Source organism: Eleutherodactylus coqui, chromosome 1 (assembly GCF_035609145.1).
Source record: "Eleutherodactylus coqui strain aEleCoq1 chromosome 1, aEleCoq1.hap1, whole genome shotgun sequence".
In the NCBI taxonomy this organism is placed as follows: Eukaryota; Metazoa; Chordata; class Amphibia; order Anura; family Eleutherodactylidae; genus Eleutherodactylus; species Eleutherodactylus coqui.
In genome coordinates this window covers 379,291,446-379,363,534 of record NC_089837.1, presented here as the reverse complement: position 1 = coordinate 379,363,534, position 72,089 = coordinate 379,291,446, and the positions used below count along the sequence as shown (strand labels likewise).

Genomic DNA, 72,089 nt, shown 5'->3' with positions numbered 1-72,089 from the left:
GTTGGGCTATCTTGGTATGCAATTACAACAGTTTAAGCACAAAAGACTACAATATACTCCAGTTTTCTGGCTGATAACAGAGAAGCAATAGCAGTTAAAGTACATTAATGTTTCTATGTACCACATTTTTCTCCCCTTGATAGCTATCACTCGCTTATAGCCTATCATTCTAATTTAGGGGTTTTCCCCCCATAGACTTCAGAATAGCCTTTGCATCCCATGCTCCATCAGTGTTTATCCATGTTTTAGAGGGAGAATATACTGGATTATAGCATATGATCCGTGAACCATATTCATACATATAGTAGAGAGTCTTTATTGTATATGCAGCCCCCTACTTGTCTCCTCTTACCCATGTAGTAAGTATGGTACACTAATGTTCCTGTGATGCATGTACCCATTCTAGCTTCTTTCATACATTTATCACAATTATTGGCACAAGTCCAAATTTCCTGTATAGCGTAATCCCACCACCCCCAACACAGTCTTCAGTAGTGCTACGTTCACGTGAGCAAATAAGCACAAGGCCCACACAAATGTGCCCAAAGGCATTTGTGTGGGCCTCATGCTTACTTGCTCGATAAGAGACAGGTTACGGATTGGGCAAAAGAGACAGGCAGGGCCCTAAAGTCCGCCTACCAACAAACAAAGGGGACAGGATACGGATAGGTCATCTGACCACCAATGGATGGGTAGACATACAGAGACAGGAACTGGGCATCCAACAAACAATGGACGGGTGGATCAGACATAGGCCATGACGCATACCAACATAATGCACCCCTTTTTGTAACTGGCGGAGCATTATGTTATGTTCATGTGGGCAAATAAGCACAAGGCCCACATGAACGTGCCCAAAGGACGGGGATACAACAAACACAGGGACCTGAAACGGATTTCAGACAGAACGTACTGACCATAAAACCAACTGGACAGAGAACTGCGTACTGCAGAACTGGACTCGCAGACAGACATAATACAGGACAAACAACCAACACACTCACCAAACATCCCTGCACACTAAAGCAGATGGAATTGCTGAAATATAAATACAAGGCATTAGTTCGTGCATTGGCCAATAAACTTAAGCTGCAAGGCTGCGATCAAGGCTCCTCGTGTCTTGTGGTCCCTTCTCTAACAAGACACATGATTCAGCAGCATCGGGCACAGTTAGCACAGCAAACAGCAACAGCACAGAGAACAGGACACATGTCATTCAGCAAGCTGCAACACAGAAGGAAGCATGACCGCTCACCCAGGACACCAAATAGACACTGACAGGAGCTGGGTATATATGTGGTCAAAGACCTGGGGGATTGGCTAGTAGTAGATAACCACACCCAGCTAGCACAATCATGCCACACCTGTGGAAATGTGCTCCTAGAACCATAGTACTACAGGTCCAGCAGCACAACCTAACAAGTACCGTAGGTTCTTCATTCTTCATGCTGTCTTGCAGCTGTAGCTCTCCCCCCTACTAAGTGTTTGAGGGAAAAACACTGTCTCTGAGCAATAATCACTGTCTCTGTGTATTGAACACTATCGCTATGTAGTAAACACTATCTGTGTAGACAACACTGTCAGCTGGTGCTTCCTGAGCTCCCAGGAGGGGGCAAGTTCCCAGTCTGGTCCAAGGCACTTCTGGAGGTTTTTAAGGTGAACTTCAGGAGATCCATCAGGTGTGGTAAGCAGGCACGGTCAGTGTAGGCTACTTTGACTCTGCTCTGGTGGACTTAAGGTCTTATCTCAGCAACCGTAACAACAGTTGGGATAGACGGGATAATGTTGTATGGACCCTTCCACCTAGATTTGCGAGGCCTCTGGTGCCAATCTTTCACCCAGACTTTTTCTCCTGGAAGAAAAAAAGAAGTACATAGAAGTATCCAGACATATAGGTAACTTTTACACAACAATATTCAAACAAGCAGGTAACCTTCCTCCTGCTCTTTTGATAATGGTTGCTATGGTTTTACCCAAGGCAAGCATCTGCTGGTGATTTATCATCTCTCCCACTACTTTGCTCTAATTCCCAACACTGCTTGGCTAGGCCTACCCTACATCATCTTAAGAGGGGAATAACCAGTTATTTTGGTGGGGGCAGATCTGATTCTGAGCAAAGCAATAGGTAGGACTTGTAGCCATTTTAGATGAGTCTCCTGACAGAGCTTCCCTAAGGCAAGTTTTAAAGTCCTGTTCATGCACTCAGCCTTTCCTGAGCTCTGAGGTTGGCAGGTAGTGTGCAAAGTACAATTTCCATCTGATTGTGAGACAGCTGGCTAACTCTTGTATGATCTGTGAAGCAAAGTCTGGTCTATTGTCTGACCCAAGCCACACCGGTAGACCGTGTCTTGGAATTCTGTCTCTCAGTAGCACCCTGGCCGCTTTGGTCAATTTTTCAGTCCCAGTTGGTTAGGTCTCCACCCACTCTGTGTTCGTGCAGACAAAGACCAGGAGATACTTCCATTTGTCAGCTGCAGGCATTGACTAAAGTCCACTAGTACATTTTGGAAGAGAGCAGCTCCATAAGATTGTATCACTGGAGTCTTCAGAGGTCCTTGTCTGGGACTATTTTCAACGCAAATTACACGTTTTGTGATGTTGTTGGGACTACACTTCTTCCATCCGAGAGGATGAACTAGCCCCCGGGTGTGTATTTTCCATCTTCTGTCTTTAGCCATTCCTGTTCACTTTGATTGTAGCAGGGGTTCCAGTTGCTGAGGGGAACCAGGAAAAAGGTTTGTAGTTTGACAGGACTTTCGACGTTTAGGAGAGTGGCATCTCGCTTGGCATCAGCATCTACCTCTCTGTTTCCCTGTGCAACGAGTGAGGTTCCCTTAGGTTTTCCTTTACAGTAAATAACCCACGCCTCTTCTGACAGTTCTGGATTGAGGGGAGCGTGCTTCACTTCTAGACCAGCTGAAGGGATCAGATTCTTTTCTTTTCTCAGGGCCCCATGAACATGGAGTGTGAAGAAGGAATACTTTTATTCAATGAAGATATTGACTTTCACTCCAGCTGCCAGCTGTAGGGCTTCTGATAAGTGCAATACGTTCTGCCTTTTGAGCTGAAGTTCCTTTGGGCAGTAGTTCTGCTTTTGTAGTAGTCTGTAGGGTGACCCCTGCATATCCAACATAGAGCTTGCCTTCATCCATGAAGCTGCTACCATCTGTGTACTATTCAACATCAGGAGCTTCAAGTGGTCTGTCTCGTAGATCAGGATAGCTGCTAAAAACTTCATCCATCACCTCACAGCAGTTATAGTCAGGGGTTTCAGTTCTGGTGGGCAATAGAGTTGCTGGATTCAGAGTAGTACATACTTCCAACTTCAGTCTTGGGTTTTCACAAAGGAGGCCTTGGTACTTGGTCATGCGAGCATTTGTCAGCCAGTTGTGACCTTTGACATCCATCGGAGTTAGAACAGAAGGTGGCACTTTGATTTTGACCCAGGATTAGCTGGTCAGCCTCCGTAACCAAGGCCACTGCTGCTGCCAGTGGTTTCAGGCAGGGATGTCATCCTATGGCTGCATTATCAAGTTGCTTGGAGAGATAGGCAGCAGGTTGTTGCCGGGATCCCATCATCTGAGTAAGAATGCTGATCACCAGTGCCTTCTTCTCATGAACATACAGAATAAGTTGTTTCTCCAGATTAGGCAGGGCCAGTGTGGGTACTTTTAGAAGCGCTTGCTTGATGTTCTTATAGGCCCTTGTATGTTCCTGCTCCCAGGGGAAGGGGGCATCTTCACCTCCCTTTGTGACTTCATAAAGGGGTTTGGCCATTTCAGCAAAGCCAGGTATCCATATTCTGCAGAAATCGGCAACTCCAAGGAATTCTCTGACTTTTTCTTCTGGTGGTTGGTACAGGGGTATTGTAGACGGCCTTCTTTCTTTCAAATCCCAGTTGTACCATCCCTTGTGAGATATGAAATCCCAGGTATTTGACAGTTGTTTGGCAGATCTGTGACTTATTTCTTGAGACTTTGTATCTAGCTTCATAGAGATGACGAAGCACTGTCTTAGTGTTCTGCAGACTTTATTCAGAGGTAGATTCAGTTATGAGGAGGTCATCCACATTACTGTAGCAATATATTGCCTGTCTGGGAAGGAAGAGAGAGAGCCATTCTTCTTAGGTCAATAGCAAGAGCTTCTCTGAAAAGTGTGCTTTTCTCCAGTTCTTTGATCTTCCCATTGGAAGGCAATGATAAGCTGACAGTCTTCTGTCAGCCTGATGGTGAAAAAAGCGTTTTTCAAATTCAGCACAGTAAAGTGAGTAGCTTCTCCTGGTATCAGTCCAAGCAGTGCGTACAAGTTGGGCAATATTTGATGCAAAGTAACCACAGCTTGATTCACTGCTCTGAGATCCTGGATCGGGCAATACTTTGTTCTTCTAGGTTTCTTTATAGTCTGGAGAGGAGTGTTCCAGGGTGATTGGCATCTCTTCAGAATACCGTACTTCAATAATTTTTCCAGATGCAATGCTTGTTGGACACCGGTTGTGCCCCTGGCTTCAGCTGCACTGCAACTGGAGGTATATTCTTTTTATGTAGTCAGGTGTGGAGTGGAACCACTGTGTCATCCCTCTGGGCAGGAAAACGACCCGGTTAAACTGACAGCTGACCCAGAGACCAGGTACTCACTCCTCATCACATAGCTTGGTATAAGGTGGAAACTAGGACTAAGCTAGTCCTGCACTGGTGAGGAATATGAAATCCCTGCCTAACAGAGAGAAGGGTCATCGTCCTGACAAGGACAGCCCTTGAGCTGGAACCTGGGCGCTGACTAACCCTTTTTCGACCCTAACACCAAAGCGGGTCATATGAAGCAGGAACAAAAGTCTGAGTTAGAGCAGGTAACAGAGAACCTGGAAAGTACACAAGTTGCAACTAGCTACAGCAGACTGGAGATCAGTAGCAACAGAGATCACTGTAGAAGCAGCATCCACAAGCTGTCATACAATTCTGAGCTAGTCCTGGTGGATTATCTTCCGCCCATACTCCTAGCAGTTTCATTACTAGGTCTGGGGTGGGACTTGAGTGACCTGACCCATGAATGACAGCAAACAATCTCCATTTTTCCTCCTGGGGCACTGTGAGTGAAAGGATGTGGGCAGGAGTTGGTACATCTTTTTCAAGTTGTAAAGGCATCTACCATCCAGTTCAAAGGACTCTTGGGCCTGTAGTTTTCTCATCATATCCTGTCCCAATTTTGGTATGGGACAGTCCGGTGGATGTAGGAATTGATGAGTGACTTCTTTGGGTTATAAATGAATATTCAGCTCCGGTATCAACCATAAAATTCACAGAATGACCACATACATTTACTCTGATCATAGGTTCCTGGGGGCCCAGCATATAGGAACCTGGTCATCTTCATTCAGCATTATCTTCATACAGTGGAACAATAGGAGCAAAACAAGATGGAGGTTGTGGGGGTAAGCCTGAGTGGCTCTGCCATGTGCTCGTCTCTAGTAGTGGCCATTTTGGGCCTGGCCCTTCCTCCTTCTCTTCCTGTATGAGCAGAGGAAGTGAGGGGGCAGTCTCTACTCCAGTGACCATGCTTCCTGCACTTTCTGCATTGGTCTCCATCAAGGAAGCGGTGTTGGGGCCCACCCTTCTGTACGCATGAAGGAGGTGAGTTATTTCGGGCATTGTAAAGGGTTGGGCTGTCTTGACTGGATTGCTGCAGGCCATCTTTTAATTTTTTTTTTTAACCGTCCCTTGTCCCCTAGTCATTGTGCGTTCCAACAAAATCTCCCTGTTCTCATGTAACTTTCCTATTCTCTAACAGTGTAATTAACTTCATTCATGTTTTCTTTCATTACGAGTTTCTATTCCATTCACGCAAAGAAGTACCGCTGCCAGAATTTTAACATTAGAAGGTCAACACACAATTATTCTTTCTCGCTGAACTGTCTGGCTGAAAGGGATGGGTGGGGGCGAAGGTGGAATTCAACTTTGTTATCAGAACTACTCAAGAATGAAGCATTCTTTCAACCACTTGTAAATTGCATCCCAAGACTAACTGGTTTCTTTTCTTTTCCCATTGCCCTATACATATGTCTATTATCATATATCTCTTTTTCTGATATTCGTGCTAAGGACAGACAACATAACATAGAGTTTTTCCACAGATTCTGAAAGAACTTGCTTCATGACATTGAGGGACACAAACTGCATGAATGAGAGGATAAAAGGATTCCCCTTTTTCTCCCCATTTCTTCCCCACTTTGGAGCGAAAAACATCCTGGAGATCTTTCCAGCAACAACTATATGTCCATGCAATTTAAACACAATATCGGGCAGAACAGCATAAGGTCGGTGCTAACACAGGCTGCTCATTGGTGGTGTGCACTACTACCAGTGCAAGTATTAGGATGCCAGGTAAAAGGTACATTGATGAAAGGTGAGAAGCCAGCGTGTGCCTGCTGTGGAGCGAAGATAGCGCTTGGGCAGTGGCCCAAGCTATTGTTACAGCAGACTCTAAAATGGCTGCTGGGCCATGACTAGAACTAAAATGGCCACTGGGAGCATGGCCTGACTGGGCGATGGTAAGGGGTAGGTCTGCATACTAAACATTTATCAAGGTATGCAGACTGCTTTTGGCCACATTAACAACATGGCCATCTAGGGGCGTGGCAATAGGGAGGAAACACCCTCTATGACACGTCCAGGGTGGAGCCCTCAGATGGTGAAGAAGGGCTGGCCTTCTTTGTCTTTCACACAAAGCCAATGTAACAATCGCCATCTTGTAACTTCAGCTATCTTTTACTCTTCGTGACCTGCATAAACATTCTTCACCGGGCCTCTGCAAATTTGAGCAATCGTCTATCAGCCAAAATTCTTCCATTATCATTTAACACATTTTGCCAAACCTTCTCATCTAAACAACAGTCTGCAGTTTCCATCAACCTCTTCATTCTGTACACATGCCTGCTACCTGCAACAGCTTAAACTGTTTTTTCTGCTGTGAACATCCTATCTACATCTATTTTAAAGTTAGTGTAATCCCTATGGATAAAAAGCTACCTTTTGTTGTCTAGTTTTACATCACTAACTTTACGGTACCATTTACTGAAATTCTGCAACATACATTCCAAAGGTGACACTTGAGATAGTATTCAAATCCTTGGTAGATGCCATCTACCAACCTTATTTACTTAAGACTAGCAAGGTACTTTAGCAAATATCTACGAACCATATTATGATGACCTCCAATCATCATGATTACTCAAGGCATCCTCACTTGCAATACCCATCAAGCTATTGAGGTCTATCTGGGGAGTGACCAGGACCCTCATCTGCCCATATGGGACATATCGTTTAATTGCGATGGCCTCTATACCATCGTTACCATATTATCTCAGAATGCTGTGTCTTACCTTTTGTAGTTTCCCTAAAATGAACGTCACTGTACATCGTCCAGTTCCAGAATCCTTCAGGGTTTCCTTTTTTTTCCTCTGGGAGTGAGACAGGTACATTTGAGAAGAGTTTTCCCTCTTTCTAGAGAAATCTGCTGGTTGGTGCCACGACGATCAAACCTGCTCCAAACGTCCCTGCCCCTCATCCCAGAAAAGTCAAGAGGCAAAAAGCTGTATCCATCGAATCTTGGACGAGGTTCCTGGATGATATAGGAGATTTGACAGAACAACCCAGGATCTTCTCAGGAAATGGTGTTTATTTTATGTTCAATCTTTTTTATTGAAAAAAGACGGCTAAGGGATGATCAAATAACTATGTATAAATACATGAGGGGACGATACAAGGATCTCTCCCATGATCTGTTATTACCCAGGATTACGACTGTAACAAGAGGGCATCTGCTACGTCTAGAAGAAAGCAGGTTTCATTGCCAACACAGAAAAGGGTTCTGTACTGTAAGAGCAGTGAGACTGTGGAACTCTCTGCCTGAGGATGTGGTGATGGCAAAATTCATAGAGGAGTTTAAAAGGGGACTTGATGTCTTTCTGGAGGGTAAGGATATTACAGGATATAAATCTTAGGTTAATTGTTAATCCAGGTATACAGGGAGGTAGGAACTATTAGGGGTTGATCCAGGGACTGGTCTGATTGCCATTAAGGAGTCAGGAAGGAATTTTCCCCCAAATGGGCTAATTGGATCTTGCCTCTTGGGGTTTTTGCCTTCCTCTGGATCAACAACATAGGAAGATAAACAGGCTGAACTAGATGGACATTGTCTTCATTTGGCCTTACATACTATGTTACTATGTTACATCAATCCCATGATGCATCAGCAGAGCATTAGCTGAAGCTATGCGATTCTGCCTGTGGGGGGGACAGTTTAATTAACAATACCTTCTATATCCACATAAACAAGCTACAGGCCATAAGTATGCAGTCAGGAGGCTGAGCTGTGATCTCCTCTATTATTACTGTGTGTCAGGAACTGTGTAATCATCATTAGTAACTGTTAAAGGAGAGTCTGTATCCCTCTCAACACAGTTTCTGTGGTAGGGATCTTGTAACATCATCACACAGACTGCGAAAATGATTAACTAACTCACTCATATATACTGGGAAATAGCTGAATATTAATTAATTTTGAAAAGTCACCAGAGTCACCCTTTGAAAGAAAACAGGAAATCTCGATTGTTTGCAGTAAACAACTAGAATACTTTTTTCTTGAGTTGCTATCTATGTTTAATCTGTTTATTGAATTTTAAGCATAAATAGTAATAAATTAGGACTTATAATGACAAACATATCAGGCATTACAATAGTGTTCACTCCAAAGAGTATATTAATTAAAGCTGTTGAACCATTTGCAGTCTCTCAAAATCCAGGGTAGTCCCATCAGGAAGGTAACTTCATGCGCGTAGCATCAGGTATATAGACTGATTTGAGTTTGCAACAGAGTCTTTCCATAGCAGGCCGTATGTAAGTGGTCCCTTATAATAATGGACACCCAAGGAAGCAAATCTTCCTAATATATGCATTTATTAACCAGTGCCTAATGTAACACCTGAAATAAACAATCTTAACATTGTTATAATAAAGAGAGTTTAGATGGATGTTCGAAGGAGAGACTGAGTAAGAGGAATATAAAGGAGGAATGAAAAAGTAGAAACGGTTCGTGCTGCTGTCAGAAAGTGGCGAAGCATGCCTCATTTTGTCTGGGCAAAGAGGCCCGGAATGATAGATAGAACGGCTAATTGGGGAGACACATCAACTGTGCTATGTGTAACTTGTTCGTATATCCGAAAAACTGTGTCCTAGAAGTTTTGAAGAGCAGGGTACTCCCACCAGATATGCCACATGGTTCCCAACCCAGAGCCACAGCGCCAGCAGGAGTCTGATATTGCAGGATAAATGTGATGAATGAGATCTGTACATCTGTATCATGTAGTGGGCAGTTTGTAATTCTTCTCCTGCACTGCACAAGCTATCGGCAGTTTGTCTGTAAACACGAAAGCTCTGTCCTTATCGGAGTCCGGAATCATGGCAGACAACTCCCTTTTCCATACTCTGGTATAATGAGGATAACGCAGTGTGATCTGTACTAGTAGAATGTTGTAAATTTTGGGGGGAATGTGAGTAGGTTTTTTTTTCTCTAGGAATATTTCTTCAATTGGGGTCAGGGGAAGTTGTAACTGGTAGGTTCCAGTGGTGGCCTCTATGGACAACTGTAAAATTTTCCAACCAGGGAATTTTAGTGTCAGGGCAGGTAGCTTGAAGTGTAGAGAACGGAGGTAGAGAAGCACTAGTGGTTATGTTGCATAAACCGATGTCTTCTGGCTCCTGCCAACCAGGGAATCTGTCGGTGGTGGAACGGTTAGAATAAGCCACTCTGGAATGGTGACTGATGGAAGACCTAGAATGGACAAGAAGCAGGAAGCTCTCTAGGATGACGAAGTTCCTTCATTTGGCTTTCGTGGCAAACCAGCAAACGAAAGGGAAATCCCCAAGTGTAGGCCAAGTTGCGGCGGTGGAGTTCTTCCAGAAGAGGTCGCAAAGCCTTTCATTTCAAAAGTGTGAGGTGGGACTGATTTGGCAGCAGCTGTAGTTGTAAACTTTGAAATAATATGGAGTGTCGCTCTCTTGCCTTATTCATATTGGCTTCTGTTTAGCTGATATCTACAGATGCGGCAAATATCATCACTCTCTAGGTCCCAGATCTGTGGATCTGCAGCATCCTCGAGATGTTATCTGTCCATCTCTAAGGAAGTATCCAGAGCTACCTTCAGGAAGTTATTGAATATATCCTCTGGCAGCATCTAGAGCCTCATAAGAGTTATCGCTCGCAGCGACGATAAAGATGGAGCACATATCAGAAAGTGAAAGGCAGACATTTTTCAATTTCATTAAAAAAAATGGACTCCTTTAAAAATTGATGGCAGCAACACATTTCACAAAAGTTGGGACAGGGCCATGTGTACCATCGTGTAGCATCCCCTCTTCCTTTTACAACAGTCTAAATGTCTGGGAAGGGAGGAGACCAATTGCTGGAATTTTGGGAGAGGAATGTCGTCCCATTGTTGTTTGATGTAAGATTCCAGCTGCTCAACAGTCCTGGGTTGTCTTTGCCAGATTTTTGTTTCATAATACGTAAATATTTTCTATTTGGTAAAAGATCTGGACAGGAGGCAGGTCAGTTCAGATATGTAAGCTGGCTATGCCATTGGCACTAATGCCATACCATCAAACATGCAGGCTTTTGAACTGTGCGCTGATAACAAACTGGATGAGTCCCTCTCCTCTTGAGTCCACAGGACACAGCATCCATGGTTTCAAATTTTGCTTCATTTCACAAAGCAGTTTTCCATTTTGCCTCAGTCTATTTTAAATGAGCTTTGGACCAGAGAAGATGCCAGCGTTTCTGGATTGTGTTAATATATGGCTTCTTCTTTGCATGATGCAGCTTTAACTTGCACAGCAAACTGTATTTACAGACAGTGATTTCTGAAAGTACTCCTGAGTAGAGATGAGCGAGCATACTCGCTAAGGACAATTGCTTGATCGAGCATTGTCCTTAGCGAGTATCTCCCCGCTCGGAAGAAAAGGTTCGGCTGCCGGCGCGGGTGAGAGGTGAGTTGCGGCAGTGAGCATGGGACAGCGGGAAGGGGGGGGAAGAGAGGGAGAGAGAGATCTCCCCTCCGTTCCTCCCCGCTCTACCCAGCCGCTCCCCGCCCGCCGGCAGCCAAATCTTTTCTTCCGAGCGGGCAGCTACTCGCTAAGGGCAATGCTCGATCGATTAATTGCCCTTAGCGAGTATGCTCGCTCATCTCTACTCCTGAGTCCATGCAGTGATCTGCATTAGAGAACCATGCCTGTTTTGAATGCAGTGACGCCTGAAGGCCCACAGATTTTGAGCATCCAATATTAACCATCAGCCTTATCCGTTGTACACATGATTTTTTCCAGATTTTTTACATTTTTCGATATTATGTACTGTAGATAGTTGGATATCCAAAGCCTTCACAATTTTATGTTAAGGAACATTTTTCTGAAATTGTGTCACAATTTTGTAGGCGCAGTATTTCACTGATTGGTGAACTTCTGACCCTCTTTACTTCTGAAAAACTCTGTCTTTTGGAATTGGGATTGTATATAACCATGGTAAAAAATTAAGCAATTTTGCCATGACACCATAAATCATGGAAAACCTCAACACTTTAGCTGTGATTTACAAGAATTGTAGCCAAGGTGGTCCCTTTGGAGGTGAGCCAGTTTTACATCACCTATTGCGGATTCTAGACATTACATATTTACTGTTTGATAACAAGTGTGATGGTTTTACAGTCATTGTTAAAAATAAACACAATAGTAAACCTGTTCTGCCTTTAAAAGTGATACATTTTATTTGTAGAATATTTTGTTGCATTCAAATTATAAGTGTAATTATTTTGTAGTCAAGTTGATTTATCTTAATCCTTATGCTTTACTTTTAATCATTATAAGCTATGCATTGTATAGAGTATTAAAGATTAAAACCAAATACAAGAAGCCAGTAAATAAGAAAGGCATTATTCAATATCCTTGACTTTTGAAGTACTGAGCACGGGCAACAACATCATTGGCATAGTCATGTCCTTCTGTGTGTTCGTCAACATTGTTCAAGTCATTAACCCTACTTACCACCTCTGTTGTATGCAGCAAAAGCCCCTGTAAAAAAAAAAAAGAAGACGGCAAAAAATATAAACAACTTTTCATACTGATGTACCTTTCATAGTCTTTCTGGAGATATAGCTTTACATTGTTATTAACTGTCATCCCTATTTCCCATCAGCACAGTTATATTTTGCAGATCATTTAGAGCCCCATTCATTTATGTGAATGAGCACTAGGGCCCATTTGCATCTTTCCAGATGTAGCACTACTCTGATCCATGTGCTGTGTTTCTAGTATTGCAGCTTGGTCCCGTTCAATACACCGTCAGTGTTAGACATTTGAAAACATTGAAGACTACATAGTGAACATAATTACAGGACTCTCAACATTTACACCAAGGTGACATGGTGCAATTTGTCGTTCAAAAATATTTTATTATGACATAGGTGACAAAACATAATTAACAACAAAAATATATAGCTGTATAACTTTGACGGGTTAAGTTGTCAGATAAATCAAAGAATATAATAGAACGCAAAGTAAAATAGATGAACACAGGGTAGGAAAGGGAAATCTAGGGGAGGGAAAGGTGGAAAGGGACATCTGGGCCTCAAAGGAGGTTGGAAAAGAGAAATCAACCCTGCCGAGTAGAAATGTTGGCAACCCAGGCTATCTTTGACATTCTCTCATGTGAGGCCAATGAAACCAGGGTCAAGCCCAAAGATAGCTTTTACTGTGCCATGCCCGCACCTAAAGACAACCATTCTTCCATTCTGGGAGATGACCTAAATTCCAGCCATGGCTGCCATACCGCATAAAATGCATTAAGATCTTGGTCCTCCTCAGCTCTCATCTCTTTATAACGTACCAGTGTGTTGGTTGCCTCTAACCGCTGAACTCTGGTTGGGGAAATGTTGGTTCTCCACAATCTTGGGATGATTTGCCTAACGGCCTGGACAGAGAATCGTAACAAACCCTTCTTTACCTTTGTTATGGACCCTGGAAACATAGACAACAAAGCCATCTTGCAGGTGAGAACAATGGGAGCACCACAGATCCAGGGCCAAGACATCCGACCACAAAGCTGCCACTGGGGGATAATCCCACCATATGTGACTCATACTACCCCTACTCCCAGAGCACCTCCAGCATATGGGGGAGGTTTGGGAAAACATTCTATGTTGGCCGGTCCGGTGTCCTGTACCATTGTGACAATATCTTAAAGTTAAGTTCTTGGAGTCTAGAATACAACGTCCCCTTGTGTGTTAGAGTGATAGCTTTTTGCCACTGGTCCTGGGAAAGGTGCTGACCCAGCTCCCTTTCCCAAGCCCCAACATACTCCAGGGGTTCGTCCCGCACCTCTCGAGACAGCAGCATCCTATCTAAGTATGATATTGGGTGTTTAGGATTTTCCATGGAGGTTCAAATTACTTCAAAGGGCGAAACCTGTATCGGGTGTCAGGGAATCCAAGGCCCCCCGCAGCTGAAAATATCTCAGCCATTCTCCTGGAGGAATCTGAGTTCCCTCAAAGAACTCCACCAGAGGCCTCAGCCCACCAGGTCTGAGAACATCCCTCAAATGTGGAATTGGGTCATGGTGCAATTTTTTACTTTTTCTTTTTTTGACCAAACTCCGGATTGGACCCAAAGACAGTACTCTCACACGAGATATAAATACTGCAGATATTCCTGCTCCAATATAGTGGGAAGTTCTATGGTTAAAAGTACTTCCCACTTGAACATCCCCTTAAAGGGATATTCCAAAATCAGACTTGTATGGCATATCTACAGTATAGATTAGTGAAGTAACAGGTGGAGTGATGATACTCCCATCAGAGCCCCAGGTGAAACAAGTTTAACAAAGACAATGGGGAGGTGGAATTTAAGGCACATTAGTGGGGGTTTAGGTACTCACAAATCAGCAAGTATCCAAGCTTGCATTCTGGGGCCATCAGAAGTATTTTGGGAGCCATCTAAAGATGTTGTTTGGGACTATGTGCAGCAATGCCAATCCATAGATGTTCAGTTAAGCAAGAGGTCTCCTCAATCCTATTTCAGCCAAGAGTGGGAGAAGACATATTTGGCATTGTCCAATCTGGTATACAAACTAGCGCCATTCCTAGGAAGGCAAAAGCCTTTTGAATGCCCTCTAGGTCTAGAGTAAGTACTTTGAGACAGAACTACGCAGGATAGGATGAAAGGGATGGTCCTAACAGTAGGTCACACCCATCTTAGGGGCATTATCCAGCAGTGGCTTCACTTGTTTCCTTATGTTGAGGGAGATGGGAGAATAATAGATGCATCATTAAAACCGATAGCTCCCATCTCTCAGGCTTCCTTTAGCTGGCAGAGAACAGCACATTGTATGGGCGACTGTGGTCTTCTAGCCATGGGCCCTTGACTTAATGAACAATATCCAGCTACAAGTGGACATTTTCAGGTTGATCCAGTAGGCACTTGAAGGTAAGAGATGGCACGAGAAAGTTTTCAGAGCTGACTGCTTTGGGTAAGCCTCTGATTTTAATGTTTGTTGACCCCTGCAATTTTAATTCCCATCAAGGTGAAGTGATACATTTCTCAAAACAGTGGTACAAGAGTGCACCTCAGAGGAGAGGTGAGTGGTGTCTTGGGGCAATGTGAGATTTTGTTGTTGTACCTGTTCAATTGTAGTAAAAATACTGGACATTATCTAATATCTTCCATATGGTTATACGCATGGCGTATAACAAGCAAGCTACCTCTTGCTTGATAGGTAGGGAGAGGACTATTCTGGGAGTATATCAAATAAGGGGGATGGAAACAATGCATCTACAGCGTGACCTTTTGGAATGCAGCAATCCTGCAAGTCAATGTTAGGCTGGGAATTAAAGGGAAAAAAAGAATGTGAGATCTTGCAGCTTGATGGAACATGCTGCAATTTGTTTCCCGGATAGCATTGGGGTGCCATGCAGGAAAACATTGCTAATGTGTATGAACCCATTCAAAAGAATGGAGGTTCATATTAGTGCATCTCGCAACGCACAAATTTCGTATGATATTTAAGCCAGTGTGAAGGCAGCCTAACAGTCAGGCCGTGCCGTGACTTTCTTTTCTTAGCAAGAAGTGTAGTTCTAGGAAGTCTCACTTACCAATTCTCCCAATACATAAATCCACATGGAGACATAGAAAAGTAATTGCACAAATAGCTGCAGAGAAACATATACAAAAGGTTTGTGTATATTTCTTTGCAACCAGTAAAGCAATTACCTTTCTATGTCTCCATGTGGATTTATGTATTGGAAGAATTTGCACTTCATATGGGTATTACTAAATTGCTATTTATCTACAAACCTTGATGGTATCTCAATCTATAATGAGTATGTCTCTGTCTTTTTAAAATTGTATTTTATAATCTTATAATGGCAGTGTATGCATGTGTTCCCTGTGATGAAGTGTGCCCATGATCAAGTGTGACTTCTATGCAGTTTAACATGGCATGAATTAATATCTGCTTATGCTTTTCCTCCTTTCAACAGGTACATGTTTTCCCCTGCAACTGAAGTCCACCCACCCCCCGCTGCTTCATCTCTGCTTAAATTGCACCATTGCTATTTTCTTGCATCTTCTCACTGTTATGTCTATGGTACGTGTCTCTTGCCTAGCTTGATTACTGGTCATATTTGTGCATCCTCCACGTCTATGTCCAGTTTAAGTGTGGAGGGGTTATTTATGTGAGCGAGCCATAAAATCTCTGGGTAGGTCACTAGCCAGTTGCTTAACGAATCTAATTGAACTAGTCCCTCCCAGGTGTTGGCTGTTGCTTGGTTTTAAAAGTAGTATCTAGTGATGAGCGAACGTACTCATTTAGGACAATTACTCGATCGAGCATCGCTTTTTTCAAGTAACTGCCTAATTGGGCGAAAGGATTCAGGGGGCGGCGGGGGTGAGCGGGGGGTTGCGCGGGGGAGTGGAGGGGAAAAGAGAGAGCTCCCCCCTGTTCCCCACTGCTACCCCCCAGACCACCCTGCCCCCCTCAGTGCCCCCCAAATCTTTTCACCCGAGTAGGCAGTTACTCGAAAAAGCGATGCTCGATCGAGTAATTCTCCTAAACAAGTACGTTCGCTCATCTCTAGTAGTATCCCTTCACTGACACGCATGTGGCAGTGTATGCATGTGTTCCCTGTGATGAAGCGTGCCCGTGATCAAGTGTGCCTTCTATACAGTTTAACATGGCATTTCAACAGGGCAAGAGACAGGTATGCCGCATAAATTGTCCTAAAACCCTGCACTCCCTGACCATCACTACCACTATAGTCTCTTTTCTTATCTTTACGGTTTACTATCAAACCTACATCCAGCGCCCACCTCTAGGGCATTCTATCCATAACAGCTCCTCTCTCCTTTCTTCGCCTATGCACAGCTCACATGCACTCTTTACTTTCCTTAAACGTCTCAATCCCCCTGAAGCCACAGTGAAACAGAACTATCACCTTTATAAATCCTCTAATCACCTGCTCACCCTCGCAATACTGCTGCTACTAGCAGCAGGGGACATCTCTCCCAATCCTGTCCCACCCTCTAGTGCCCCTAACTATTACTCCCCACCAGCCCCACTGAGACATCCTACTAGCCCAACCACTAGCCCATGCATACCCTCCCCACTTTCCTTTCAATGTGCGCTCTGGAATTGCCAGTCAGTATGCAACAAACTTCCCACCATCTATGACTTTTTCACTGCTAAATCCCTAAACCTGCTAGCTCTAACAGAAACATGGATACAGCAGTCTGACACGGCCTCCCTTGCTGCACTGCCTTACAATGGCCTGCAGTTCTGCCAAGCCCCAAGACCGGAAGATACGAGTAGGTGCGCTCCTCTCCTCACAATGCACTTTCCAGGTCATACCCCCAGTACCCTCACTTACTTTCTCATCATTCGAGGTACATGCCGTACGGCTGTCCATGCAAGTAGCAGTTATTGACCATCCCCCAGGTGCTTCTCGCTTGTTTCTGGACCACTTTGCCACCTGGCTCCCACACTTTCTCTCCAGCGACATCCCAACCCTCATGCTAGGAGACTTCAACAACCTCACTAATGACCCCATCTCTTCATCTGCCTCTCAGCCATCCGTTTTAGATCGCGGCAACCCTGGCTCACACCTCAAACGCGATTCATCCAGCGGTGCTCTAGGTGTGCTGAACGGCTGTGGAGAAAGTCTCAAAAGCCCGCAGACTTTCTCCACTTTAAATTCATGCTTAGAACATACAACCTTGCCCTCCACCACGCCAAACATGTCTACATCACCTCTTTTGTCTCCTCACTAGCCCATAACCCTAAAAGACTCTTTGACACTTTCCACTGCCTTCTCAGCCCAAAACTGCAGCCCCCCCCCCCCCCCCCCCCCGTGACAGATCTCAATGCTGAAGAGCTGGCTGCGTACTTCAAAAAGAAAATTGATGACATCCGGCAGGAAATAACCTCCCAATCCTAGACTAGCCCCTACCCTAGTCTCGTCAGCACTGCATCCACCTTCCTTGTTCATATACTGTAACAGAGAGTATATTTATTCAACGATAAATCTCAATTGTACAGTATGTCACTACTATTGATAAACATTGATCAGTCATGCTGAACACGATAGGGAGGTGCTGGCTGAATTGAGTCACTTTTGTCACTTTTTGATTTTTACAAGCAAAAAGGAAAAAATCGTGTTAAATGGTCCTGGTCCAACAAGTTTCCCTCAAAATGAGCTCCTCAGGGACCCAGATAAACCTTTAATATGTATGTTTACATCAATAAAGTGACTGTTTAATTCTGACAGAGGTATATAAGTTCATATAGTTTCCTATTTTCCTTACTGAAAGAGAGGATCAGAGATAAGAAGGAGAGGGGACAACGTTTTTTGTAATACAATAGATGGTTGAGTAGAAGAAAAGTGTTTTCCCCCATCCAGTAGGTTGCGATTAAGTGCGCAATAACCTGAAAAAGAAGGAGGTGTAGGCTATTTAGACTGCAATAAATAATGGAACAGAGGATTTTCCCTCTATCCAATAGACAGCCGTTACACAACAATCCCTCTCTTCTCTCTTAAAGAAGCCTTTTAATACTGTATATCTCTATTATTTATTTCGGCTCCAGTCTGTAATTGATTTCAATTGCTCTTATTGTGATTTTCCACTTCCATAAGTCCCATCTATTCTTCACTGCTATTATTGCACTTCTTTAACTATATACTTCTTTCTTCTGCTTTTACTATACTCACACGTAGTCATCTCTGATATTCTATTTCTGTTTAAGAGCTACTTTCTCTAGTCTGATTGGCTTGTTTCCAGCTATCTCTGTCTTTTTTGTAATTATTATTGCTGCACTTTCAAATGATTCTTTCTGATATTCTTATATTATTTCTATCTAAAAGCAGCTTTTTAGTCTAAGTAGTTTAGTTCTTGTTATTCTTTCTATTTCAGCAGAGGTTGAGGATATTAAGATAGCAAAAAACATAAATAAAGAAATGATAAGCAAAATAAACCAATAGCCCTGCTGGTGGGCTGCTGGTGTAAAAATCAAAAAGTGACAACAGTGACTCAATCAGCCAGCACCTCCCTATTGTGTTCAGGAAGGTGTTCGGCATGACTGATCAATGTTTATCAATAGTAGTGACTTACAATTGAGATCTATCATTAAATAAATATACTCCCTATTTTATGAACAAGGAAGGTGGATTTAGGATGAAATAATATTCCACGAAGTCTTGATTTCAGTTTCCGCAAACTATAAGTGGGAATTGCCTCATGCATTGTTTCATATGCGTAAAGTGTTTGTTTGTCCAGTTGTTTGTGGATATTTTAATTGCAGTAATAAAAGTTATTTTTTATAGTCCAGTCAGTGAATAGGTTTAGTAAATTCAGACTATCCTTGCCTCAGTGAAATTGGTTTTGGATAATGGTTTTCCCCATTGTTTTTAAAGGCTATTGGGGAAGTGGAGAGAACTTCAAAAATACTTAGAGAGATAAGATTCTTATATGCAAAATAACATTTCCTCAATACAATTGAAAATTATGAGCATTTAGCCCTGTTCATCAGGGGCGTACCTAAGGGCTCAGGGGCCCGGGTGCAAAAGTTCAGCTCGGGGCCCCCCTGGGCCTCCACCCCACACTCCCCCGTACCCATACCTAGATCGTGCTGCATACGTGATCTCCCCCTTGGCGTAATTTTTCCAAACATGGCGCATTTCCTGCACATGAACATTTGTTTGTAGCCCTGCAGGCCACTCTCACACACCGCTTTGTACCGCTATTAGCGCGGTGTCCCGAGCGCCGTACTAACCGCGGTACAACACTCCCAGAGATTTTAATGAGCTTACTTAAACCTGCGCTCGAACATGGTGTTTCTAACGCTGTGATTTTAGAGAGCTGTCTGTTCTATTTTTGCGTTGTCGTGGTTTTTAACACACCTCCTCACAACGATGGGGTGCATTAAAAAGCGTTGTCAGACGCTGTAACCTGTGTTCAAAAATGCTGCTCAAAATCCTGGTAAAAATGCCACGATTTCAAGCTGCGTTTTCTGAACACGTGTCTATCTATCTATCTATATACTATCTATCTATCCCATATCTATCTATATACTATCTATCCCATATCTATCCCATATCTATCCCATATCTATCTATATACTATCTATCTATATACTATCTATCTATATACTATCTATCTATATACTATCTATCTATCCCATATCTATCTATATACTATCTATCCCATATCTATCTATATACTATCTATCCCATATCTATCTATATACTATCTATCCCATATCTATCTATATACTATCTATCCCATATCTATCTGTATACTATCTATCTATACACTATCTATCTATACACTATCTATCTATACACTATCTATCTATACACTATCTATATATATACTAGCTATCTGCTATCTATATACTATCTATGTATCCCATATCTATCTATATACTATCTATGTATCCCATATCTATCTATATACTATCTATATATCACATATCTATCTATATACTATCTATGTATCCCATATCTATCTATACTATCTGCTATCTATATACTATCTATCTAATCATCCATCTATCTATCTCATATCTATCTACTATCTATACACTATCTATCTATCTATCTACTATCTATACACTATCTATCTATATACTATCTATACACTATCTATCTATATACTATCTATACACTATCTATCTATATACTATCTATACACTATCTATATACTATCTATACACTATCTATATACTATCTATACACTATCTATCTATATACTATATCTTTACACTATCTATATATACATTATCTATCTCATATCTATCTATACACTATCTATCTATCTCATATTTATCTATATACTATCTATCTATCTGCTATCTATATACCATCTATCTATTCATCCATCTATCTATACACTATCTATATACTATCTATTCATCCATCTATCTATACACTATCTATATACTATCTATTCATCCATCTATCTATACACTATCTATATACTATCTATTCATCTATCTATATACTATCTAGCTATCTCATATGAGATAGATAGATAGCATATAGATAGCAGATAGATAGTATATAGATAGATGGATGAATAGATAGATAGTATATAGATAGATATGGGATAGATAGATAGATAGTATATATATATATATATATATATATATATATACACACACACACATACTATAGATAGTGTATATATATATATATATATATATATATATATATATATATATATATATACACACACACATACATACATACTATAGATAGATAGATAGATAAAGGAGGGAGACAGACAGACACATACATATGCACTTACCCCAGGGCCCGGTCCACTTCTCCTTCATGTGACAGCAGCAGCAAGCCAGCAATTCAGAAGCTTCCCGTTCACCAGGAAGCAGGGGGGGGGGAGCACATGATCCCTGTCATGTGACTTCTTCCCTCCTCCCCTGCCGTCCCATGTGACTTCCTCCTTCTCCCCTGCCGGCCCGCATATTAGGTATTTCAGCCGCACTTAAGCAGCTTAATATATCTCCAAAGGGGGGGGGGGGGCGGGGGTGTACCCAACAACCAATCAGGTCGCGGGAATCGCTCACTGCTGCTTAAGTGCGGCTGAAATCCCAAATATGCTGCCGGCCCATGTGAGTTCCTCCCTCCTTCTCTCTGCTCTGCCGAGCCTTCCTCTCACGCTGGCCGTTCCGGCTGCCGCATGATGAGAATTTTGCTGCAGTCAGAACGGTCAGCGATTAATGCACTAAATGTGCATGTTGGTTATGCAGAGGGCGGCGTCGGGGCCCCTTGAGCGCAGGGGCCGGGTCGCCATGGCGACCCCAGCACCCCCTGACGCTACGCCTATGCTTCATATCATTAGCTGATCACCTCAGGTTTTGTACCTAAAATCTCTATTAATCAGTAATTATTACCAGGCAAAGCTATGAGTGTCTGCTGCAAGAGAAATATGGCATTTTGTACGTGGTGCTCATTCAGATGAATGGGCCACCATATATTACATGGTCTTCCTGACAAATTATGTCTTACTATGTATGTGGTATTTCCTATAAATAGCATGCAGTATTTTGTGATATCTAAGTGTATTGAAGGTAAACCTAAGGGTGAATTCATGCCTGCGTTAGGGCTCAGTTCAAGATTTCAGTTTCTCTGTTTTGTTTCTGGAGCAGAGATATGGAAATAAACCAGAATTAAACGATTTCAAATGGATTTTAAAAAAGTAAAGCAAACGGAAAGATTTCTGGGTTTGGGGTTTTTTTGAATGGAAAAATAGCTTTGCAGACTTTCCATTTTTTTTTTATTTGCATCTTCAAGAAAACCTACAAAGCTTACCAAAGCAGAAAAATAAAGAAGCTTCAGTGGTATGTATGCATATCATAATAGTGTGCAACACCACAATGTTGTTATAATAAAAAGCTTTTCTTTGACATTGGTTGTTGGGTCAAGATTAGAGATGAGCGAACGTACTCGTCTGAGTTTGATACTCATTCTAGTATTAGCGTGTTCGAGATGCTCGTTACTCGTGACGAGTACCACGCGATGTTCGAGTTACTTTCACTTTCATCTCTGAGACGTTAGCGCGCTTTTCTGGCCAATAGAAAGACAGGGAAGGCATTACAACTTCCCCCTGCGACGTTCAAGCCCTATACCACCCCCCTGCAGTGAGTGGCTGGCGAGATCAGGTGTCACCCGAGTATATAAATCGGCCCCTCCCGCGGCTCGCCACAGATTTGTTCTGACATAGAGGAGGGAAAGTGCTGTTGGTGCCGGAGCTGCTATAGGGAGAGTGTTAGGAGTATTTTTGGCTTCAAGAACCCCAACGGTCCTTCTTAGGGCCACATCTAACCGTGTGCATTACTGTGGAGGCTGCTTTTTGCAGTGTTGCACTTTTTTTTTTTTTTTTGTATATCGGCCGTGCAGAGCATTGCGCCCTGCAGTAATTATACATACTCCAGGGCCAGTAGTGGTGGTGAGGCAGGGACAGAAGACATATATTGTGAGGCAGGGACAGAAGACATATATTGTGAGGCAGGGACAGAAGACATATATTTATTGAATATAGGCAGTGGGCCTTTCCAAAAACATTTGGGGAAAAAAATCTATTTGGGCTGCCTGTGACTGTCCTCAGTGTTCTGGGTCTGTGCTGGGTGTAGTTGTCCTCCTAATTCATACGCAGCCAGCTAAGTGTTACAGCAGGCTTGCGCAAAATTATTTCCTGGCTCTGTGTTGGCTGTTACATCGCATTCCAGTCCACAGTGCAACAGTCTGCAGTTATTTTACATTCTCCAGGGCCAGTAGTGGTGACGCAGGGACAGAAGACATATACAGTGTATATAGGCAGTGGGCCTTTCCAAAAACATTTGGGGGAAAAAATCTATTTGGGCTGCCTGTGACTGTCCTCAGTGTTCTGGGCCTGTGCTGGGTGTAGTTGTCCTCCTAATTCATACGCAGCCAGCTAAGTGTTACAGCAGGCTTGCGCAAAATTATTTCCTGGCTCTGTCTTGGCTGTTACATCACCGCTGTATTCCAGTCCACAGTGCAACAGTCTGCAGTTATTTTACATACGCCAGGGCCAGTAGTGGTGACGCAGGGACAGAAGACATATACAGTGTATATAGGCAGTGGGCCTTTCCAAAAACATTTGGGGAAAAAAATCTATTTGGGCTGCCTGTGACTGTCCTCAGTGTTCTGGGTCTGTGCTGGGTGTAGTTGTCCTCCTAATTCATACGCAGCCAGCTAAGTGTTACAGCAGGCTTGCGCAAAATTATTTCCTGGCTCTGTCTTGGCTGTTACATCACCGCTGTATTCCAGTCCACAGTGCAACAGTCTGCAGTTATTTTACATACGCCAGGGCCAGTAGTGGTGACGCAGGGACAGAAGACATATACAGTGTATATAGGCAGTGGGCCTTTCCAAAAACATTTGGGGAAAAAAATCTATTTGGGCTGCCTGTGACTGTCCTCAGTGTTCTGGGTCTGTGCTGGGTGTAGTTGTCCTCCTAATTCATACGCAGCCAGCTAAGTGTTACCGCAGGCTTGCGCAAAATTATTTCCTGGCGTTCCGTAAGCGAAGTCAGCCTCCAACCACAGGCCAATAAGCGGCACATTTAATTACAGCGTTCTGTTTCTGCACTACTGGTAATACACCATGCTGAGGGGTAGGGGTAGGCCTAGAGGACGTGGACGCGGGCGAGGACGCGGAGGCCCAAGTCAGGGTGTGGGCACAGGCCGAGCTCCTGATCCAGGTGTATCGCAGCCGACTGCTGCGGGATTAGGAGAGAGGCACGTTTCTGGCGTCCCCACATTCATCTCACAATTAATGGGTCCACGCGGTAGACCTTTATTAGAAAATGAGCAGTGTGAGCAGGTCCTGTCGTGGATGGCAGAAAGTGCATCCAGCAATCTATCGAACACCCAGAGTTCTGCGCCGTCCACTGCTGCAACTCTGAATCCTCTGGCTACTGCTCCTCCTTCCTCCCAGCCTCCTCACTCCATTACAATGACACATTCTGAGGAGCAGGCAGACTCCCAGGAACTGTTCCCGGGCCCCTGCCCAGAATGGGCAGCAATGGTTCCGAATCCTCTCCCACTGGAGGAGTTTGTCGTGACCGATGCCCAACCTTTGGAAAGTTCCCGGGGTCCGGGGAATGAGGCTGGGAACTTCCGGCAACTGTCTCAAGACCTTTCAGTGGGTGAGGAGGACGATGACGATGAGACACAGTTGTCTATCAGTGAGGTAGTAGTAAGGGCAGTAAGTCCGAGGGAGGAGCGCACAGAGGATTCGGAGGAAGAGCAGCAGGACGATGAGGTGACTGACCCCACCTGGTTTGCTACGCCTGCTGAGGACAGGTCTTCAGAGGGGGAGGCAAGGGCAGCAGCAGGGCAGGTTGCAAGAGGCAGTGCGGTGGCCAGGGGTAGAGGCAGGGCCAGACCGAATAATCCACCAACTGTTTCCCAAAGCGCCCCCTCGCGCCATGCCACCCTGCAGAGGCCGAGGTGCTCAAAGGTCTGGCAGTTTTTCACTGAGAGTGCAGACGACCGACGAACAGTGGTGTGCAACCTTTGTCGCGCCAAGATTAGCTGGGGAGCCACCACCACCAGCCTCACCACCACCAGCATGCGCAGACATATGATGGCCAAGCACCCCACAAGGTGGGACGAAGGCCGTTCACCGCCTCCGGTTTGCACCGCTGCCTCCCCCCCTGTGCCCCAACCTGCCTCTGAGATCCAACCCCCCTCTCAGGGCACAGGCACTACCGTCTCCTGGCCTGCACCCACACCCTCACCTCCGCTGTCCTCGGCCCCATCCACCAATGTCTGTCAGCGCACTGTCCAGCCGTCGCTAGCGCAAGTGTTGGAGCGCAAGCGCAAGTACACCGCCACGCACCCGCACGCTCAAGCGTTAAACGTGCACATAGCCAAATTTATCAGCCTGGAGATGCTGCCGTATAGGGTTGTGGAAACGGAGTCTTTCAAAAGTATGATCGTGGCGGCGGCCCCGCGCTACTCAGTTCCCAGTCGCCACTACTTTTCCCGATGTGCCGTCCCAGCCCTGCACGACCACGTCTCCCGCAACATTGTACGCGCCCTCACCAACGCGGTTATTGGCAAGGTCCACTTAACAACGGACACGTGGACAAGCACAGGCGGGCAGGGCCACTATATCTCCCTGACGGCACATTGGGTGAATTTAGTGGAGGCTGGGACAGAGTCAGAGCCTGGGACCGCTCACGTCCTACCTACCCCCAGAATTGCGGGCCCCAGCTCGGTGCTGGTATCTGCGACGGTGTATGCTTCCTCCACTAAACCACCCTCCTCCTCCTCGTCCTCCTCCTACGCAACCGCTGTCTCGCAATCAAGATGTGTCAGCAGCAGCACGTCGCCAGCAGTCGGTGTCGCGCGGCATGGCAGCACAGCGGTGGGCAAGCGTCAGCAGGCCGTGCTGAAACTACTCAGCTTAGGAGATAAGAGGCACACGGCCCACGAACTGCTGCAGGGTCTGACAGAGCAGACCGACCGCTGGCTTTCACCGCTGAGCCTCCAACTGAGCATGGTCGTGTGTGACAACGGCCGTAACCTGGTGGCGGCTCTGCAGCTCGGCAGCCTCACGCACGTGCCATGCCTGACCCACGTCTTTAATTTGGTGGTTCAGCGCTTTCTGAAAAGCTACCCATGCTTGTCAGACCTGCTCGGAAAGGTGTGCCGGCTCTGCGCACATTTCCGCAAGTCCCACACGGACGCTGCCACCCTGCGCACCCTGCAACATCGGTTTCATCTGCCAGTGCACCGACTGCTGTGCGACGTGCCCACATGGTGGAACTCTACGCTCCACATGTTGGCCAGGCTCTATGAGCAGCGTAGAGCTATAGTGGAATACCAACTCCACTGGGCGGCGCAGTGGGAGTCAGCCTCCTCAATTCTCTACAGAAGAGTGGGCCTGGTTGGCAGACATCTGTCAGGTCCTTGGAAACTTTGAGGAGTCTACCCAGATGGTGAGCGGCGATGCTGCAATCATTAGCGTTACCATTCCTCTGCTATGCCTCTTGAGAAGTTCCCTGCAAAGCATAAAGGCAGACGCTTTGCGCTCGGAAACACAGCCAGGGGAAGACAGTATGTCTCTGGATAGTCAGAGCACCCTCCTGTCTATATCTCAGCGCGTTGAGGAGGAGGAGGAGGAGGATGAGGAGAAGGGGGAAGAAACAGCTTGGCCCACTGCTGAGGGTACCCATGCTGCTTGCCTGTCATCATTTCAGCGTGTATGGCCGGAGGAGGAGGAGGATCCTGAAAGTGATCTTCCTAGTGAGGACAGCCATGTGTTGCGTACAGGTACCCTGGCACACATGGCTGACTTCATGTTAGGATGCCTTTCTCGTGACCCTCGTGTTACACGCATTCTGGCCACTACGGATTACTGGGTGTACACACTGCTCGACCAACGGTATAAGGAGAACCTTTCCACTCTCATACCCGAAGAGGAAAGGGGTTCGAGAGTGATGCTATACCACAGGACCCTGGCGGACAAACTGATGGTAAAATTCCCATCCAACAGCGCTAGTGGCCGAAGGCGCAGTTCCGAGGGCCAGGTAGCAGGGGAGGCGCAGAGATCAGGCAGCATGTACAGCACAGGCAGGGGAACACTCTCTAAGGCCTTTGACAGCTTTCTTGCTTCCCAGCAAGACTGTGTCACCGCTCCCCAGTCAAGGCTGAGTCGGCGGGAGCACTGTAAAAGGATGGTGAGGGAGTACGTAGCCGATCGCACGACCGTCCTCGGTGACGCCTCTGCCCCCTACAACTACTGGGTGTCGAAGCTGGACACGTGGCCTGAACTCGCTCTGTATGCCCTGGAGGTGCTTGCTTGTCTTGCGGCTAGCGTCTTGTCAGAGAGGGTGTTTAGTGCGGCTGGGGGAATCATCACAGATAAGCGTACCCGCCTGTCAACCGACAGTGCCGACAGGCTTACACTCATCAAGATGAACAAAGCCTGGATTTCCCCAGACTTCTCTTCTCCACCAGCGGACAGCAGCGATACCTAAATTATACGTAGGCTGCACCCGCGGATGGAAGCATCGTTCTCTATCACCATCAAAAATGTGGACCTTTTAGCTTCATCAATCTGTGTATAATATTCATCCTCCTCCTCCTGCTCCTCCTCCTGAAACCTGACGTACTCACGCCGAACGGGCAATTTTTCTTAGGCGCACAAGGCTCAGTCATATAATTTTTGTCAACAATTTTTATACGTTTCAATGCTCATTAAAGCGTTGAAACTTTCACCTGAACCAATTTTTATTTCAACTGGGCTGCCTCCAGGCCTAGTTACCAATTAAGCCACATTAACCAAAGCGATTAATGGGTTTCACCTGCCCTCTTGGTTGGGCATGGGCAATTTTTCTGACGTACATTAGTACTGGTGGTACACCAATTTTTTTGGGCCCTCGTCTACAGTGTAATCCAATTATTTTTTTGCCCACCTGCATAAAAGCTGACGTTACATCAGCTGTGTTGGGCACTGCAATGGGATATATTTATGTACCGCCGGTGGGTTCCAGGGAGCCACCCATGCCATGGGTCCATACGGAGTTGTAACTACATGTGTCCACTTCTAAAGAGCCCCAGTCTGACTGGGGCATGCAGTGTGGGCCGAAGCCCACTTGCATTAAACATGACATTACCTCAGCTGTGATGGGCACTGCAATGGGATACATTAATGTACAGCCGGTGGGTTCCAGGGAGCCACCCATGCTGTGGGTGAACCGCGGTCTGACTGGGGAATGCAGACACCTTGACAGAATGAATAGTGTGTGGCACATAGGTTCCCCATTGCTATGCCCACGTGTGCAGCTCCTGATGGCGGTGGCACAGGATTATATTTCTCATTGCTTCTGTACAGCATTGTGGGCTATTGCCCCGCCCCTTTTAAAGAGGGTCGCTGCCTAGCCGTGCCAACCCTCTGCAGTGTGTGCCTGTGGTTCCTCCTCATGGCAGACGCACTTATAAATAGAAATGAGTGTGGCGTGGCATGAGTGCAGCTGAAGGCTGCGCAGGGACAATTTAGTGTGCGCTGTGGACACTGGGTCGTGCAGGGGGGGGTTGGGCAGCATGTAACCCAGGAGAAGTGGCAGCGGAGTGTCATGCAGGCAGTGATGGTGCTTTGTTGGAGGTAGTGTGGTGCTTAGCTAAGGTATGCATTACTAATGAGGGCTTTTCAGAAGTAAAAGTTGTTGGTGGGGCCACTCTTGCCGCTATTGTGGCTTAATAGTGGGACCTGAGAACTTGAGATGCAGCCCAACATGTAGCCCCTCGCCTGCCCTATCCGTTGCTGTGTCGTTCCTATCACTTTCTTGAATTGCCCCGATTTTCACAAATGGAAACCTTAGCGAGCAACGGCGATATACAAAAATGCTCAAGTCACCCATTGACTTCAATGGGGTTCGTTACTCGAAACGAACCCTCGAGCATCGCGATAATTTCGTCCCGAGTAACGAGCACCCGAGCATTTTGGTGCTCGCTCATCTCTAGTCAAGATATATCTGGTGATTCTTTTCCCATCTATTAATCGGTCCAATTGTACTTTCAAGACGATACCACTAAGAATCTGTCTTATATTTGTTTTATAACGGATTGAAATTAAGTGATATCTGTATATTGTTTAAGGATGGACTGTGACATGTAATATGTTGTTATAAAATACTACTAAAAAAAGATAAATCCATTAATTTTTCACAGCAAGAGAAACCAAGTGATCTTGAAGATATGATACCTTTTTATTCTGTTTTATTTCCGTTTCTCTACAGGACAGAGAACTGAACTGAAAACCCAAACTAAGAGGGGCTTCACACGAGCATGTTTTTGTGTGTACATAGATGCATACATAAATGCGCACCCATGTACGTGCAAAAACACGCGTGAATGCCGTTCTATGCATTGCCTTCAATGGAGCCGTGGTTGCTGCTGGCGGCTCCATTAAAGGCAATGGTCTGCTGGCACCCCTGAATTGTTTTTCAGGGAAGAGCTTTACATATAAGCTCTTCCCTGAAAAACAAGAATTTTAGTGTAAAAAAAAAAATGTTTTTTAAATACTTACCGGTCTGCCGCTGTCATGTCCCCGTGGTAATAAAGAACACATCTGCCGCATGCGGCAGATGTTTCCTTCATCCCTGCAGGGAAAAAGAATTCCCTGCTGTACCTGCCAAATTTGTGACAGATGCAGCAAAGGAATTCTTCATCCCTGCGGGGAATAAAGAATTCCTAACCACAGCTGTCACAGATGACAGCTGCAGTGGGGGATCCAGCTGCCGGCATCGTGTAATTGTTTTTCAGGAAAGGGCTTTAAATATAAGCCCTTTCCTGGAAAACAACAAAAAATGGTGATGGAAATAGAAAAAATCTATGCTCACCTTTCTTCATCTGCCGGGGCTCAGCTGCATCCAGTCGGCTCTTCTCCCACACTGCTGTGAGGAGTATTCTGCAGACGGGGATTTAAAATCCCCGGCTGCTGAATGGGCTGCCTCTGATTGGCTGAGTACAGGAACCAATCAAAGGCAGCTTTCAGCTATTGAATGACAGCTGGGAGCTGCCTCTGGTCCCAGCACTCAGCCAATCAGAGGCAGCACTCACTCACTCATTCCTGAATTCATGAATGGATGAGTGCTGCCGCCGATTGGCTGAGCGCAGGGGTCAATCAGAGGTAGCTCTCAGCTGTCATTCAATAGCTGAGAGCTGCCTCTGATTGGTCACAGTGCTTAGCCAATCAGAGGCAGTCCATTCAGCAGACGGGGATTTTAAATCCCCGTCTGCAGAATACTCCTCACAGCAGTGCGGGAGAAGAGCCGGCTGGATGCAGCTGAGCCCCGGCAGCTGAAGAAAGGTGAGCATAGATTTTTTTCTATTTCCATCACCATTTTTTGTTGTTTTTCAGGAAAAGGGCTCATATTTAAAGCCCTTTCCTGAAAAACAATTACAGGATGCTGGCAGCTGGATCCCCCACCGCAGCTGTCATCTGTGACAGCTGTGGTTAGGAATTCTTTATTCCCCGCAGGGATGAAGAATTCCTTTGCGGCATCTGTCACAGATTTGGCAGGTACAGAAGGGAATTCTTTTTCCCTGCAGGGATAAAGGAAACATCTGCCGCATGCGGCAGATGTGTTCTTCATTACCACGGGGACATGGCAGAGGAAGACAGGTAAGTATTTTTGTAATTTTTTTTTTACACTAAAATTCTTGTTTTCAGGGAAGAGCCGCGGCTCCATTAAAAACAATGCGTGCACTCCCAATGGTGCACGCATGTCCTATCTTTACAGGCACGCATCTGTAAAACACGGACATGTGAACACATCATAGGAAATACATTGTTTCTAATAGAAGTGTGTTTTTGGTATGTAGAGAAAAGTATGGCAGCAAACCTCTACATACTTGGATTACTTTGGAAATTATTTGGATCAATTTCCTTGTGGCGATTGCAAGTTACCAGTTCATCCCTTATTGGGTTAAGGTTGTGCTGTCTGCAACTCTGCTTCTCTTTGCAGAAGTGTGTTTTTGTGCGCATATGCACGCACAAAAACATGCTCGTCTGAAGCCGCCCTAAGCCCTTCACTTAGTTGTTCTGTACAGAAATAATTGCAACTCATATAACTACCTTCACTCACACATCCAGTTGCAGAATGCTTTCTATGGAATTACAACCTCCTCATTTTAAGGAATTATTTAACTACTCTGGCACCTCAGAATGCTGAGCAATCTTGTACAATTGTTGAAGGAATTGAGAAATTTAGTATACATTGATTATTACCTTTCAGTGTCTCCTCCATTGAACCTGCAGGAAATTTCTTCTTGATTGCATTCCACATATCAATAAGAATTTGTGTTGCCTGGGTAATATGTTGTTCACTGTTCCAGGCCCCAACAGGTTTGTGGTGCCTTATGTCAACCTGTCAAAACAGGAATTTCATTGCATTACAGAAATCCAGATGCTAGTTTGGAAGCAGAACTCAAAAAAGATTGTGAAAGTGAATTAAGGGTGGTTTTTCATTTGTGTTGGAACCTTCTGCCGGAGGTTCCAACACAGATCTGGCTCAAAGTACCAGAAGAAAAGGGATGCATGCAACGCTTTTTCTTAAGTCTAAAAGCTAGGCAGCTGAGCGGAAACCGCGCGGATTCCATCACAGTCAATGGGGTCCATTCAGCTCTGTTTGGTTCTGGCCTGATATGTAGTCATTCGGCCGTGGAGGTTCCCCTTTCCTGCTCCCCAAATGGAGCAGGAAAACGGAACCCCCAACGCAAATGTGAAACCACCCTAATTCAAACATGCACCTCTGTACTTTTAACTATGAATGTTGCACCATGTTGTAGCAGATTATGAAGTTTGCATTTATTTAAAAAGGAATTACAACCAAAAGCTGATTAAAAAAAATGGCCATATATTAGTAAATCAGCTTTAGGGTGCATTCACACGAACGTATATCGGCTCGGTTTTCACGCCGAGCCGATATACGTTGTCCCCGGGTGCAGGGGGGGGGGGGAGGATGGAAGAGCCAGGGCCAGGAAGTGTGCTCCCGCCCCCTCTCTGCCTCCTCTCCGCCCCTCTGCACTATTTGCAATGGGGAGAGGCAGGACGGGGGCGCGGCTAATTCCCGGACCTTAGCCCCGCCCCCGTCCTGCCTCCTCTCATTGCAAATAGTGCAGAGGGGCGGAGAGGAGGCAGAGAGGGGGCGGGAGCACACTTTGCAATGAGCGTGCGGGTGCGGGCAGACGAGCGTAGGCGTATTTACGTTCGCACGAGCGCAACGTATAATCGCCCGAGCGATCGTTTTTCACCGATCACGACCAGAGCTAGAAAGCGTATTTTCGTTTGTTCCTACTTTGCAAACGGTCTTTTCGGCGATCGAATATGCGTTGGCGCGTATTTCGGTCGCATATGTTCTGTTTTTTTTCGAATTGCCGTTTTTACGCGCCGTAAAATCGCCCATGTGAACGAATACATTCGAAACCATTGCCTCAGATGGTCACGTATATACGTTTGGTCGCAAAAACGCGCCGTTTATGCGCTCGTCTGCCCGCACCCTTAGTTTGTTATTTTCCTGTTTTGTTACAATAGCCATTATTGCAAGTAACCATAAGAAGTTTAGCCATGTTAGTTATTTTTAAATTATCTCCGCAGCAGATGGTAAAAGTTTCACTTTGTTATTGAAACAACATACTGAGAAAAAAAGATAACTTAATGTTAGTTGCTGAGAAGATAATTGAAAGCTGACAAGCAATATGGCTGCACTTTACAATTTATACCTGTTGATTTATTAGGCTCCATTCACACGGAGTATATTTAGTACAGATTCTGACAGAATTCATGTCATTGACTGCTATGGAAATTGACAACGTAGATTTTTACTCATGCCGGTTTGAAATTCTATTAACTCATCAATAGGGTTAATCTGCACTTGCGAACTTGCGGCAACTGTAAATTCAAAATCCGCAGCAGTGGTCTAAGAATCAGCCTTATGAGATTTTTCTGACTCAGATTTTAATCCATATGAACAAGGTATATAAAGGTATGTATATTTACAGCTGTCCACTGTTTTTATTCTGGTAGCGTTAAAGGGGTTTTCCTGGACTTCACTCTTATTGACCTTTACACAGGATAGTTTATCAATACTTGATCCCATGGGATGCAATGCCTGAGACCCCAGACGGTTAGCTCTTATCAGCCTGTTGTCAGTGCTGACAAAGCTGGAAGCTCACAGCTCCGACCACAATATAGTGGCCCACCTTGGTAATGCAGGCATGGCTCCCATTTTTTTTCAAGAATTATGGACCTGTTAGTATGATGTAGGTTTTAGCAGAGAATGGTCACTGTATAACTTTGTAAACTTTTCTATTCAGCAATAAACAAGACAGAGTCCCACTTCAGGCTATTAAAAAGTGAATCTTTTGGCAGATACAGCTATGATGTCCATCTCTACACTAGGCCTTACAGGACTCATGTGTAAGACCACTTGAAAGAGCAAAATGAGCGTAGTTTTAATTAGTATTTGGTCCCTGTTTTGCAGACTGTAATACTGAGAGCTAATGAAAATCTACAAATCATTTTACATAGGTTTGTTTCTCTTGGCTGTGTTTTAGTAATGCAGCATGTGTCCATTTTTGATTAAACATAGATCCATTGAAAGTGAATAGAATATGGATGCATCCCTATTGCTTCTGTTTTCAGCAGTATTTGATCTGTATTTGCCTCCGTACTTGCATTCATTGGTGTTTTTTTCTTTTGGCAAAAATTGATCCATATTTACCCAATAAAAAATACTCTACAATTAATGAAAGCAAATACTGATGCAATATGTCCCATTACAAATCCATATTATGGATGTGTCACAATGTGCTCATGTGAGACTGGACTAAGGGCTTTACATGCCTTATTTTGCCCCATTTTGGGTGGTGGCTTTCATGGCATTTTTGCATGTTTTTTCCCAATAAAATTCTATAGCCAGCTATTAGTATAAAGTCTATAGTGAAATATGAGAATGACTATATTTTGGTGCGCCAACCATAGTCTAGCGCATGTGCATTTGCAGCTACTTGGTGGTTTGATAGGTCGGTGGGGAGGTCATTTTCCCAGCCAGCCAATCGGCCTTCATTGTAGTATATAAATTCTGGTGTCTCAAAGAGTGTTGGTTGTTATTCTGTTGATGGAGTTCTGGTCCAGGCCTTTTCTCCTGGTATCTTTCTGTGTTCAGATAAGCCCCTGGTTTTCATATCTATTGTTATTGTAGTGTCACATCTGCTTTGTAAAGTGTTTGAACTCTTGGTATTAACATCTGTCCATGGTTACTCCCTTATCCATCTAGGGAGAGTTTACACTGCCACAGGTTCCAGATGTGGGGCCGTCCTCATCAGGAAGTTCGTCTCGCTTTAGATTAGGACATCAGGGTGAGAATCCCCTCCCTACCCTTGTTTAGTTTTGTTATTGGTCCTTTTTGCTCTCCAAGTCTTTATGACCGTGTGTGTATCCATCCTTTTGAACGTCTGATCTGGACGAGGTGTTTGGTGTCCGGCTTAGGCATAACAGGCTACATGCACAGCAATTTTTTATTATTATTTTGTAGAGTTTTGGGGATCATTGTCATTCTTATCCAAATAAAACATATTCTAGGTATAGTGTTTTTTTCTGCCTTGTTTCTCCATAGGCTTCTCTATAGAACTTTAAAAAATAATTGTCTTGCAGGGTATGAAAAGTGTTCTTTTTTTATGACACTGCATTTCTGACCTCAGATAGCCGAAAAATAACTTGAAAGAATACTAAACAGAAATATTACCTGCATCAGACCCCAACCTCTTTTTTGGTCCCCCCATCCATTAACCAGAGTATTTCCAGCACGTGATTCACGGGATATCATTCCAGCAATGACAGCGGGATCAACGTTTTTTTTTAGCCACTAATAGAATTTTTGGCTTAAGGCGATTCATACAACCAAGGTCAGTTTTGGCTAACTTCTGTGAAGCTTCTACACCTGCACAAAACAATGCACTCATAAGGCTTTCCATAGGGGTATGAGTCACGGTAACACCAGTGTCCTAATCTGTTACAAATGTTTTAATTAAATGCTGTCAAGTATTGTATTTTAATAAATAGGCTAACCTCAATACACAGTGCACACTGCAATGTATGGCAGAATGTTCAGATAAACAGATCTGACACTGAAAAGTATCCAATTTCTTAACCCCTTAGTGACAGCCCCATTGCCTTTTTACGTCCTGGCTATGTGGGCCTTAATCCTCAGGGACGTAAAAACATGCATCCTCTGAGGATTAAAGAGCCCTGCAGGCTCTGGACGTAACAGCGCCAAGCCGTCGGTTAACGGAGGTAGCCATCAGCCTGGAGCTGTCATGCCGGGCTGTGGGGAGCCTCCCCCTGGGAATGCGATCGGCGCTTTCCAATGGATAGCGCCAATTGCATTAAAGTAAATAAAAAGGTTAAAAAAAGCATAGTTTCCGCTCCCCTAATAGATTGCATCCATTAGTGGGCTGAAACTTCTCACCCACGTCCTCTGCGATGCCCGGCGATGTTCTGCTCCGGAACGGACCCTCTGCCGTCTTCTGCGCATGCGCACAAGGGAAAAATAGGCGGCGCATACGCAGAAGCCCGGATCACCCAGAAGATTTAAAATCTCCAGGCTCCCAGCTACCTACAGGTAGCTGGAAGACAGGAGATGTCACCGGGAACCTTGGTGACTAGTTCCAGGGCCCGTTATGGTTAACGGCGATCACAGAAAAGTTGAAAAAAGTTAAATAAAGTTAAAGTTTCACCTCTCTTTATTGATCAGATCCATGAGGGGAAGTGAAAATATTCACCACCGTCCTCCGCAATGTCCCACGGCGATATGATCCTTCCAGGACCTCACACTGCCTTCTGAGCATGCGCACCAGACGAAAATGTCAGGCGCGTGCCCAGAAGAGCTCTCGCCCCGGCAATTTAAGATCCCTCTGCTCCAAGCTAGTATGTGTAGTCGGGAGCAGAGAGATGTGACCGGGGACCGCTGTATGCGGTTCCCAGTCACATGATCACTGTTATCCAATGGAGTGATTATGTAAAATAACAGTGATCATGTAAAGTAAAAAAAAAAAAGTGAAAGTTTCATCTCCCCTCGTGGATCGTATCCGCGAGGTTGAATGAAATTATGTACCTAAGGACCCCGGATTTATCCGTGTGCTTTACGTCGGCTTTTGCGCATGAGCCTGTCACCAAAGTGGCGGATGCATGCGCAAAAGCATCAGATTGCCACGGTAATTTAAAATTTCCCTGCTCCTGGATACCAAACTTAGCCCAGAGCCTGGAAATTTCATGGGGTGCCGCAGTACGCGGTCCCCAGTCACGTGATCGCCACTATCCAATGGATAACAGCAATCACTTAGAAGTAAAAAGAAGTTAAATTTCACCTCCCATTATGAATCTGATGCATGAGGGGAGGTGAAATTACTTGCCTAAAGCCTCCTGCACACGGGTGTATTTACATTGCAGAGTCCGTGGCGGGCGGCCGCCTCTGGACTCCACAGCAAATACAGCTTGTAGTATTCAATGCAAAACGCCATTTCATCCCCACAAGCCTAAATCGATTGCGATTTTCCGCTCGCGGTGAATAAATTGCAGCGTGCTGCGATTTTGTGCGGGATACGCATGGCCGTCTTCCATTTAAGTCAATGGAAGACGTCTGTCCTGCGGCACTTACGTAGTGAGCACTGCGGAAGTATCGCGGTATACATGTCACCCCCAGTGCTGGCGGCTACTGTGCATGCACAACGGAGTGCCAGCTGGCAGATCCACAGCATGTGCAGAACCCGCCGCCCCTGTGCAGGAGGCCTAAGGCCTGCGGTGATGTCCCTTGACAGGATCTTTATCCGTTGACCTTTTAACCAACTTCGGCCCATGCACACGTTGGCAAAATGGCGGACGCGAGCGCAGAAGCTGGGGAAGAAGCGGAGAGCCCGGGGCAGTCACCGAGGGCCGCGGTGAGCAGTCTTAGGTCACGTGATTGCCGTTATCCATTTTGGGGTAAAAGTCTTCATTCATATGTGTGCTGTACAAAAAAAACCTGCTTTAAAAATTACATGATTTCCAAAGAAATGAAAATCGTAATTTTTTCTTTCTGCTTTGCTTAGATTCATTCAAAAACTTTGGGGTCAAAATATACAGCACACCCTTAAATACATTTGTTAAGGAGTCTAGTTTTCAAAATGGGGTCACTTGGGGGGGTTCCCCGTCATTATGGCCGCTCAAGGGCTCTACAAGTGGGCAATGGGGCCTAAAACACCTTCAAGCAAAATGTCTGTTCTGAAAGCCACCGGCTGCTCCTTTCATTTTGGGCCCCATTGTGCATATGGACATAATATTAGGACCACAACAGGTTTGTTTCTGAGCACAGGAAACAGGGGTATAAATCCTCATTTTCATGTGCACTTCAGAAAAAATATGTCTTTAAAATGACATATTTGCAAAAATATCAAATTTAATTTTTTCTCCTCTAAATTGCATTAATTCCTAAAAAAAACTGTGGGGTTAAAATACTCCTGACCCCCCTCAGTGAATATATTATGGTGTGTAGTTTTTAAAATGGGGTCATTTGTGGGGTCATCTATAATTCTAACACCTAGGAGCCTTTTCAGTCTTGGCTGACGATAAGTAATGTTAAATTTGTACGTCTCCTAAATGGTAAGTAAACAGATGGAAATATATATCTTAGTAAAAATTTGTACAGTATGTTTGCACATATTTGAGATATTGCAGTTGAAAATGTGAAAAGCATTTTTTCTAAAATTTTCACAATTTTGGCACTTTTAATAAATATTCACAAATTCTATCGGCCTATTTTTATGACCTAAATGAAGTACAATATGTGGTGAAAACAATGCCAGAATCACTTGGTATATTCAAAACCTTTACAGAGTTATTCTATGTTAGAGTGACTCATGTCAGATTTCCAAAATTTGGCTTCGTCGCTAAGGGGTTAAATCATATTATTATATGCCCTTTGTGTCTGGGCTCTTTTTGTTGGTCAAAAAGTGCTTTACATAGTGACAGTGATATTTTTATATATATATTTTCGCCATCCATTTTATTGCTAAATACAGAGTAATAATAAAAATGAATTGCTACAAAGAAATCAACAATTAAATAACTAATTCTACATGGCTGGACACTAGGATCACTATCTGATTTCATCATTTTTTCTTTTCATTTTAGAATGGTTTCACATATAATTATTTTAGAGGGAAAAAGCTGCACTTTTGTAGCATTTTTTTCCTGGTATTTTTTGTGGCGAGATATTAGCTGTACAAAATAGGGAATTATGGAATACACTACAGACAATGCATTTTTCTGGGCTGTTTTTTCTGACTTATGGCCCGTTCAGACGAGCGTGTTTTGGTGCGTGCATACGCACGCACAAAAACACACTTGTATTTACAACACTGCATTCCCTATGGTGTGTGCACATGTCCGTACTTTGCAGGTGTATGCCTGCAAAGATAGGACATGCGTGCACCATAGGGAATGCACGCATTGTTTTCAATGGAGCCGCGGCTGCTGCCGGCGGCTCCATTGAAGACAATGACCTGCTGGCTCCCCGCATTCCTTTTCAAGGAAGGACTTTACATTTTAGTGTAAAAAAAAAATAAAAATGCAGCCATTCTCTTCAATGGAGCGGCGGCTCCATTGAAGACAATGGTCTGTGGCACACCTGAATTGTTTTTCAGGGAAGGGCTTTACATATAAGCCCTTCCCTGGAAATCAATTAAAAGTGATTTAAAAAACAAAAAAAATAGATACTCACCTCCCTTCAGCTGCCGGGGCACAGCGGTCTTCTCCTGCTGTGTCCCCTGCACTGTGTTGCTGAACAGCTGATCTTCTCCTGCTGTCCCCTGCACTGTGGTGCTGAACTGCTGATCTAGCTCAGCTGTTCAGCAACACCGTGCAGGGGACAGCAGGAGAAGACGCGGCTGTGCCCCGGCAGCTGAAGGGAGGTGAGTATCTATTTTTTTGTTTTTTAAATCACTTTTAATGGATTTCCAGGGAAGGGCTTATATGTAAAGCCCTTCCCTGGAAAAGAATGCAGGGGACCGGCATAGCATAGCCGCGGCTCCATTGACAACAAGCACACAGCTGTGTTCACGTGTGCTTTTGCTCGTACCTAGGTGCGGACGTATGTACGCACCTAAGTACGCACCAAAACAAGCTCGTCTGAGCGAGCCCTTATTGAGCATTTTTTTGGCCCTGGCCTTTTTTCCCCCAAAATGCGGTATGCTATAGGTTTGCTAGTTTTTAGGCACTTTCTCATAGACTAGAATATTTCTGCAACATGCACTACAAGACGCTGAAAATACGCTCTTTCTTCAGTATGCTGGACCAAATTAGTGAAAAAGTCAGCTGAGTCATTCTTGATGGATCAAACTTATGATCTGAGTCATATAACTGGGTGCATTTTTTTATACTTACTCACTCCATGAATTCAATTATGTCCCCCTCTGAAGTCCTGGCGGCGTACAAAGATCTGACTCTTTTCAAAGTCCTGTGTACGCACTCTCCTATACAAGTCTATGTGAAAGCCCATGCACAGAACTCTGATAAGAGTGATATTTTCATGTGCCACCGAGACTTCAGAGGAGAACAGTGCTGGGTCGTGCGAGTGGGTGAGTATAAAAAATACACCTGACTTCCTGTCACGTTCCCTAACAGCACCATAACTTAGATTATGGTAGTGTGGAGACGTGACAGGTTCCCTTTAACGCTTTGTTTGTTTCCTTTGGACCATAGGAAACGTTTTCAGGTAAGTAAATTTTACTCATATTAGATAACAGAATCTGCCACTGCAAATAGAAATGAGTCAATGAGTCACTTCCAGTCTGTTGCTTTGATGATTCAAGAGGCTGCTCTATAGAACAGGAGGTGTCAAACTATTAGGATTAAGGCCTTATTACACTGCAAGATGAATTGAAATGAGCACGTGACAAGCGGTGAAGTAGTGATAATATATCGTTCATTTGACAGGCATTTACACTGAACAATAATTGGGTAGTAACCACTCCTCTGGTCAACCCTTCCGCCATCACTTTCTAGTCAGCAGATCGTTAAGGCACCTGTTTATAGAAAAGGATTTGCCATTTGTTGATTTTTAGGGCCACAAAAAAGATCCGATCGGCAAGATTCTAATGATTTATCATTGATCATTCAGTCGCTGCACATGTTCGCACCTAACAATTATTAGGCACAAATATTTGACTTCATTATTTGCAAAATAATTGTGCCATGTAAAAGGCCCTTTAATGAACAGAACTGAAACTATAACATACTACCGTAGGATTATATATTTTTAAATATACATAATGACTGTTTAATATTAAAGCAAATTTAATTAAGGCTCCCTGCACACTGGCAGAAATTCCACGGCGGGATTTTCCGCAAAATTTACGCCTGTGGCTGCTGCCATACGATTGCACTAGGAAATGCAATCTTGGGCAGACGTCTGCGATTTCTCCACAAGAAATCACATGCGGAAAACAAATCGCGGCATGCTCTATTTCTGTGCGGGTCTCGCAGAGGCTCGCACAGAAAGGTCAGCGGTGACAGGCCAGCTCCTCTCTGCACATGCGCTGGCTGGCCGGCAGCTGGCACACAGCGCAGAGAGAAGACGCCGGGAAGTGGGTGAACCGCAGGCCTCTGCAGGGGCACGGGACCGCATCCCGCTACAAGAATTTTCACAGCGGGATCCGACCCGGCCGTCTGCAGGCGGCCTTAAACAGGTCATTTTCTGATGATGCACACCATTTAACTCCTCAACTTTTTTTATCTTTCTGTTGACACAGTGCTTCCTATCTCCATATTCTGAGATCCATAAAGCCTTTCTTTTTCAGTTGAAGGGGCTCTGTGAGGGCTTCTTTTTTTGCAGGAAAAGCTGTAGTTTTTATTCATACAAGTATAGGGTATATACACCTTTTCTGATCATTTTTATGAAACTTTTTTAGGGAGATGGGGAGGACCAAAAAAACTCCATATTTCTGACACTGTGTATTTTTTACAGCATTCACCATGCAGCATAAATAATGTGATACTTTAAGGGCTCCCACCCACTAGCGTTTTTTTACTGCGAAATTCGCAGCATTTTTTTTTTCTGCAGGGGTCTTTGGGCTATGGGAGTTGTAAAGCTAAAATCGCGATTGCGCAAAATCGATCGCGATTTTAGCTTTACAAGTCCCATAGACCCCCTGTAGAAAAAAAAACCTACGAATTTCGCAGTGAAAAAAAACGCTAGTGGGTGCGAGCCCTAATAGTTAAGCCTGCATAAATACCTTTTATGTTTATTCTTTTATTGTCTAGATTTTTCATATATATATTTTTTATACTTTTAATTCTTTTTGTATTTTTAAAATGTAAGTTTACTTAGGATAGTTTTAGTCACACTAGGGAACTTGAACATGTAAATGCTTGATCTCTCAAACAATACACTGCAATACTTCTGCATTGCAGTGCATTGTAATGTCTGCACCTACACTGCAGAAAGGAGCAGGCAGTATGTGTACATGATGAGAACTGTCACATAAGGGGCGGTGCAAGCTGGAGGGGAAGTCATATGACCAGCAAATAGGACATACACTTGGGTCAAGTGACTGTGAGAACAACAGGGGTCTGAGATACAGTTGAAAATAAAGTGTCACTGTTAAGTTAATTGTAGATAGAGATGAGCGAACGTACTCGTTTCGAGTACTTACGCACCCGAGTACCGCCATTTTCAAGTACTTCAGTACTCGGGTGAAAAGATTCGGGGGGCGGGGAGAGGCGTGGCGGTGTGGGGGGTACCAGCGGGGAACAGGGGGGAGCCCTCTCTCTCTCCCTCTCCCCCCCACTCCCCACTGCTACCCCCCGTGCCGCCACGGCGCCCCCCGAATTTTTTCGCCCGAGTACGGAAGTACTCGGAAATCGCGGTATTCGGACGAAAAAGGGGCGTGGCCGAGCACGTTCGCTCATCTCTAATTGTAGAATATGAGAAAAAGATTGCACTATATTTTTCATGGACCGAACAACCCATTTAACTAATGGAAGAATATTTTGAAATGCATTTATATTATGACAGTCACAGAAAATGTCCATATACATACTGACTAAGCAGGGCAGAGAACTACATCCCCTCAACATGCAGGTAGCGAATTACCAAATGAGGGAGCTAATTACACCTGTGAGGGACACCGATGAGACAGCCACTCACACAGCCTCTTAATATAGAGGGGGGTAGTTGCTTGGTGTATACTCCCACACAGAGTATATAGTATATCTAGCCTTTTTACTCTTAGTTGTAAGAAGAAGTCTTGTTGTCTGTTCTCTTTGAAACCTGCAGAATTGTGAATGCAGTTCTGAGATCCAGTATAAGATGTTTCAGGAACAGTATTACAATCTATTGACACATTTTTTATTTTGATTATATCTCCATTATAAACTGTATAGTACTGCTCAAGGGTAAATATATTATTTAAGCACTCACCAATGTATGTTAACTTGCCCTGTTTAGCTGTTTTATTACTTGCACCAGTAGTGGAAACTTTAGTAATGTCACCATAGTTTCCAGATGTAGCCACAAAGCCTGAGATTTAAAACAAGAGAAACTTCAGTTTAAGCTGGCAAATAATTGTTCTTTAATCACAAATAGCATATAATTCCCTTGTCATTGACATTATGTACTGTTACGGCTTCCTTTGTAGTTCATTAAAACACTTTATATTCGCAATAATAAACAATTGACTGACATTTTCCAGTAGATACTCTCTTCCTTTTGCAGTGCAGCCATCATCTGTGACACTATTCTTGTTTATTTATCTTATATTTTTTTATTAAAAGTTACATTTTGTACAGTGACTGTTTAGAGTTTCCATTGCAAAAATTCCTGCAACAAATCTACCTTGTGTCAGTAAGGCCGCCTGCAGACGGCCGGGTCGGATCCCGCTGCAAGAATTCTTGCAGCGGGACCCAACCCGAGCCCCTGCAGGGACCAGTGCGGCGCTCACTGCTCCCGCGGCTCCGGCTCTGTGATGTGTTGGCTGCCGGCCAGCTTACGCATGCACAGAGCGGAGCCGGCGGCCCGGGAGTGACCTTTCTGTGTGGGCCTGTGCGAGAGGCCCGCACAGAAATAGAGCATGCCGCAATTTGTTTTCCGCATGCATTTTTACGCTGACAAATCGCGGGCGTCTGCATAGGATTGCGTATAGTAATGCAATCCTCTGCAGGCGGGCAGGGGCGGAATTTCTGCGGTAAATCCCGCCGCAAAATTTCCGCCCGTGTGCAGGGGGACTATATCATAAAACCTACAATTTGTTGATCATTTCCTAAAAATATTAATATTATACAAGATTAACAATACAATAATGCTAATTTGGTTTAGTTTTGTGCACTTCGGTATGTAAATAGGGAAAGTAAAGGGGTCACAATCTACCTCACCTCTGTGTGGAGAATCCAGATCACATGTCTGTTTATATATTTGGGAGAATCTACCTCACCTCTATGTTTGTAAACTGAGGAGAATCTACCTCACCTCTGTGTATATACTGAAGAGAATCTAACTTACTTTCTGTATAAACTGAGTAGAATGTACCTCACCTCTATTTGCATATACCGTGGAGAATCTACCTCATCTATAGGGCAAAAACACAGGCGAATATGCGCAAGTATGCTCGCCTATACGGAGAGTAGTTGTGCAAGAACTAGGTTGTTTTTTGCTTTACCTGGCCGTTCAAACTCCACGCCATAGCACACGTGTTTGAAAAAAAACTGCAGGAATATAGGTCCTGCCCTATCTTTCACGCATGTAGTTAACACTTCATGCAATAAATATAGTGCAAGTCCTATCTTTTCTCACCTGTACTGATAATGGGTGACAATACTGCTAATGAAAACAAAACTATTGAAATCAATGGTTTCGTTTCGTCCCGTTACGTGGCCGTGATTATAACAGCCACATAATGGGACTAAAACATGCCTGTGTGAAGAAGCCCTTATGTGTATATACTGATGAGAATCTACCTCACATGTGTATATTTAAAATAAGGAATATATATGTGACAAAGCCCTCACTGACTCAGTCGCTCACTGAATGACTCAACACTAGAGATGAGCGAGCACCAAAATGCTCGGTTGCTCGTTGCTCGAGTAGAACTTTTCGTAATGTTCGAGAGCTCGTTTCGCGTAACAAACCCCATTGAAGTCAATGGGGGACTCGAGCATTTTTGTATGGGACCGATGCTCCGCATAGCTGATGACTTGTCAAACACCAGAAAACATCAGAAAGTCATGGAAACACCACAGAAATGGATAGGGAAGGGCAGGGGCAGAAAGCATGGCTGCACCTGAGGCACCCAGGTCCCACTATTAAGCCAAAATGGGGGCAAGAGTCTGGCATCACCCCCCTAACAATTTACTTTGGACAAACCCTCATTAGCAAGGCACACGTTAGCTAAGCACCACACTACCTGCAACCAAAGAAATCACTGCCTGCGGGTGACACCGCTGCCTCTTCTGCTGGGGTACATGCTGGCATTGTTATCCAACCCCCCGCACGACCCTGCATCCACAGTGCACACAAAAATTTCCCTGCGCAGCATTCAGCTGCCCTCATGCCACACGCTCGCTTCATAGCTACACCACCCTCATGTCTATTTCTAAGTGCATCTGCGATGAGAAGGAACCGGAGGCACACACTGCAGAGGGTTGGCATGGCCAGGCAGCGACCCTCTTTGAAAGTGTGGGCGATAGCCCACAATGCTGTTGAGAATTGATGATAGATTGACGTACGATCATCATTCCAATCCTATGCCACCTCCGTCACAAAATTGTCAGGAGCCGCAAATGTGGGCATAAAGTGGACTCAGGTGCTAGCACTTCTACACATCTCCACAATGCAGCAGCACATACTAACACCAAAGATTGGTTTGAAGCAGAAGATGTCGCAAAAGTAACCACCACAGGTATACAGTGACCCTGTGAAAGTCTCATGAAATCACTAACGCTTCCTGTGAATGCTCCAATCCCGTATCTCGGATAACTGTGGTAATTTGTAGCAGAAGAGATAATACATGTCGACCAACGCAGATCCCCAGACCCCAAGCAGGAGGAGGAGGTGGCATAATAAGCCAGAGAAACCATACCCGAGGTCAGACCCGCAATACCCTGCGTGGGAAGCACGTCAGCGGGCCCAGGATCAGGCTCGGTCCCAGCCTCCTCCTTGTGTGACCAAAGTTGCCGTGAGTTACATAGCTATGGGAAATCCATGTGTCCCCACACAATTCATTCTGTGTAGGTGTCAGATAGCTGAACACCGCACTAGGAAAGACGTCTGTGCCCTACCCAAGTCATTCAGTGGGAAATGTTTGGGCACCCACAGCATAGGCGAACCCATTAAACCCAAGGAAAGTATTAAACATGAAGCAATTACAGTGCCCAAACATGGCAGACTTTCACTCCGCCGAGGACCTTGGCCTCTGCAATCGTGGGCATAAACTGGACTCTGATGCTAGTACAGCTGTGAACGTCTCATTAAATCAGTTACGGTTGCTTTCATCGCTCCAAAGACTGGATGAACCAGGGTGAAGTTCCACGGGCCAAACCCAGCACAGTTGCATTTCCCCCAGGGCTTCGTCCTCTGCCCACACCCTCAGCAATCGTGGGCATAAAGCGGACTGTGATGCTAGCACACCTGTGAATGTCTCATTAAATCAGTTACGGTTGCTTTCATCGCTCCAAAGACTGGATGAACCAGGAAGAAGTTCCACGGGCCAAACCCGGTGCAGTTGCATTTCCCCCAGGACTTTGTCCTCTGCCCACACCCTCAGCAGTTGTGGGCATAAAGCAGACTCCGATGCCAGTACACCTGTGAACGTCTCATTAAATCAGTTACGCTTTTTTTGTTTGGCCCAAACCAGTGTCTCAGATAACTGTGGTAACACGAGAGCAAATACATGTTGCCCAGTGCTGATCCCCTGACCCCAAGCAGGAGGAGGAGGTGGCATAACAAGGCCAAGAAACCATGACCGAGGTAGGACCCACAATAGTCTGTGTGGGAAGTATGTGAGCGGGCCCTGGGTCAGGCTCGGTCCCAGCCTCCACCTTGTGTGACCCAAGGTGCCGCGAGTTACATACCAATTGGAAATCCATGTGTCCACACACTATTCATTCTGTGTTGGTTTCAGATAGCTCAACACTGCAAGAGGAAGTCTTTCAGTTCCTTGGGCTCGCCTATGCTGTCAGTGCACAAAAATGGTATTACACAGGAAGAAATCAGAGTGCTCAAACATGGCAGAGTTGCACCCCACCAAGGACGTCGTCCTCGGCCCACATTTCCGCCCTAGTTAGTCAGTATATTTGTGCCAGATAGATAAAACACCGCGATAGGAAGTCTTTGTGCACCCACAGTATAGGCAAACCCCTGTAACATTCCTGTAGCAAAGGTATAGGCAGACCCCAGTAACATTTCTGTAGTAAAAGTATAGGCGGACCCCAATAACATTCCTGTAGCATAAGTATAGGCAGACCCCTGTAACAATCCTGTAGCAGAAGTATAGGCAGACCCCTGTAACATTCCTGTAGCAGAAGTATAGGCAGACCCCAGTAACATTTCTGTAGTAAAAGTATAGGCGGACCCCTGTAACATTCCTGTAGCAGAAGTATAGGCAGACCCCTGTAACATTCCTGTAGCAGAAGTATAGGCAGACCCCTGTAGCATTTCTGTAGCAGAAGTATAGGCAGACCCCTGTAATATTTCTGTAGCAAGAGTATAGGCGAACCCCTGAAACATTGATGTACCATGAGTGTAGGCGAAGGCCGGAAAAATTAGTTAGATAACAGTATAGGCGAGGGTCAGAAAAATTGGTGTACAAAGAGTACAAGTGCACCCCTGAAAAATTGCTCAACTGCGAGGGCAGGTGAAGCTCAAACATTTTTTTAAAGATACAGCTCGCTGTTGCTTAATTTGTAACAGAGCCTGGAGGCAGCCGTGTGAAAAAAATGCTTTCTGTTAAGATATCAATACTTTGAAACTTTGAAAAATTGTACAAAAAATTATAAACAGAGCCTTTTGGGCCGCAGAAAAATTGGCAGTTCAGCGTGATGACATGCTGCTTTAGGAGGAGTAGGAGTAGGAGTAATAATATCCGAGAGTGATTGACAAAGCTAATTCCCCCTTTTTTCTGGTGATAGAGAATGCTTTTTTCTCCTGTTGCAGCGAAAAGAATCATTAGGTTCTGCTGCTTTCCGCCGGTGGAGAAGAGAAGTCTGAGGAAATCTAGCCTTTGTTCGTCTTTATGAGTGTAAGCATGTCGGCACTGGCAGTTGACAGGCGGGTACGCTTATCCATGATGATTCCCCGAGCTGCACTAAACACCTTCTCTGACAAGACGCTAGCGGCAGGGCAGGCCAGAACCTCCAGGGTTTACAGCGCTAGTTCGTGCCACGTGTCCAGCTTTGACACCCAATATTTGTATGGAGCAGAGGCATCACGGAGGACGGTGGTACGATTGGCTATGTATTCCCTGACCCTCTTTTATGTTCAATCAATTTTTATTTGCATTTTCTTTATATTACAAACATTGTAGTCAACCAAGCAAATGGTTATGTACCTTCTAACCTTGTGACTCTTATGATTACAAAATAAAAGTTAAACATACTCCAAACGTCTTGAAGGCTTTCTTTCTTGTTGGTATTTCGACGTAGAACTTTAATAAACACATTTACGAGAAAAAAAAAACAGACAAAACATACAACTAGACAAGGACACATTGGGGGGGGTGCATGGGCTTGGACATTTTTAGCGTGTTGACGCGGGCGGAGCTCCCGATTTTTGCTCCTTAGGACAATTGATTTGTCATTAAAGAAATTACAGCTGGCCTGAATTTATCCAGGCTATGAACTTTCCTGATGTTCGAAAGGAGATCCACGTCTGCCAAACTCCGTAGAATTTTCCCAATACTCCGCTCTCGTCAGCGCCCATCTCATCAAATCTCATCAGATCATTGAGTTCTTCCACCCACATGACCCTTGACGGAGGGGTACTGGATCGCCACAATCTTGGAATTCCTCTTTTGATCGTTTTAATTAAGCCTGGGAGGACTGAGAGAAGAGCCATTTCTATGGTTAGTGCTATTTGTCGGGAGCATATTGCGTTATGTACCTCCATCACTTCCCTCCACAATGTAGCTACCATTGGGCAGCTCCACCAGATATGTGACATGTCACCTCTATCTGCATTGCATCTCCAGCATGAAGCAGGTGTGTGGGGGTAAATCCTATGAATGGCCTCCAGAGTCCTGTACCACTAGGACATTATCTTAAAATTAAGATCTTGCAGTTTGCATGCAGATGATAATTTGTGGCACATGGCCCACGCCTTCTCCCAATCCTCCAGTGGTATGTTCCGCCCCAATTCCCTCTCCCAACAAGCCACGTATGCAGATGTTTGAGACTCCGATCCCCAAGCTAGCAAAATTCCATAGATTATGGATATCATGTGTCTCTGTGAACCTGTAGACATGCATCTTTGCTCGAATGCTGTGAGCGGTTTGGTGAGATTCACCTGGGGGACCCCACAAACTCCCTTAGTTAGAAGTATTGCAACCACGCACTCGGCTGTGGGCCTCTTTTTTCTAAGATATCCAGTAGTGACTTCATTCCCATGGGGTTCAGCACATCCCTGAGGCATGGGGTTGGGGAGATCCCTCACCATCTTTTTACAGTGCTCCCTCCGACTCAGCCTTGACTGGGGAGTGGTGACACAGTCTTGCTGGGGAGCCATTAAGCTGGCAAAGGCCTTGGAGAATGTTCCCCTGCCTGCGCTGGACATGCTACCTGATCCCCGCGCCTCCCCTGCTACTTGCCCCTCGGAACTGCGTCTTCTGCTACTAGCGCTGTCAGATGGGAACTTTAGCATCACTTTTTCCACCAGGGCCCTGTGGTATTGCATCCCTCTTGTACCCCTTCTCTCTTTGGAAATGAGAGTGGAAAGATTCTCCTTATACCGTGGGTTGAGAAGGGTGTACACCTAGTAATCCGTGTTGGCCAGAATGTGTCTAACACGAGGGTCACGAGAAAGGCAGCCTAACATGAAGTCAGCCATGTGTGCCAGGGTACCAGTACGCAACACATGGCTGTCCTCACTAGGAAGATGACTTTCGGGATCCTCCTCCTCCTTCACAGCCCATACACGCTAAACAGATGAGAGGCAAGCAGCATGGGTACCCTCTGCAGTGTGCCCAGCTGTCTCTTCCCCCTCCTGCTCCTCCTCCTCCAAAACACGCTGAGATATAGACATGAGGGTGGTCTGGCTATCAAGTGACATACTGTCATCCCCCGTCTCCTGTTCCAACTGCAAAGCATCGGCCTTTATGCTTTGCAGCGAACTTCTCAGCAGGCAAAGCAGCGGGATGGTAAGCCTAATGATTGCCGCATCGCCGCTCACCATCTGAGTAGACTCCCCAAAGTTTCCGAGGACCTGGCAGATATCTGCCATCCATGCCCACTCCTCAGTAAAGAATTGGGAAGGCTGACTACCACTACGCCGCCCATGTTGCAGCTGATATTCCACCATTGCTCTACGCTGCTCGTACAGTCTGGCCAACATGTGCAGCGTAGAATTCCAGCATGTGGGCATGTCACGCAGCAGTCAGTGCTCTGGCAGCTGAAACCAATGTTGCAGGGTCCTCAGGGTGGCAGCGTTCGTGGTGGACTTGCGGAAATACGCGCAGACGCGGCGCACCTTGCCGAGTAGGTCAGACAAGGGGGGTTAGTTTTTCAGAAACCGCTTAACCACCAAATTGAAGACGTGGGCCAGGCATGGCACGTGTGTGAGGCTGCCGAGCTGCAGAGCCGCCACCAGGTTACGGTCGTTGTCACACACGACCATGCCCGGTTGGAGGCTCAGCGGCGAAAGCCAGAGATCGGTCTGCTCTGTCAGATCCTGCAACAGCTCAGGGGCCATGTGAATCTTGTCACCTAAGCTGATTAGTTTCAGCACGGCTTGCTGACGCTTGCCCACCGCTGTGCTGCAGCGCACTACAGACTCCTGGCGACGTGCTCACACTTCTTAATTGAGAGGTAAAGGTGGCGGAGGAGGGGGAGAGTTTGGAGGAGGTGGCATAAAATGCCGCAGATACCAGCACTGAGGTAGGACCCGTTATTCTGGGTGTGGGTAGGACGTGAGCGGTCCCAGGCTTTGACTCGGTCCCAGCCTCCACCAAATTTACCCAATGTGCTGTCAAGGAGATATAGTGGCCCTGCCCGCCAGTACTTGTCCACGTGTCCGTGGTTAAGTGGACCTTCCCAGTAACTGCGTTGGTGAGGGCACAATTTATGTTGCGGGAGACGTGCTGGTGTAGGGCTGGGACGGCACACCGGGAAAAATAGTAGCGACTGGGGACCGAGTAGCGTGGGACCGCCGCCGCCATCATGTTTTTGAAAGCCTCCGTTTCCACAAGCCTGTACGGCAGCATCTCCAGGCTGATTAATTTGGCAATGTGCACGTTTAAAGCTTGTGCGTGCGGGTGGGTGGTGGCGTATTTGCGCTTTCGCTCCAATGCTTGTGTTAGCGACAGCTGAACGCTCCACTGAGAGACGATGCAGGATAAAGTGGAGGACGATGGAGGTGAGGGTGCAGGTGCAGGTGCAGGCCGGGAGGTGCTCGTGCCTGTGTCCTGGGAGGGGGATTGCATTTGTGTGGCAGGTTGGGGCACAGGGGAAGAGGCAGTAGTGTGACCTGGTGGCGGTGAATGGCCTTCGTCCCACCTTGTGGGGCCCTTGGCCATCATATGCCTGCGCATGCTGGTGGTGGTGAGGCTGGTAGTGGTGGCTCCCCGGCTGATCTTGGTGCGACACAGGTTGCACACCACTGTTCGTCGGTTGTCCGCAATCTCACTAAAAAACATCCACACCTTTGAACACCTAGCCCTCTGCACGGAGGCTTGCCGTGAGGTGGTGCTTTGGGACACAGTTGGGGGATTCTTCGCTCTGACCCTACCTCTACCCCTGGCCACTTCACTGCCTCTTCAAACCTGTCCTGCTGCTGCACTTGACTCCCCCTCTGAAGCCCTGCCCTCAGTAGGCTTAGCAAGCCAGGTGGGGTCAGTCACCTCATCGTCCAGCTGCTCTTCCTCTGAATCCTCTGTGCGCTCCTCCCTCGGATTTACTGCCCTTACTACTACCTCACTGACAGACAACTGCATCTTATCATCATCCTCACCCACAAAAAGCTCTTGACACAGTTGCCGGAAGTCCCCAGCCTCATCACCCGGACTCCGGGAACTTTCCAAAGGTTGGGCATCGGTCACGACAAACCCCTCAGGTGAGAGAGGAACCATTTTTTCCCACTCATGGCAGGGACCAGAGAACAGTTTCTGGCTGCCTGCTCATCAGAATATGTCATTTTCATGGAGTGAGGAGGCTGGGAGGAAGGAGGAGCAGCAGCCAGAGGATTCAGAGTTGCAGTCCCTAGGCCACGAGTTGTGGACTGCGTAGACGACTGGGTGTTCGATACATTGCTGGACGCATTTTCTGCCATCCACGACAGGACCTGCTCACACTGCTCTGTTTGCAATAAAGGTCTACCACGCGGACCCGTAAATTGTGATATGAAGCTGGGGACCCCAGAAACTTGCCTCTCCCCTAATTCCGCAGCAGCCGGCTGCGATTCATCACGACCAGGAACTCGGCCTGTGCCCACACCCTCATTTGGACGTCCGCGTCCGTGTCCACGTCCTCGACCCTTACCTCTACTCCTCATCATGGAGGATTAAGAATAGAGCAGGGCCCAAATAAATTACCCCACTGTGCAGCACTGACAACTGTGGCTTAATTCACCACACACAGAGACTTGTAGATAGCGGAGGCTCTATGCTGTGACTTGAAAAAATTAACCCACTGTCTTGCGCTGATACCTAGGAGTAATTTACCGCTCGCAGAGACTTGTAGATAATAGAGGCTGCATGGAGTGGGAGAACACTCTAACGCCAGTGGATAGTGCTGGTAACTGCGGCTATCTCAACCCCACCAAGGAAAGGGTATTGTGAGATGCTCTGCACAGCGGCAGAACTGAAATACTTTGCAGTGGCCCAGGAAATATTACAGTACGGTTTAGCGGTGAGACCTCTGTCTAATGCACTGCAGACACAGAACGGTATAAATGAAGTCGTTCGCAGTAGGCTAGGAAATATTAGAGTGCAGTTTCACGGTGAGAGCTGGTTGTACGGCACTGCAGCCTGAGAACGCTATTACTGAAAGGCTGGGAACAGGCCTAGATGCATAATACAAAAATGGATGCACTACAACTCCCAGCAGGTCACAACTATAATGCACACAGTCAGATGTAGCCCTAAGAAGGAGCTTTGGGGTTATTGCACAGAGGATCAGGACTGAATAGTGTATAACTTTCCCTATTGAAGTGGCTGCGCCCCAACACTCTGTGTCTAATTCACTGCAGACACAGAACGGTATAAATAAAGTCATTCGCAGTAGGCTAGGAAGTATTAGAGTGCAGTTTCACGGTGAGAGCTGGTTGTACGGCAATGCACATGGTTAGATGTAGCCCTAATAAGGACCGTTGGGGTTCTTGAAGACAGGATCCTACTCTAACACTTTCCCTATATAAGCAGCTCCTTCCCTAAACTCTGCATAATACACTGCAGACAGAGAACGCAATAGTTGAAATGGCCTGCGCAGCCCGAGATGCTTAAAAAAATGGTGCACTACTGCTCCCAGCCAGCCACAACAGTAATGCACACTATTAAGAGTAAGTAGCCCTAAGAAGGACCATTGGGGTTCTTGAAGACTGGATCCAACTCTAACACTTTCCCTATATCAGCAGCAGCACTTTCCCTAACCTCTGCCAGCATGTGTCTGAGGCGAGCCGCGGGAGGGACCACTTTAAGTACTCGACGGTCACCTGATCGGCCCAGCGACTCACTACTGTGGGGTGGGATAGGGCTGGCACGTCACAGCAGGAAGTGGTAATGCCTTCCCGGCATGTCTATTGGCTAGAAAATGGCGCTAAACATGCGGGGAAGGAAATGCAATTGACTTGAGTACCACGTGGTGTTCGACTTGAGTAACGAGCATCTCAAGTACCCTAATGCTCGAACGAGCATCAAGCTTGGACGAGTGTGCTCGCTCATCTCTACTCAACACTAAGGGCTTCTTCACATGGGCATATTTAAGTCCCATTATGCAGCCAGGACAAAACAAAACGATTGATTGTAATGGTTTTGTTTTTATTAGCGGTATTCTTGCTTGTTAATAGTGCGTGTGAGAAAAGATAGAGCTTGCCCTATCTTTCTCGCACATAGCATTAACTATGTGCGGGAAAGATAGGTCCTGCCATATCTTCCTACTGTTTTTTTTTCAAGTTGGCGCGCTATGGGGTGAAGTTTGATGGCCTGATAGAAAAAAAAAGCTGGTTCATGAACAACTACGCTTTATAGTGGCGAGCGTTGTTACGCATACGCCCATGTGTTTTTGCCAAAAGTGTGGCAACTCCCCCAAAACCCCAAAAAATGAGTTTTACCTCACCTCTATTTTCATATACTGAAGAGAATCTACCTCACCTATAGGGCAAAAAAACCCTTCGGTGTATGTGCATAGAACGCGCGTTTGATAAAAAACAGCAGAAATATAGGTCCTGCCTTATCTTTCCCGCATGTAGTTGATACAGTGTGTGAGAAAGATAGGGCAGGTCCCATCTTTTTTCACCCATACTATTAATGGCTGACAATACCGCTAATGAAAGCAAAACCATTGAAATCAATGGGTTCGTTTAGTCCCGCTACGTGGCAGTGATTATCATGGCTGTACAATGAGACTAAAACACGTCCGTGTGAAGAAACCCTTATGTGTATATACTGATGAGAACAACAACATATGGTCACCTCCATGTGGTCTTTCCTGGGTAACACGAAGAACCATAAAAAATGTGAACATATTTTATTCCTCAGTTCTTCTGAAGTAACCACGACTTCATAAAATCTTCTGTGCGAACAAAAGGGAAACATCGGTACCAAATTAACTTAGGTGAAGCAGGATATATCATCTAGTATGTCCATACAGATCAAATTGATCATAAAACCAATTCGTTAGAGAGGGGGAGAGAGAGGGGAGAGAGAGGGGGAGAGAGGTGGAAAGAGAGAGAGAGAGAAAGAGAAGAAAAAAAAAAGCTCGGGACCCTGTGTTCCACATACAAAATTGCTCGAGTCTCCCATTGTAGTCAATGGGGTTTGTTACTCGAGTAGAGCTCTCGAATTTTACGAAAAGCTTGACTCGAATAACACGGGCCCGAGCATTTGAGTGCTCGCTCATCTCTAGATTTTACCCATGTGGCGGTTTTACTGCCCTATTTTGTTTCCTTTAGCTACCAAAATTATTTTTACTGTGTTTTTTTTTCCGTGACATATACGGGGATTTTTTAAAAATACCTTTTTACTGACTTTTTTCCCGTTGTTTTTTTTGTTATTGGGGGTATAATGTTAAAAAAAAAAAGATTTTTTTAACATTTATAGTTTTTTTTAAATTTAATATATTTATGCTGAAGTAAAGTATGGGAATGGGTTCCTCTATTTGTTTTGGACATTTTGATGTATAGTATGCATGGTTTTAGTTTACAGGGTGCATACAGCGATGGTTTTGGTTGGCGTCGGCTTTGTTTTCTTTCTCATGTATGTATTGTTGTTTTGTTCTGTTATTTTGTTTTATTTCTGTATGTAATCATGTTTTTTTACTTTCTATGTCCCCCATGACGTCATATAAGACCTTGGGGAACATTCATTTTTTTTATTTGACACTTTCCCACTGTAGCTGGGGCATCAATAGGAGCCCTAGTTACAGAGGAAAGCAACCCCTGTAGTGACATTAGTCACTGGCAGAGCTGGCCAGGGTCTAGTATGACCCTCCAGCTCTGCTGTAGCAGCGAACCCCGGTGGTCACATGACCCCCCCGACTCCTGCAGTGGAAGAAACCCTTCCAATTTCACTTTCTAGTACACAGTGCTCAATGAGCGCTTTGTACTTGGGGAAGGAAAAGGCAGAAATTGTTGAATACCCCTCCTGTCTTCTCCTCAGGTTATCAGCTGTCACTAACAGCTGATAACCTGTCCTGCCTCTAATTGATTGCAAAAGCAGGAGGCTTAAAGTGCCGCTGTAATTTTACTGTTGGCGGGGTTTTAAGCCCAGGACCAGGTGCTGTATATTTACTGTGCCTGGTCCTTAATGGGTTAAGTTTGCAGCTGCTGCTTGACCATTTTCAGCCCTCCTGGAAGTATGGAATTGATCTCAATTTACAGTTTCTCTTTTTGAACTGCTAGCTCAGTCCCAATCCTCTTTCAGAGGGACTTTTCCTCCAGACTCATCAAAGCAGTATATGTCAGCTGCCCAACATCCTTGTGGACCTTATATCTATGTATAATAAGTAATTTCCCCTGCAGAGAGATAATGCTTTTTCCAGAGGCGATTGGTTGAAAATTTTATTGGCCACCTCATGATCCCAACTGAAGCCAAACCTTTGCATGGGATGAAACCAAACTACGGTTCCTACCTTCTGTATCTTTACCCATTCAGTCATATAATTGTCTTGCATTTTCTTTCAGTCCTTTTTCTCCATCGTGTCTCTTTGTCACTTTGCGCTTTTGTTAAGATACGTCTTTGCTCTAGCTTCTTTTCAGACTGATAACTTAATCGAGATCCATCAACAGCATCGGTATATTTGGTCAAGTCATTAGTCACTTGCTCATATCTCACAACCAGAGGTGGGGTTTCGGCAGACTCAGAAGATTCACCAGCATTGGTCTGGTCAGACACACTGGTTCTGTTAGCGACAAGCAAATCTGCAGCAAACCTAGAGCAAAATTTTAATGTGTAACATGTGGATCTTGTGGCAGATTTTACCAATCTACATTGAAAGGGGTGAAATCTGCAGTGAAAATCAGAAATTCACAAGCAGTAGATTTAAAAATCTACAAAACAGGTCAGTTACAATACAAAATTATTTCACAGCAAGTGATTGAGGTTTATTCAATTCTTATTCACATGCCTGATACTATAATCTGCTGTGGATTTTTTATGTGCAAGTCTATACAAAAAATGCACAGCATTTCTGGTATGTGTGGATATAGCCTTACATTGATCTCCTGGGAAGGCATTTGTAACAGGGTTAAAACTTAAGTATTGTGGAAACCTGGAGGTTACTCACTCCTGGGACCCACGATCTTCTTTCTTAAGATGGTTGGCACCACTCTCACAGAGACTCAAGGCCCCCGGATTACTTTAACACTCTGGCTTTGCAAACTTTATTGCACACACAGCACAGGAATACAGCATCAGCATACTGGAACATAACGCAAACTTCAGTTTCCAACCTGTAGTGTCCTTGTCACGCTACCCAGCAAGAGTTTCTAGGGAACGTCCTCCCCTGTCAGACTTGTGACGGACACAGTCTGGTCTGTGCCAGACCTCAGGCTTTGCAGCTTTGCAGCTTTGCAGCTCCTGAAGCTGCTTCTGCAGCCTCTTCTCCTGGTATTCAGCAGGGAACTCAATGTCTCTGGAGGTTTTAACTTCTCCAGACACACCCATACAGCTGTCCCTGCTGATTAGCACGCATTATGCCTGATTTTAAACCCTCTGCAAGCCATCCTGAGTACTACCTTGTCACAGTATAAAGGATTTGCCCAACAAATTACAAAACTTACACTGGCATGTAAGGGCCTTTTTACACGGGCCAATGTATTGTTCACTTTCCTGTGATTAGAAGGAATCTAAATGATTATCATTTAGTGCAAATGCATGCATCGACTGAACCCATGCATAAAAACTTGCTCAGTTTCTGTACAATGGATTGGCCCATGCAAATTGGCAGTTGTTTATCTAGGAACAAGTCCTTGTTTACTGTGAATGGAGGCAGACTGGCCAGAACAATCTCTGGCTCACTCCTCCTCCATCGACTAGTGTTGATCATTCCTGGGTAAAAGCACAGGAACGATCATCGCTGGGATGACCTGTTGGGCATGTGCTCCTGACAGGTTGTTCCATCTAAAAGCAGTCCAAGGCTACGTTCACACGGGTGAGCATGATATTGAGCTGAGAAACTTGTCAACATGCGGATGCCAGGCGTTTTTCATGATGGAAAAATTATGATCTGCCTTACTTTATTCACTAGACCTGGCATGATTTTTCCTGTTTTCAGTTCCACTGGAGTTTTGTACACTCTTTCCAGACTATTTTGACTGGAACCAATTGTCACAAATTGTCCCTCTGGTTTTGTACACACTTTCCTTGCAGACTATTGTGACTGAGGCCCCTTGTGTAAAGCACAATAGTTCTGTCCAGGGTGTCTTGAACTGTATTCTCGCTCCTGATTATGACATTTTTGCGCCTGTACCAGGCTCATATGGATAAGTCCTTCATGACAGTGTCTTTGGAGGAGTTGACATATACTTTTCTTTTTTGCCCTTTTTAGAGGGAAGGGGGGGGTGGTAGTGTCACATTACCGCCAGCACACTGTCAAGTCTCTGCTAGCACAACTTTGCTACTGTAGGTTTTATCCTGACTAGCTAGGGTTAATATCTCCTGTGCTTACTAGTTCAGGTTAATAGGTCATGCAGCTGTTAGCTAAGGTAGTGGCTGATGATTGACAGTTTGGTCAGCCAATCAGTTTCTCCCATTTCCCTATATAATCCAGCTCTTCCTGGCTGAGATTTGTTGGTTATATTTCATTGTTCCTAATAAAGTAAGCTTGCTCAGTGCTCCTGTCTGTTGTCTGGCTCCTGTGTTCTGACTTGTCCCCTGTGTTTCTGTTTGTCTGGCATTTAGTGTTCTTGTCCTTTATTTGTTGTCAATTTCTGTTTGTCCCTGGTTTTCTGTATTCTGGTTTCCCTCTGACCGTAGACCTGTCCTTGTGGATGTAGTGGGTTCCTCCCTTTCAGGATAGGTGCTTCGCTGCTAGGTGAGTTCTGTCAGAGGGTTTCAGAGTCCCCCGCTTTGATCACTACTAGAGATGAGCGAACGTGCTTGGCCACGCCCCTTTTTCACCCGAGTACCGCCATTTTCGAGTACTTCCGTACTCGGGCGAAAAGTACTCGGGGTGGCCGGGGGGCGGAGGGCGCCGTGGGTGAGTGGGGGGTAGTAGCAGGGAACAGGGGGGAGCCCTCTCTCTCTCCCTCTCCCCCCCACTCCCCGCTGCAACCCCCCACTCACCCACGGCGCCACCCGAATTTTTTCGCCCGAGTACGGAAGTACTCGAAAATCACGGTACTCGGGCGAAAAAGGGGCGTGGCCGAGCACGTTCGCTCATCTCTAATCACTACCTCTTGTTTCTTTCTGCTCCTGCATCTAGCCACCTGTGTAGCAAGTAAGCACATCAGTCCTGAGTACTCCAGTACCAATCCCATGCAAATAGTAATGAGCAGCATGAAGAGTCTCGATGCTCCTTTATTTCTCCATAAACACAGCGGACGTTTCGACCCGTACAGGGGTCTTTTTCAAGTTAATACAAAATGACAAACACACATAGTTTATACATAGCCTACATCAATCACCAAACAGTCAATTACTAAAAACGCTCCCACTCACAGATGTCCCTGATCACATGTCTGGCTGTCGCAGGTGCAGGACTGCGATGACACTGACTTTCCCCTGTAGATCTCATCCTGTAAAAAAACATTCCGCGCAGGGATTGGAGGCGCCTCTTCCATTGTGCCTGCGTGAGAGTTGTCTCGTAGCTATGGGAACGTCAGCAGCATATCCTTCACAACTCATTACTGCACATGTGCATACTCTCAGGAACTTGCAATATCTCACAGAGATTATAGAGACAAATTTCAAAAGCACCTGCGTCAGGGTTGCTTCATCTCCATAGCAACGCTATTAAAGGGGTTGTCCCACGGCAGCAAGTGGGGTTATACACTTCTGTATGGCCATATTAATGCACTTTGTAATATACATCGTGCATTAAATATGAGCCATACAGAAGTTATTCACTTACCTGCTCCGTTGCTGGCGTCCCCGTCGCCATGGTGCCGTCTAATTTCAGCGTCTAATCGCCCGATTAGACGCGCTTGCGCAGATGGGTCTTTTCCCTTCGGCTCGGCAGCAGTGGCATTCTGGCTCCGCCCCCTTGTACGCGTCATCGCGTAGCTCAGCCCCGTCACATGTGCCGATTCCAGCCAATCAGGAGGCTGGAATTGGCACACATCATGGGGCAGAGCTACGCGATGACGCGTACAAGGGGGCGGAGCCAGAACGCCACTGCTGCCGAGCCGAGCGGAAAAGACCCATCTGCGCAAGCGCGTCTAATCGGGCGATTAGACGCTGAAATTAGACGGCGCCATGGCGACGGGGACGCCAGCAACGGAGCAGGTAAGTGAATAACTTCTGTATGACTCATATTTAATGCACGATGTATATTACAAAGTGCATTAATATGGCCATACAGAAGTGCATAACCCCACTTGCTATCGCGGGACAACCCCTTTAAGTGGTTATAACTCACAAAATGCTTTAAAATATGCCTATACTTTGGACAAGATTTACACTGGTCCACTACATTTCTCATATATATGGGACCATCACAGGGCAATATCTGCATAAAAGGGTCTCAACATGCCATTGCACTACCAGCAATGTTATCATGTCAGCAAGGGTATATACATACAATACAACAAATCCCACACGTAGCAAATCACTCTTCACATACAGGCAATTCTTTTCTAATCATGCCGATAGGTGTCAGATTCTTGCAGGGGTAAGTCATGTTGTGGAATGGCAGCTGCGCGAGTATGGGATCTGTGGAAAGATATATACAGATTAAAATCAAAAAAACATACAAATAAAATAATAAAGCTCCAGACACTAATAGGTATTTAATCAAACAAAGGGTAGTGGGTTATATTCCAAGTTTAAACCCCGAGGCTGCAACATGTCAAGTTCAAATATCCATTGTGCTTCCCTAAATCTTAGTCTCCTCTCTCTGTCTCCCCCTCAAGCATTATGTGGCTCTCAATCTTAATTGGCTAATGGAATGATGTTTTTCCAAAAAATGTTTAGCAACCAGTATATCAGATTTCCCAGTACGTATTGTACTCTTATGTTTTCAGATACGATTTTATACATTCCATTGTCGTCTCACTGAAATATAAAAGATCACAGGGGCAAGAGATGACATAGATAAAAGTCCTGTGGGCTTTTATATGTCTGAAGGCAAAGCTGTCTGAGAAGGTAAACAGACTGCAGGTGGAATTGGAAGCTCAGATTGGAGAGTCTTAAAAGCTGGTGCAAGAAGAGACGTGTCAGAGGCTTGGCCTTAGTGAAACCTGAAGAGAATGGAAGATGAGAGAAGTGTGTTCCTCAAGCAGTTAGAAGATGCAGAAACTAAGAGAACCCTGTCAAAGCAGATTTCAACATTGCAGGCTCAGATGTCAGATATGGAAAATAAAATGGAGAAGAATACTGCATGCTTGGATTCTGTTGAAGAGCAAAAGAGAGAAATTCAAACAGAGTTAGAAGCTATAGGTCAACAGTATGAAGAAAAAGCAGCTGCTTATGATAAACTTGAGAAGTTTAAAATGAGTCTTCATCAGGAATTAGAAGAAGATGTTACTGTGGAGCTTGGTCACCAAGATCAGATTGTGTCCAAACTGGAGAACAAACAGAAGACGTGTAAACAGGAGCTTACTGAAGAGAAAATCAGGTCTACGAGATATGCCATTGAATGTAAACGATAGCATATCTGAGAAACATGCTCATACAAAAGAGACCGAAGCGCTAACCTTGACACGTACCCTGAAAGTGGTATCAGAGGAAAAGGCAGCATTTCAAAGGTTCGCCAAGAAGTTAGGCACGGAGATGAAACACTGGAAATTGAATTGTCATGTTGCTGAAAGGAAGTTTTGGAGACTGGAGAGGTCTAGGACCCAGTTCAGACAACAAGTAAAAGAAAAGATATTGTTGAAGAATCTTAAAAATGAGATACAAGCAGTAAAGCATGCCAGATTATGCCTAGAAAGTAGCCTGGGCACTTTAGGTGAATAGTCGGGGAGAATTGGAAAAATCATGAAGGAAGAAATCGCCTTTGTAAACAATAGTAAACACCTTGAGAAGGTGAGGGCTGAGCAACCCTCTTTAGTATAAGAAACCAAAAGAAAGGCAGAAAGTAAGGCCGCTGATCCTGAGAATGCTATTAAAGAAGTAGAGACTGGAAAAAAGGCCCCAGAAGTTGATGGTGAAGAAAATCATGTAAAAAAAAAAGTTGCAGAGAGTAGCAAAACAGAGTCAGTAGAAGCAGACTCCACACAAGGACCTGTAGAGAAGCAACTGAAGAACCAAAAACAGTTATAAGAAAGATGAGTTGCAACAAGAGAGACAAGATCGAGAGGTGGCAGCTACGAAATTGCCAGTTATGGAACAGGAAAAAAATTGCAGTGATAACCTGACATACAGAGATCCTCGAGTCTTGGAGGGGCAAAAGCTGTGATTAGGCCCGTGGCCTTTATCAGACGGAGGGGATATGTGGCAAGGCTGTGCACAGAATAGCCTGCAGGGCGCTGTGACCAGGCCTTCTGTGTACTGCTGTACTAATTAGCAGGGACAGTTGTGTGAGTATGTCTGGAGTAGTTAACATCTCCAGACATATTCAATACCTTGCTGCAAGCTGAGAGCCAAGCTGCAGGCTGGAGCAGATCTGTTGCTGAAAGCTGTGCAATGCCAGGCTCTGAGAGATTGCTGAAGCTACTTTCTGAGAGGGTAGCTAAGAGGAGGCTGAAAGCCTGATGTCTGTGTGAGACCAGGATGTGCTAATGCCACAAGTCTGACGGGGAAGGAAGCATCCAGACTGACACCCTGTTAGGTATGCGTAGTGGGGCTAGGCCACTGTATTAGTAGTGAGTAAGGAAAACTACTGTAAGCACCTTGACAGGCAAGTGTTTGTTATTTTCATAGCACTAAGTGTATGCACTGCCAGTGGGTGCTGTTTCCACTTCATTTCCTTGATATTGCTGAATATTGAACAAAATAAAGCTATTCAGACTTTTACATGGATGGAGAGAGCTGCTGTGTTGTCATCAAACCAACCCCCCATGCAGACATTGCCACATATCTCAGTTACCAAAAATTGTGTTCCCCAGTGTAAAACATTGCAATAGTTCCGAACTGTAATACTATTATCAATAATAATAGAATTCATAGGCCATGACAGACCCAGATATCATTGTCTGCCACCCAATTGCTATGACAACCCATCGGTCCTCCGCAATTGCATAGCAGAGGGCCGATGACATCACAAAGGGAGCATGTCAGTCACAGCTGAAGCTGACCCCGCTGCATCCTTAAGCTGAAAACTTGCGTCCATTTGAGGGGACTCCTTCCCACCCAGGATGTAAGTTTATGTCCTGTGGCTGGCAGGCAGGCGTTATTTACAGGATTGGTAACTTTACTAGAGATATATTGGAGTAATGAATTATTATTATCTTAGTATCCTATAATAATATCCTAGCTACATTTACATATTAAACTTCTGAATACATAATATATGTACATACACTACCGTTCAAAAGTTTGGGGTCACCCAAACAATTTTGTGTTTTCCATGAAAAGTCACACTTATTCACCACCATGCGTTGTGAAATGAATAGAAAATAGAGTCAAGACATTGACAAGGCTAGAAATAATGATTTGTATTTGAAATAACATTGTTTTTACATCAAACTTTGCTTTCGTCAAAGAATCCTCCTTTTGCAGCAATTACAGCATTGCACACCTTTGACATTCTAGCTGTTAATTTGTTGAGGTAAGCTTGAGAAATTGCACCCCACGCTTCTAGAAGCATCTCCCACAAGTTGGATTGGTTGGATGGGCACTTCTGGCGTACCATATGGTCAAGCTGCTCCCACAACAGCTCAATGGGGTTCAGATCTGGTGACTGCGCTGGCCACTCCATTACCGATAGAATACCAGCTGCCTGCTTCTGCTGTAAATAGTTCTTGCACAATTTGGAGGTGTGTTTGGGGTCATTGTCCTGTTGTAGGATGAAATTGGTTCCAATCAAGCGCTGTCCACTGGGTATGGCATGGCGTTGCAAAATGGAGTGATAGCCTTCCTTATTCAGAATCCCTTTTACCCTGTACAAATCTCCCACCTTACCAGCACCAAAGCAACCCCAGACCATCACATTACCTCCACCATGCTTAACAGATGGCGTCAGGCATTCTTCCAGCATCTTTTCATTTGTTCTGCGTCTCACAAACGTTCTTCTTTGTGATCCAAACACCTCAAACTTGGATTCATCCGTCCACAACACTTTTTTCCAGTCTTCCTCTGTCCAATGTCTGTGTTCTTTTGCCCATCTTAATCTTTTTCTTTTATTGGCCAGTCTCAGATATGGCTTTTTCTTTGCCACTCTGCCCTGAAGCCCAAAATCCCGCAGCCGCCTCTTCACTGTAGATGTTGACACTGGTGTTTTGCGGGTACTATTTAATGAAGATGCCAGTTGGGTACCTGTGAGGCGTCTGTTTCTCAAACTAGAGACTCTAATGTGCTTATCTTCTTGCTTAGTTGTGCAACGCGGCCTCCCACTTCTTTTTCTACTCTGGTTAGAGCCTGTTTGTGCTGTCCTCTGAAGGGAGTAGTACACACCGTTGTAGGAAATCTTCAATTTCTTAGCAATTTCTCGCATGGAATAGCCTTCATTTCTGAGAACAAGAATAGACTGTCGAGTTTCAGATGAAAGTTCTCTTTTTCTGGCCATTTTGAGCGTTTAATTGACCCCACAAATGTGATGCTCCAGAAACTCAATCTGCTCACAGGAAGGTCAGTTTTGTAGCTTCTGTAACGAGCTAGACTGTTTTCAGATGTGTGAACATGATTGCACAAGGGTTTTCTAATCATCAATTAGCCTTCTGAGCCAATGAGCAAACACATTGTACCATTAGAACACTGGAGTGATAGTTGCTGGAAATGGGCCTCTATACACCTTTGTAGATATTGCACAAAAAAACAGACATTTGCAGCTAGAATAGTCATTTACCACATTAGCAATGTATAGAGTGCATTTGTTTAAAGTTAGGACTAGTTTAAGGTTATCTTCATTGAAAAGTACAGTGCTTTTCCTTCAAAAATAAGGACATTTCAATGTGACCCCAAACTTTTGAACGGTAGTGTAATGTATTTCGTTTTAAGGCTGTTGTAACCTTTTATGCAATGGACAATCCTGGATTGCTCAACTATTGCTCTTTGTTTCTGAGTAAGCAAGCTATGCTGTAAGACCTAATGTATATTTACTAAATTAGATCTTTGTCTGAGTTCTGTTGTGACCCTTCATTGCAACATCATATTTATTTTCCTCCTTCATAGCAGCTAAAATGGCTAAATTTAACTACATTCATTTTGCAAAATGCAATATATGACAATTTTTTAAATTCCACATAAATTTTTATCTAATTAGTGCTGAGTAGGGGCATTTGGAGCTACCCATCGGAGGGTCGGTTTTGTCAGGGCAAATGCTCAATTAACCCCTTAGTGACCACCCCATTGCCTTTTTACGTCCTAGCCTGCTGGGCTGTAATCCCCAGGGACATAAAAACATGCTCCCTGCAGGGATCAAAACCCTGCAAGCTGAGGACGTGACAGCTCCATGCTGTCGGCTCCTGGGGGTAGCCGACAACCTGGAGCTGTCATCTCTGGCCCCCGTCACATGATCGCCGGCATCATATGAAATTCAATAAAAAGTAAATAAAAGTTAGGGATTCAGCTGCCCTGATAGAAATGATCCATCAGGGCAGTTGAAAGTACTTACGCCCATCCTCTGCGATGTCCCGCGACATTCTGGCCTCCCGGTCATATATGCGTTTCCCTGTCAAATGATCGCAGCTATCCAATAGAAAACACCGATCATGTAAAGTAAAAAAAAAGTGTATTCACAGAATAGACTTATACAATAAAAGATCAATTTTTATTTAATATTTGATTTAAAAAATGTATAAGAGCTGACGTACAGACGTACAAAAACATATAACGTCTGAGAGGACCCTGATGTATAATGTGTACCTCTCAGCTAGGAGGTTCAGAAAAAAGAAGTGCAACAAGAAAACTGTCCACATATATAGCTGACAGCTAATGGTGTTACGCGCTTGATTATGATTGGCGGCATGAAGAAATTGATGTAATTATGAGGATTGTGGTCCTTTGGTGAACCCAAATCGAATATAAATCATAAAGATGTGAAATTATTAACCTAAGGCCTCCGGCAATGTCCCCGCTAGCCTTTCCCCAACTTTGGCGCAAGCGTCCATCTGCAAAATAGCGGACCTAAGAAGCTGGGGAGGGCCCTGACAATTTAAAGTCTCCTTGCTCCTGGCTACTAAAAGGTAGCCGAGAGCCTTGAGCAGTTACGTAAATCTTCATTTGCGTGTGTTTTGTACAAAAAAAAAAGTTTTTAAAATGACACAATTGCCAAAAAAATGAAAATCTTAATTTTTTTTACTTTTGCTTTGCTCAGATTCATTAAAAAACTGTGGGGTCAAAACACGCAGTACACCCCTAGATGAATTTGTCAAAGTGTATAGTTTTCAAAATGGGGTTCTCTATCGTTTTGGCCACTCAATGGCTCTACAAGTGGGCAATAGGGCCTAAAACAGCTTCAAGAAAAATTTCTTTTTTGAAAAGCACCCACTGCTCCTTTCGGTTTGGGCTCCGTTGTGCATACATTGTGCCACAATGGGTATGTTTCTTAACACAGGACAAACAGGGGTATCCATTTTGGGTGCAAATCCTCATTTTCATGTGTGCTACAGAAAAAAATCCAGTCTTTTAAATGACATATTTGCAAAAATATGAAAGGTTATTGATTCTCCTCTAAATTGCATTAAATCCTGAAAAGAAACTGTTGGGTTACAATACTCATTACACCCCTCAGTGAATACATTCAAATGTGTATTTTTGCAAATGGGGTCATTTGTGGGGATATCTTTCATTCTGAAACCTATGAGCCTTTGCAATTTCGGCTTGATGCAGGAAAACAAAATGTTCCTCAAATGTTGATAATCAATGTTAAATTTGTAAGTCTCCTAAATAGTTTAAAAAAACTGAACTTTTTCTAATGTGCGTCCAGAATAGAGTAAACAGATGGAAATATATATTTCATCAAAAATTTGTACAGTATGTTTTAAACATTTGAGATATTGCATTTAAAAATATGATAAAATGACAATTTTTTCAAAAATTTCACAATTGTGGCGCTTTTAATAAATATACACAAATTCTATCAGTCTATTTTTATCACCTAAATAAAGTACAATATGTGGCAAAAAAAAAAATGTCAGAATTAGTTGGTTATGCAGAACCTTTATGGAGGTATTCTATGTTTAAGTAACACGTGTTAGATTTCCAAAATTTGGCCTGGTCATTAAGGTGCAAACAGGCTTGGTCACTAAGGGGTTAAAGGGTAAGGCAGTTTAATTGTAAGGCTATTGTTCAGTACATACTGGGAAGCATATTTTACATGGTACAAACTTATAAAACAGGATCTGACTTTACAATTTATTCCTTTATTGACTTAGTTTCTATACTGTATTTATGTTATGAGCTTGGTTCTGAGGCCGTATTTATGTACTGAGCTTGGTTTATGGTCTGTGTTTGTGTTATGCGCTTGGTTCTGGTGATGTAGTTATGTTATGAGTTTTGTTCTGAGGCTGAATTTATGTTATGAACTTGGTTCTGGTGCTGCAGTTATGTTATTGGTTAAGTTATTATTTTTATCAGTCAAATAAGGAACCTGTTAAAAATTTGAAGGCCCAACCCCGCAAGTACTGGCCAGCATCAAGCTATCTATACAAGCTGGTGAGGCCTGAGTTGAAGAAAAACCAACCCCTATAGTGTAGCCCATAGTCTCCAAATGAAGAAATCTTCACTCACATAAACCAGGTCCAGTGATTATCATACTAGACTTTTCTTTTTCAAAAACACTCAAACCATGACCATAACACTTTCCACCCTTGGGATGTAGGCCAATGCTGAAGCGAAGACAAAAATGTGAAAACCAGTAGCAACCAGGTTCCAGTTCGGAGTCCCTATTCATAAGAGGTATGGGTGGGTACTGTAGTCAGGCAAGCCAGAGGTTGGTATATGGGAGCTTATTTTGAGGATGTTGTCCATTTTATATGGAGCGTGTCCATGTAGTTGCTGTGTGTATTCTTGGTGACCCCTTCTCTACCTATGATTCATTAGAAGTATGTGCAAGGCATGTGTGTGCATCAGCAAATGTTTGTCAATTCTGAAGAGCCACTGTCAGAATGCTGTAAAAGAAATAAATCAAGAAGGAAGTGGAGTGTACAATTCTCTTCTGTGCATTATATTCATGAGGAACTATAAGGAGGACCTTAATCCTCTTCTGCTTCTTTTAAACCCTTAAGTAATTCCCCTAGTTTGCAAATCTTGTAAGACTGATTGTAATAATCACTGCTCTTCCTTCTTTGCTTGTTGACCTATCCTGACCACAAATGTGCTTTGTAGTCTATGATTGTCTGTAAATGTCTTGCAATTCTAATGTAAAATTGTGTAATTTCTTTTAATATTTTTTAAGTAAAAAAAAAAATTGTAACCTAGGAAAAATAGGAACCTGTGCATGCCGAGTTTACTCTAGTCCTGAAGCCCAGTCTGATCCTAACAGCGTTAGACTTCCGGGCAGCAATTGTGGTCCGAAAATTAGCCTTTGATCATGTAGTGGATATGATTACCAAGCACAGCCACCACACAAACATTCTATATATAATTAAGTTTTATCCACCCTATATTCTCTGTGCCTCCTCGTGCTTGTTAGGGCTCATTCACACGAGTCTGCGTATTACACACGTATTTTTTCGCATGTAATATATATTGCTAAAAGCCCATTGATTTACATTTGGCCACGCATACCTGCGTTTTTCACATGCATTAGCCATTTTTCTGTGTAGCATTGGTGTGTGTTGTCCATGTATTTCAATAAAACATTTATAATCTCTGTCGTGTGTGTAATTATTATGCCCATAGGAGCTTCACAGTGGAAGTGCCACTGTAGCGTCCACAAGCACAGGGCAAGTTGCTGAAGCACATTACTACAGAACATGGAGCAGAGCACACTTTGGCCACAGAATATATTGAGTATCTCCTAATATAAAGGATTCCCCACACCAAGGAAAAATATTAGTCTTCAATATTGTATTATTTATCAATTCCTAGAGCTTTTTTCCCCATCTATATTATTATTTTTCCAGTTTTTTTTTAGTTTTTTTTTTAGAATTTTCACTGTTGCTATTTAATTGGAATTATGTTTCTATATAATTTATATTTATATACATTGACAGGTTTTGTTGTGCAGTTACTTTATTAACTTCTCCCTAGTGGTTAGTGAACAAATGTAGTCCGCAATATGCTACTTGACACTCCTTTTGTACGTACTTGAGTGTTTTCCAATTTGTTTTTGCCAATTTATGATGTCTCATGTGGGTTTCAGCCTCTGCGCATGTACAACATTCCGTTTGACACATCTTCTTGAAGTTTCTACCTCTGCGCATGTGTGATACTATGCTTGGTGCGCCATATTGAGGTTGGATGCCCTCCAGGATTATGTCCGAATTCACAACTAGTCTCTTATTTTGAGATCTCGCGCATGCGTGAGGTATTAACAGACGCACTTTATTGTTGATGACTGCGCGATACTTAATGCGAGTTGCGCATATGCAGTGGGCACCTTTGGACACTGGCAACACACGAGGACATGGAGATGGCTGTCAGGGGTATGGATTTTCAATGTGGATTGTGTATATGTGCAGCTGCAGGTAATTTATTGTCTGATGTGGGGGTGGGTACATGTTCACGTCTCTGATTGGTGTTTTTGTGATGTTGAATTGTATTTATAGCATCAATTCTTTCACTGCAGCAGAGGAATCAATAAACTAGAAGTGCTTTCAATGCAGAATTCCTATAAAACTTGACTTTTAATTTTCCTCGACATAAAATGAGAAGGCTAAAAAGACAGACACAGGTGTAAGAGAGAATTTTTTTTTTATCTATCAGGGGTCATTTATCCGTGAAGAAGTGATTAGTTTGTGAAATCAATCACTATCTCCAAAATAATGGTTGGAACCTGATAGAAAAATTAGTCTATGGAATCAATCAAGACAAAATCGGTTGGGGATGGGGGGGGGGGGGTGGGGGTTAATAAAAGCCCCACCAGGAAAGTATATTTTTGTCTTAGAACTATAGTAAGTCCCCAAAAATGTAGACCATAGGTAAATAATGTCAGAGTTAGCTGACATAGTAAATTTATTATTCCGCACTCGGTAGTTAGTATCTATTATGAGATGATTTAATGAAACTGACTCCACTTTGAAGGTCACTGATTTAATGTTGTTCACAGGCTTGATGCGTTTCTACTAGAGATGAGCGAGCGTACTCGGAAAAGCACTACTCGCTCGAGTAATTTGCTTTATCCGAGTATCGCTGTGCTCGGGTCTGAAGATTCGGGTGCCGACACGGAGCGGGGAGCTGCAGGGGAGAGCGGGGAGGAACGGAGGGGAGATCTTTCTCTCCCTCTCTCCCGCCCGCTCTCCCCTGCTCCCCGCTGCGACTCACCTGTCAGCCGCAGCGGCACCCGAATCTTCAGACCCGAGCACAGCGATACTCGGATAAAGCACATTACTCGAGCGAGTAGTGCTTTTCCGAGTACGCTCGCTCATCTCTAGTTTCTACCATATAACCGACTTATCAGGAACCTAAGTGAGGCAAAGTTCATAGTCATAGTGATAACACTAAATAGAATCTGAGTGCCAAAAACAGACTTATTACTGAACAGACCTAAGTCGTCTTCAATAAAGGTTAGAAAGGTCTAATGCCCTGTTGCTAAATTTGTTCACATGTCCACGGGGAAAAGAAGAATTAAAATCCGCAGCGGATTTTAACTCTTCACCCGCACCCCATAGGGATGCACTGACCACCCGCGGGTAGATAAATTCCCGCGGATGGTCAATAAAAGTGAATTAAAAAAAATATGGAGCATGAAATAAAATGGACATGCTCCATTTTCGTGCGGGTCTCCCTCGGGGACGGCTCCCGCAGGCTTCTATTGAAGCCTATGGAAGCTGTCCGGATCTGCAGGAGACCTAAAATAAGAATAAATTTACCCGCAGCGGACCGTACAGATCTTCCCTTTTTCGCGGCCGGATCTTCTTTCTTCGGCCCGGCGGATGTGCCCGGCGCATGCGCGCGGCACGCCGCCGACGTGCCGAGCACATCCGCCGGCCGAAGAAAGAAGATCAGGCCGCGAAGAAAAGAAGACACGCATGGACCCCTGCGGGTAAGTTTATTCTTATTTTCAGCCCTCATGTCCGCGGGGCAGGAGGGACCCGCTACGGATTCTCCATGGAGAATCCATAGCGGGCCTGATTTTCCCCGTGGACATGAGGCCTTAGATCCGGAGGGGATAATTATGATACTCCGTCCCTAGTGGAGGATTGGACTATCGTTAGTGCTATCAATATATCAAATCAGATTGGAACACTATCCCCTAAATGATATCCGGAAAAAATCCCTGACAGTCAAACCAAACACCACCTATTCCTTAGGAGCTAGTATAAAAGAAGCATTCTAGAGTAGCTAGAGTAGTGAAAATTGTGGGGAGGTTCACCAAAATAACAAAGCAGGAAGCAAAGGTATAGCCTCCTGTCTTGATGGTAGACTGGAGGTGTATGACTGAACTAGCCTAGGTGTCTCCTTTTAAGCCTAAAGTAAGACACTCCCCATAGATGTGACTATTGAGTCTCCAATCGTAGTGAGTAGCTAACTCCTATGCCCCTCTCTGGGCAGGTAAGCCATGCTGTCACAACAGAGAACTCACTTACTGTACAAAGTTAACCGATCAGTGTGATGAGCAACGCAAATAACCTCTTTGATGGCATTATTTACAGGTTCTCACTTCTCCAATGTTAGAACCATGTAATGAGGATGCACAGCTGGATTACTATACCAGTTGCCGTCACTGGACCCAGAAGTAGTACGAGTGAAGGCCTCGGGAGCGTCCATATGCAGCGCAGACTAGCTCATTTCATGTCAAGGAAAATTAAAAGTTAAGTTTTATAGGAATACTGCATTGAAAGTATATATAGCATCATGTTTATGCCGTAACAGGCTTGAAAAAGACCTTACCAGTTGAAACGTTGCCTGTTTAACCTCGTAACATGGAATAATAAAGATTTTTTTTTTTTATTACGCATTTGATGCTGCCACTGCTTCATTTTATACTGGACTTCATGTGGAAGAAATGGTTCATTGTTCCTTTTGTGTGGTTGTGCATTTGATCACTTCATTCGATTTTGGAGAATATCATTGTGTGCTGCTGGATAAGACTACTACTTCAAATATGAAGTGCAACTTTGCTTCCTTAATTTTAGGGTCCAAATGTATTTTTATTAGAGACTTTGTACGATACAATCAAGTAACAGGCATCAATTTCACAAGAATACGTCACTGTAAAACATTCCATGTCAGTGCCAAAAGAAACAATTGGTTAATAACTAGAGATGAGCGAGCATACTCGCTAAGGGCAATTACTCGATCGAGCATTGCCCTTAGCGAGTACCTGCCCGCTCGGAAGAAAAGGTTCTGCTGCCATGGCGAGCGAGAGCAGGGAGGAACGGAGGGGAGATCTCTCTCTCCCCCCTGCTCACTGCCGCAACTCACCTCTCATCTGCGCCGGCAGCCGAACCTTTTTTTCTGAGCGGGGAGGTACTTGCTAAGGACAATGCTTGATCGAGTAATTGTCCTTAGCGAGTATGCTCGCTCATCTCTAATCAGGAGTTAACTGTCACTTATAAACCTATTCTCTAAATCAGTGGTCCCAAACCTTTTTGGCACCAGGGACCGGCTTCAAGCAAGAACATTTTTACAAGGCTCAGCAGGGTTGGGCGGGACATGGGCGGGGCTTTGGTTACATTGGGCGGGGTTATGAAGGGGGTTGGGGTTTAGTGCATACTTATTTAATTATGACATTTAGAATGTCCTGGCAGTACACACATAGGGCAGTATAATATATCCCCCCCCCCCACGCCTGGCAGCACACACATAGGGCAGTATATAATCTATTTCCCCGCGCCCCCCAGCACACACATAGGGCAGCATATAATTTATCTCCCCCCCCCCAGCACACACATAGGGCAGCATATAATTTTTCTCCGCCCCCCCCCAGCACACACATAGGGCAGCATATAATTTATCTCCCCCCCAGCACACACATAGGGCAGCATATGATTTATCTCCCCCCCAGCACACACATAGGGCAGCATATAATTTATCTCCCCCCAGCACACACATAGGGCAGCATACAATTTATCTCCCCCCAGTAATAGACAGCCCTTCCCAGTAATAAGCAGCCTCCCCCCAGTAATAACCAGCATCCCCGCAGTAATTAGCAGCCCCTCCCCCTGTAATAAGTAGCCCCCACCCCC

At 44.6% G+C, this 72,089-nt stretch overlaps 1 pseudogene; it reads right to left on the bottom strand.

Annotated features, from left to right (window-relative positions):
• Positions 1–11,981: 11,981 nt before the first annotated feature.
• Positions 11,982–56,199, bottom strand: LOC136596561 (lysozyme g-like; annotated as a pseudogene).
• Positions 56,200–72,089: the final 15,890 nt, after the last annotated feature.